Genomic DNA, 72089 nt, shown 5'->3' with positions numbered 1-72089 from the left:
CTTCCAATTCTTCGGCACTGCTTGACAGCAGCACGTCCAATAAAAGCTGCCGCAAGGATTGACCTACAGCCTTTACTGACGTCAATGCAAATGAGCCTCAACGGGCTAATCAGAGCGCGTCTCCAGCCAGCTGGGCGGATCCAGCGCTCAGAGGTAACTTTGAAATGGACCAGAGAACGTTCACACACAGCCTCTATTCGGATGCGTTCTGAGCCGAACCCCAAACCGGATGAGAATATGTTCAGGGTGAAAATGTACAGGTGTGTATGCCTGTATTTCTTTTTAAAGCTGTAGGAGCTCTTGTGGACACTGCCTGTTCTCTTGTCATTTACTCTATGATCAGTGATTAAATACATTTTACATCATACGTTTTCATTCATTTGTCAATTTTTCTAAATAATCAACTGCATACATTATCAATATTAATATTGCTTTCTTGTCAATGGACCCTATACTGTTCAATAACAAATAATGCAAAAATAATGTATTATAAAATGGGTTATAGCCTACCTACTGTTAAATAGTCTTGTTTAGGCCTACCTCTAAAGCTTCAACCAATAAATATCACAAATTGGGATATATTTCAAATGTTTAATGGTAATTTTATGGTATTTGTCTCTGGTACACTGTTGCTGGCTTCACGTGCTCGTGAGAAATAGGACACTGGGAAGTGATAAGTCTGACATGATTGTGTTCAAGTGCTTTTGAAGTCATAACAATTCTTCAACCAATAAGATTTTAGCTAGCTTGATAAGCTTGCTAACATTGCTAATATTGAACTTAGCTAGCCTGTATACTATACAGACTCACCCGGCCTGCACAGCTGAGTAAGGGAAACGGCTCGATTCACACATACGTTATTATAACCTTACGCATGAAGTTCAGAATGACAGTGTCCCGTGTACAACATCTAAAGACCTGCATCACTATACTGAGAGTGTTTCTAAAAGGACATATTTGGGTGTTTCTGGAGCCTTTGTTCATGTTTTTCAGGGCCCCAAACTGCAGATCAAGGACGAGGAAGTGATTTGCAGTAAAAAAAATAAAAATAACAAGTGATATCACAAAAAAAAGGTGTCTGGACCCTTCTATAACGTGCCATTTACTTTTTTTTATTTTTTTTTAGATTTGGTTGTAAAAAATTTAACTTTCCTGCATTTTTGAGTAGAATGTCCTTTTAAAAAGTCAACAGAAGTAACCTTCTCACATTCGTTCTACAAAAAAAAACAACCCACCGCAAATCTAACACCTTCAAATCTGTACATCAACAAATAACCTTCAATTCTTTACATTTTCATCTCTCTTATCAAAATTACTCAATAAAATTATATTTTTCAAATTATATTTTTCAAAAACATTTTGTATTATTGTCCCATACAATAATATGAAATCTTGAAAAAAAATGGAAAAAAATTAAAATAAATATTTTTATATAGTTTGGCAACCCCACTGCAATTCCCCCGCGACTCACCTAGGGTCTTGACCCCCTCTTTGAATACCACTGTACTAGGGTATGACTAGGGTATGCTACACCTTCATCAAAGAGTTTCCTGTATAGAGAGCACAGATGTCAAAACAGGACTTTTTTTTTATTTCTATATTCTTATTTTAAATGTATGTATCTCTGCCCTTCAGCTGTTCTTGCCAATTAATGTTCTGTATTATGTCATGTTTTATGTTCTGTGTGGACCCCAGGAAGAGCAACTGCTGCAATAGCTATTCTATACATTTTGCAATGAGACTGAGAGAACATGCTGCAGTTTTAAATTCCTGCAATTCTTGTGTCATGGCTTATGACGTGTTCATATGCTATCTGGAGGGGCCCGACCTCCAGGGGGCCCCCAACCGATGTGTTCATAGTATGCTATCTGGGGGGGGGGGGGGGGCGACCTCCAGGGGGCCCCCAACCGATGTGTTCATAGTATGCTATCTGGGGGAGGGGGGGTGACCTCCAGGGGGCCCCCAACCGATGTGTTCATAGTATGCTATCTGGAGCGGCCTGACCTCCAGGGGGCCCCCAACCGATGTGTTCATAGTATGCTATCTGGAGGGGCCTGACCTCCAGGGGGCCCCCAACCGATGTGTTCATAGTATGCTATCTGGGGGGGCCTGACCTCCAAGGGGGCCCCCAACCGATGTGTTCATAGTATGCTATCTGGAGGGGCCTGACCTCCAAGGGGGCCCCCAACCGATGTGTTCATATTATGCTATCTGGAGGGGCCTGACCTCCAGGGGGCCCCCAACCGATGTGTTCATAGTATGCTATCTGGGGGGGGGGGGGGGGGGGCGACCTCCAGGGGGCCCCCAACCGATGTGTTCATAGTATGCTATCTGGGGGGGGGGGGGGGGGGGGGGTGACCTCCAGGGGGCCCCCAACCGATGTGTTCATAGTATGCTATCTGGAGGGGGGGCGACCTCCAGGGGGCCCCCAACCGATGTGTTCATAGTATGCTATCTGGGGGGGGGGGGGGGGCGACCTCCAGGGGGCCCCCAACCGATGTGTTCATAGTATGCTATCTGGGGGGTGACCTCCAGGGGGCCCCCAACCGATGTGTTCATAGTATGCTATCTGGAGGGGCCCGACCTCCAGGGGGCCCCCAACCGATGTGTTCATAGTATGCTATCTGGAGGGGCCCGACCTCCAGGGGGGGGGGGGGGGGGGGGGGGGGGGGGGCGACCTCCAGGGGGCCCCCAACCGATGTGTTCATAGTATGCTATCTGGAGGGGGGGGGGGGGGGGGCGACCTCCAGGGGGCCCCCAACCGATGTGTTCATAGTATGCTATCTGGAGGGGGGCGACCTCCAGGGGGCCCCCAACCGATGTGTTCATAGTATGCTATCTGGAGGGGGGGGGGGGGGGGCGACCTCCAGGGGGCCCCCAACCGATGTGTTCATAGTATGCTATCTGGAGGGGCCCGACCTCCAGGGGGCCCCCAACCGATGTGTTCATAGTATGCTATCTGGAGGGGCCCGACCTCCAGGGGGGGTGGGGCGACCTCCAGGGGGCCCCCAACCGATGTGTTCATAGTATGCTATCTGGAGGGGGGGAGGGGGGGCGACCTCCAGGGGGCCCCCAACCGATGTGTTCATAGTATGCTGTCTGAAGGGGCCCGACCTCCAGGGGGCCCCCAACCGATGTGTTCATAGTATGCTATCTGGGGGGGGGGGCGACCTCCAGGGGGCCCCCAACCGATGTGTTCATAGTATGGGGGGGGGGGGGACCTCCAGGGGGCCCCCAACCCTGCGTGCCCGTTCGGTAATCCAGCCTTGCTGATGGGGATCCTAATTAAATAACAAATAACAAACATGTGAGATTGTTCATTTGGCTGTCAGAGTAAACTATTTCCAGCAATTGGCAATAAAGTATCTATTCTATTCTACAGTAGAATAATAAAGGCCAGCTGGTACACACCCTGTACTGATCAAGGTCCTGACTAGCAGCTGATCAGTAGAATAAAGGCCTGCTGGTACACACCCTGTACTGATCAAGGTCCTGACTAGCAGATGCTCAGTAGAATAAAGGCGTGCTGGTAGGAGGAGGGCTGGCCATCCCAGAGCCTGTATTCATAAAGTGTCTCAGAGTAGGAGTGCTGATCTAGGATCAGGTCCCCGCTGTCCATATAATTGTATTCATTATGATATTAAAGGCAAAACTGATTCTAGATCACCACTCCCACTCTGTGTCATGTTCGTCGTATGGAGGAAGAGAGGAGGACCAAGGCGCAGCGTGAAGTGAATACATTCTTCTATTTATTTAAGAAGAAAACCTAACCAAACTAATACAAACAACAAAACGAACGTGACGCTATATATAATAGTGCAGACACAAGCAACTAACACATAGACAATAACCCACAACCCACAATACAAAACAGGCTACCTAAATATGGTTCCTAATCAGAGACAACGCAAAACACCTGTCTCTGATTGAGAACCATATCAGGCCAAACACATAGAAATAGACAAACCAGACATACAACATAGAATGCCCACTCAGATCACACCCTGACCAAACAAAACATAAAACATACAAAGCAAACTATGGTCAGGGCGTGACACTCTGAGTTGCTTTGTGAATCAAACTATTAGTAATACAGGACTGACTGTTCCTGTTCATAAAAAACGAGTACATTTTACACGTTACATTTTAGATGATAAAGATGAACATGATCTCATTCTATCGTTCAACTGAAAACGATCATTGTGTTATTTGGGCTTGTTGATGTCGTCTCAAATGGCACCCTATTCCCTATTCACTGAGTGTACAAAACATTAAGAACACCTTTCCAATATTGAGTTGTACACTCAGTGTATAGTACACTACTTTTGGTCATCTGGTCATCTGATACTGTATGCAGTGATCAGTGCCAGGTATATGGATATATACTCTTTCAGGTAACAAGATCTTTCAGCAAACCTTTTTTAACCATATATTGGGATTGAGATTTTACTTGCGATTTAGATCAAAACACTTGGGTGAACTGTTGGGATCATAGAAATACAATGAGTGTTCTGATTCTATGGTTGGTGTTGTTTGCCATGACAACTAATGAAAACAACAGGTACAGTAGAAGTTGTTGTGACAGGGTAGGAACCAAAGTGTTGGTCAGAGGTTCCCAGGGTACCCTTATTACATTTGAACTTAAGGCGTGAAAAAAAATATATATAAATATTGCAATTGTGATTAAAATGTGATTCATTGTGCAGCCTTAGTTTGAAACAGTTGCTTAATTATCACAGGGTTACACATCATCACAGGATTACATGTACAACTGCTGCTGTCATTATTACCATGACATGAACAGTATCCTAAATGGCTCCCTATTCCCTATATAGAGCACTACTTTTGACCAGACTAGCCTTTTAGTCTTTTCTCACAGCCAAGAGACTAGCATCAGCATAGTCTTTTCTCACAGCCAAGAGACTAGCATAGTATTTTCTCTCAGCCAAGAGACTAGCATAGTCTTTCTCTCAGCCAAGAGACTAGCATTAGCATAGTCTTTCTCACAGCCAAGGGACTAGCATAGTATTTTCTCACACCCAAGAGACTAGCATAGTATTTTCTCACAGCCAAGGGACTAGCATAGTATTTTCTCTCAGCCAAGGGACTAGCATAGTCTTTCTCACAGCCAAGAGACTAGCATTAGCATAGTCTTTCTCACAGCCAAGAGACTAGCATCAGCATAGTCTTTCTCACAGCCAAGGGACTAGCATGGTATTTTCTCACAGCCAAGGGACAAGCATAGTATTTTCTCACAGCCAAGGGACTAGCATCAGCATAGTATTTTCTCTCAGCCAAGAGACTAGCATAGTATTTTCTCTCAGCCAAGAGACTAGCATAGTATTTTCTCTCGGCCAAGAGACTAGCATAGTATTTTCTCTCGGCCAAGAGACTAGCATAGTATTTTCTCTCAGCCAAGGGACTAGCATAGTATTTTCTCTCAGCCAAGAGACTAGCATAGTATTTTCTCACAGCCAAGAGACTAGCATAGTATTTTCTCTCAGCCAAGAGACTAGCATTAGCATAGTCTTTCCCACAGCCAAGAGACTAGCATAGTATTTTCTCACAGCCAAGAGACTAGCATAGTATTTTCTCTCAGCCAAGAGACTAGCATCAGCATAGTCTTTCTCACAGCCAAGAGACTAGCATTAGCATAGTCTTTCTCTCAGCCAAGGGACTAGCATTAGCATAGTCTTTCTCTCAGCCAAGAGACTAGCATCAGCATAGTCTTTCTCTCAGCCAAGAGACTAGCATCAGCATAGTCTTTCTCTCAGCCAAGAGACTAGCATTAGCATAGTCTTTCTCTCAGCCAAGAGACTAGCATTAGCATAGTCTTTCTCTCAGCCAAGGGACTAGCATTAGCATAGTCTTTCTCACAGCCAAGAGACTAGCATTAGCACAACTATATGAACTTCCATGTTTAGAATGAAGTTCACACAAATAAGGTTCCCTCCGGAAGAAGTGTAGATGCAACAATGTGAGTGTTTGGGTTGTGTATTCTTGAACATTACTATACTTTTCAACGATCTAGTTACTGGATGTGGTGCTCCAATGACGAAATGCAAGATATTAGCAGTATGCAAGTTTTCTTTCAGGGTGCCATGCCTCTATTCCACCAGGAGATGTCAGGAGAGTACAGATAATTCTCTCTCTCTCTCTCTCTCTCTCTCTCTCTCTCTCTCTCTCTCTCTCTCTCTCTCTCTCTCTCTCTCTCTCTCTCTCTCTCTCTCTCTCTCTCTCTCTCTCTCTCTCTCTCTCTCTCTCTCTCTCTCTCTCTCTCTCTCTCTCTCTCTCTCTCTCTCTCTCTCTCTCCTCCCTCCCTCCAATTCAATACTTTCAGATACTTAAGAACCACTGAAAGGGATAGTTCACCCAAATTACAAAATGACACATTGGTTTCCTTACCCTGTGAGCAGTCTATGGACACGGTATGACAGAAATCCATTGCTTTGGTTTAGTTTCCCTGGTTTCCACATGCAAACGTTTTAGCATTTGTGGCACAAATCATGGGACCGATCTATAAGTTACTTTGTTGCGCTTCACAATCAATTTGGAGATACTTTCGGATGATTTGGACATGATGCACTGAAAATGCTAATATCGGTCCCATGACTTGAATGGGATTTGTGCCACAAATGCTCAAACTTTAGCATGTGGAAACAGTGCCAGGGAAACTAAACCAAAACATGGATTGCTGTCATACCTTGTTCATAGACTGCTCACAGAGTAAGGAAACCAATGTGTCATTTTGTAATTTGGGTGAACTTTCCCTTTAAATTAACTTGCCCAATACAATGGAATCAACGGAATAGTCCCAAAAGTACATTCTGCACTCACCCTGCTAAATCAAGCTATGTGACCTGGTCAAAAGTAGTGCACTACATAGGGAATAGGGCCCTGGTCTAAAGTAGTGCGCCCACATAGGGAATAGGGTGCTATTTGGGACGGAGCGCTAATGTAATTGACGTACAGTATTAGACCCAGGTCTGATACCATGGAGCAGGGAACAATAAAGCTAATGGAATGAGAGGGATTTACCAGCCTAATGAAGAGCAGCAGTAAGTACATTGTAGGCCTTGGCTAGGGGTCTGCTGCCTGCGCTGTACATCACACACACACATTTGTTTTACTATTTTTACTAAAAAATGTATTACAATTCAACATTTTCGCTAATCCTAACTCTTACGCCTAACCCTAATTGTAACCCTAACCCTAATTGTAACCCTAACCCCTAATCCTAATTGTAACCCTAATTGTAACCCCCCCCCCCCCCCCACACACACACACACACACACACACACACACGCTAATCAGTACTGTCTATGAAACAATGAACCTGTCTGGCCTCTAGTTTGGGGTTCCATGTGAACATGAACGTTAATCATGTTTCCCTTTAACCCTCTCTATGGTATGCACTATGAATAAGTCAAATTCCATTCATTTATATTACACACAATCAAGGTTGTCAACTTTGCCTGGTGTGACACAGCAAAAAGCTATGATTATATCAATCCTAAATGATCACTCTGCAATCTCTTCATTCAAAAACTCAATCATGGGCATTCTTACTGACTGTTGTGGCTGCTTTGTGTGATGTATCGGTATCTCTTACCCTTTGTGCTGTTGTCTGTGTCCAATAAGGTTTGTACCATGTTTTGTGCAAATACCATGTTGTTGTTATGTTGTGTTGCTGCCTTGCTATGTTGTCTTTGGTCTCTCTCGTCGTGATGTGTGTTTTGTCCTATATTTATATTGTATTTATTTTTAATCCCAGGCCCTGTAATGATGGGGCGGTGAGTCGGAACCAGGTGAAACGTTTTAATAAAACAACAAAACCAAGAACACGACACTAACATAAGGCAGAACGCCGATACACAAGAACAATACCAACTGGTGAGTGAACCTGGGAGAGTGACATATAAAGGAGAGGAAATGATGAAGGTAAATGGAGTCCAGGTGTGAATCATAATGTGAATCATAATGATTCACAGATGTGCATAATGATGGGTGCCAGGTGTGTGTAATGATGAATCCCAGGACCGGTGGTTAGTACTCTGGCGACGTCGTACGCCGGAGGGGAGGAGCAGGAGCAGACGTGACAGCCCCTGTCCCCACAGGAGGCCTTTAGCCTTTTGGTAGGCCGTCAATGTAAATAAGAATTTGTTCTTAAATTACTTGGCTAGTTAAATACAATTTTAAAAATGGCATTGCACACAATCAAAGTTGGCAAGTTTTATTGCTTCAAGAGCAGGTTTGAGCTGGTCCTCCTGGCGGAGTGGGTGTGTGAGGTCGGTAGTAATCCTTACTCCTGTTCGCACCCTTCTCTCCAAGAACAGTGCTTCCATCATGTTCACAAGACTATACCCCACTGATTTTACTTGCCAGCTTTACTATTTTGTGTCGTTGGTTTTTTGTTTGAGACGGATAGTTGATTGTACCAGGCCTGGAAACAGAACGTCAGAACACTGAATGGAGGTGTAGAATATGGTTGATCTTTTTTATCGACCTGATGTTTATCTCCTCATGAAGTATAGTCGTTGTTATAGCTGACCTTTGACCTTTTATCAATTTAGTTTCTCCCTTCCTGAACTGGTATTTCAGAAACTGGGAGTTGTTGTGAGGGAACAGCTAAAGGAATGGCTGTGTGTTGTGTTGGGAGGACTAAAGGAATGGTTATGTGTTGGGAGGACTACAGGAATGGTTATGTGTTGTGTTGGGAGGACTAAAGGAATGGTTATGTGTTGGGAGGACTACAGGAATGGTTATGTGTTGTGTTGGGAGGACTAAAGGAATGGGTATGTGTTGTGTTGGGAGGACTAAAGGAATGGTTATGTGTTGTGTTGGGAGGACTAAAGGAATGGTTATGTGTTGTGTTGGGAGGACTAAAGGAATGGTTATGTGTTGTGTTGGGAGGACTACAGGAATGGTTATGTGTTGTGTTGGGAGGACTAAAGGAATGGTTATGTGTTGTGTTGGGAGGACTAAAGGAATGGTTATGTGTTGGGAGGACTACAGGAATGGTTATGTGTTGTGTTGGGAGGACTAAAGGAATGGTTATGTGTTGTGTTGGGAGGACTACAGGAATGGTTATGTGTTGGGAGGACTACAGGAATGGTTATGTGTTGTGTTGGGAGGACTAAAGGAATGGTTATGTGTTGGGAGGACTACAGGAATGGTTATGTGTTGTGTTGGGAGGACTAAAGGAATGGTTATGTGTTGTGTTGGGAGGACTACAGGAATGGTTATGTGTTGTGTTGGGAGGACTAAAGGAATGGTTATGTGTTGTGTTGGGAGGACTACAGGAATGGTTATGTGTTGTGTTGTGAGGACTAAAGGAATGGTTATGTGTTGTGTTGGGAGGACTAAAGGAATGGTTATGTGTTGGGAGGACTAAAGGAATGGTTATGTGTTGTGTTGGGAGGACTAAAGGAATGGTTATGTGTTGTGTTGTGAGGACTACAGGAATGGTTATGTGTTGTGTTGGGAGGACTAAAGGAATGGTTATGTGTTGTGTTGTGAGGACTACAGGAATGGTTATGTGTTGTGAGGACTAAAGGAATGGGTATGTGTTGGGAGGACTAAAGGAATGGTTATGTGTTGTGTTGGGAGGACTACAGGAATGGTTATGTGTTGTGTTGTGAGGACTAAAGGAATGGTTATGTGTTGGGAGGACTAAAGGAATGGTTATGTGTTGGGAGGACTAAAGGAATGGTTATGTGTTGGGAGGACTAAAGGAATGGTTATGTGTTGGGAGGACTAAAGGAATGGTTATGTGTTGGGAGGACTACAGGAATGGTTATGTGTTGGGAGGACTAAAGGAATGGTTATGTGTTGGGAGGACTAAAGGAATGGTTATGTGTTGTGTTGGGAGGACTAAAGGAATGGTTATGTGTTGGGAGGACTAAAGGAATGGTTATGTGTTGTGTTGGGAGGACTAAAGGAATGGTTATGTGTTGTGTTGGGAGGACTAAAGGAATGGTTATGTGTTGGGAGGACTAAAGGAATGGTTATGTGTTGTGTTGGGAGGACTAAAGGAATGGTTATGTGTTGTGTTGGGAGGACTACAGGAATGGTTATGTGTTGTGAGGACTAAAGGAATGGTTATGTGTTGTGTTGGGAGGACTACAGGAATGGTTATGTGTTGTGTTGGGAGGACTAAAGGAATGGTTATGTGTTGTGTTGGGAGGACTACAGGAATGGTTATGTGTTGTGTTGTGAGGACTAAAGGAATGGTTATGTGTTGTGTTGGGAGGACTAAAGGAATGGTTATGTGTTGGGAGGACTAAAGGAATGGTTATGTGTTGTGTTGGGAGGACTACAGGAATGGTTATGTGTTGGGAGGACTACAGGAATGGTTATGTGTTGTGTTGGGAGGACTAAAGGAATGGTTATGTGTTGTGTTGGGAGGACTAAAGGAATGGTTATGTGTTGGGAGGACTACAGGAATGGTTATGTGTTGTGTTGGGAGGACTAAAGGAATGGTTATGTGTTGGGAGGACTAAAGGAATGGTTATGTGTTGGGAGGACTACAGGAATGGTTATGTGTTGGGAGGACTAAAGGAATGGTTATGTGTTGGGAGGACTAAAGGAATGGTTATGTGTTGTGTTGGGAGGACTAAAGGAATGGTTATGTGTTGGGAGGACTAAAGGAATGGTTATGTGTTGTGTTGGGAGGACTAAAGGAATGGTTATGTGTTGTGTTGGGAGGACTAAAGGAATGGTTATGTGTTGGGAGGACTAAAGGAATGGTTATGTGTTGTGTTGGGAGGACTAAAGGAATGGTTATGTGTTGTGTTGGGAGGACTACAGGAATGGTTATGTGTTGTGTTGGGAGGACTACAGGAATGGTTATGTGTTGTGTTGGGAGGACTAAAGGAATGGTTATGTGTTGTGTTGGGAGGACTACAGGAATGGTTATGTGTTGTGAGGACTAAAGGAATGGGTATGTGTTGGGAGGACTAAAGGAATGGTTATGTGTTGTGTTGGGAGGACTACAGGAATGGTTATGTGTTGTGTTGGGAGGACTACAGGAATGGTTATGTGTTGTGTTGGGAGGACTAAAGGAATGGTTATGTGTTGTGTTGGGAGGACTACAGGAATGGTTATGTGTTGGGAGGACTAAAGGAATGGGTATGTGTTGTGTTGGGAGGACTAAAGGAATGGTTATGTCTTGTGTTGGGAGGACTACAGGAATGGTTATGTGTTGTGTTGGGAGGACTACAGGAATGGTTATGTGTTGTGTTGGGAGGACTAAAGGAATGGTTATGTGTTGTGTTGGGAGGACTAAAGGAATGGTTATGTGTTGTGTTGGGAGGACTACAGGAATGGTTATGTGTTGTGTTGGGAGGACTAAAGGAATAGTTATGTGTTGGGAGGACTAAAGGAATGGTTATGTGTTGTGTTGGGAGGACTAAAGGAATGGTTATGTGTTGTGATGTGAGGACTAAAGGAATGGTTATGTGTTGGGAGGACTAAAGGAATGGTTATGTGTTGTGTTGGGAGGACTAAAGGAATGGTTATGTGTTGTGTTGGGAGGACTAAAGGAATGGTTATGTGCTGTGAGGACTACAGGAATGGTTATGTGTTGTGTTGGGAGGACTAAAGGAATGGTTATGTCTTGTGTTGGGAGGACTACAGGAATGGTTATGTGTTGTGTTGTGAGGACTAAAGGAATGGTTATGTGTTGTGTTGGGAGGACTACAGGAATGGTTATGTGTTGTGTTGGGAGGACTACAGGAATGGTTATGTGTTGTGTTGGGAGGACTAAAGGAATGGTTATGTGTTGTGTTGTGAGGACTAAAGGAATGGTTATGTGTTGTGTTGGGAGGACTACAGGAATGGTTATGTGTTGGGAGGACTAAAGGAATGGTTATGTGTTGTGTTGGGAGGACTAAAGGAATGGTTATGTGTTGTGTTGGGAGGACTAAAGGAATGGTTATGTGTTGGGAGGACTAAAGGAATGGTTATGTGTTGTGTTGGGAGGACTAAAGGAATGGTCATGTGTTGTGTTGGGAGGACTACAGGAATGGTTATGTGTTGTGTTGGGAGGACTACAGGAATGGTTATGTGTTGTGTTGGGAGGACTAAAGGAATGGTTATGTGTTGTGTTGGGAGGACTACAGGAATGGGTATGTGTTGTGTTGGGAGGACTACAGGAATGGGTATGTGTTGTGTTGGGAGGACTACAGGAATGGTTATGTGTTGTGTTGGGAGGACTACAGGAATGGGTATGTGTTGTGTTGGGAGGACTACAGGAATGGTTATGTGTTGTGTTGGGAGGACTACAGGAATGGGTATGTGTTGTGTTGGGAGGACTACAGGAATGGGTATGTGTTGTGTTGGGAGGACTAAAGGAATGGTTATGTGTTGGGAGGACTAAAGGAATGGTTATGTCTTGTGTTGGGAGGACTAAAGGAATGGTTATGTGTTGTGTTGGGAGGACTAAAGGAATGGTTATGTGTTGTGTTGGGAGGACTAAAGGAATGGTTATGTGTTGTGAGGTCTACAGGAATGGTTATGTGTTGTGTTGGGAGGACTAAAGGAATGGTTATGTGTTGTGTTGGGAGGACTACAGGAATGGTTATGTGTTGTGTTGGGAGGACTAAAGGAATGGTTATGTGTTGTGTTGGGAGGACTAAAGGAATGGTTAGGCGACCACTAGGATTAGCGATCCATTGAGCCTTAGCCCTGTACAGGCGCCTCAGCCTGGCCCAGATAGGACAATCCTCCTGGGGGTCGGCCCGCTGGATTAAAGCTTGTTATGGAGCAACCTGGTCTGGGCTAGAGGAGGAATACCATCACCGCCTCAAAACAACAACTACCACTTTAACCTGTACATATACTTATAAAACTGCACTCATTCAGCCTACTTTGCTTGCAAATATCCTTTACTATGGCATATTGTTGTTGCTTTAAATCCGTGATTTCCTCTGTACTGTATGTATGTATTGTGTTTGCTCCTAAATCAATCGCCCCGTTGAGGACATTAAAGGTTTCTGAACGAACATGAAACTAGTTCAGGGGCGCCAAGGTGGACAACTCCCTCTGGTCCTGGAGAGGGTTTCAGGTCTGGTCCTGGAGAGGGTTTCAGGTCTGGTCCTGGAGAGGGTTTCAGGTCTGGTCCTGGAGAGGGTTTCAGGTCTGGTCCTGGAGAGGGTTTCAGGTCTGGTCCTGGAGAGGGTTTCAGGGAATGCATGGTTTTGTTCCACCATAGCACTAACCCACCTAATTGAAGTAATCAGAGCTGGGCTGGAACCGCAGTCAGCGTCCACACAGCAGCTCTGAACGACTGCAGTTACTCTTCTGAGCTGCATGCTGTTGAGTTGTAGATGGTAGGAATACATGTCAAACATCAGTCTGGTTGTTTCAGCTGACTGACAAGATATGACCCCAATGAACCCCACGTACTCAGACTACATACTATCAGATATGATCTTAGACGTCCTCAATGAACCCCACGTACTCAGACTACATACTATCAGATATGACCTTAGACGTCCTCAATGAACCCCACGTACTCAGACTACATACTATCAGATATGATCTTAGACGTCCTCAATGAACCCCACGTACTCAGACTACATACTATCAGATAGGACCTTAGACGTCCTCAATGAACCCCACGTACTCAGACTACATACTATCAGATATGACCTTAGACGTCCTCAATGAACCCCACGTACTCAGACTACATGCTATCAGATATGACCTTAGACGTCCTCAATGAACCCCACGTACTCAGACTACATACTATCAGATATGACCTTAGACGTCCTCAATGAACCCCACGTACTCAGACTACATACTATCAGATATGGTTATAGCCACAGTACATACTATCAGATATGACCTTAGACGTACTCAATGAACCCCACGTACTCAGACTACATACTATCAGATATGGTTATAACCACAGTACATACTATCAGATATGGTTATAACCACAGTACATACTATCAGATATGGTTATAACCACAGTACATACTATCAGATATGGTTATAACCACAGTACATACTATCAGATATGGTTATAGCCACAGTACATGCTATCAGATATGGCTATAGCCACAGTACATACTATCAGATATGGCTATAGCCACAGTACATGCTATCAGATATGGCTATAGCCACAGTACATACTATCAGATATGGCTATAGCCACAGTACATACTATCAGATATGGTTATAGCCACAGTACATACTATCAGATATGGTTATAGCCACAGTACATGCTATCAGATATGGCTATAGCCACAGTACATGCTATCAGATATGGTTATAGCCACAGTACATACTATCAGATATGGTTATAGCCACAGTACATGCTATCAGATATGGCTATAGCTACAGTACATACTATCAGATATGGTTATAGCCACAGTACATACTATCAGATATGGTTATAGCCACAGTACATACTATCAGATATGGTTATAGCCACAGTACATACTATCAGATATGGCTATAGCCACAGTACATACTATCAGATATGGTTATAGCCACAGTACATACTATCAGATATGGCTATAGCCACAGTACATACTATCAGATATGGTTATAGCCACAGTACATACTATCAGATATGGCTATAGCCACAGTATATACTATCAGATATGGTTATAGCCACAGTACATACTATCAGATATGGCTATAGCCACAGTACATACTATCAGATATGGCTATAGCCACAGTACATACTATCAGATATGGTTATAGCCACAGTACATACTATCAGATATGGCTATAGCCACAGTACATACTATCAGATATGGTTATAGCCACAGTACATACTATCAGATATGGCTATAGCCACAGTACATGCTATCAGATATGGTTATAGCCACAGTACATGCTATCAGATATGGTTATAGCCACAGTACATACTATCAGATATGGCTATAGCCACAGTACATGCTATCAGATATGGCTATAGCCACAGTACATACTATCAGATATGGTTATAGCCACAGTACATGCTATCAGATATGGTTATAGCCACAGTACATACTATCAGATATGGTTATAGCCACAGTACATACTATCAGATATGGCTATAGCCACAGTACATACTATCAGATATGGTTATAGCCACAGTACATACTATCAGATATGGTTATAGCCACAGTACGTACTCCAGTAGTCACATCAGGGAGGTTTTTAATTTACTAAAGGTTTTAGGGGTTAAATATGGGAGTGTAATGTGTCTTATGTTGTTAATAATACTGAGGACTTTGCTGAAAATAGATCCATATCATGATTATATAACTGTTATTAAACTGTGTAGTCCACAATGGTCATTATTATATAACTGTTATTAAACTGTGTAGTCCACCATGGTCATGATTATACCACTGTTATTAAACTGTGTAGTCCACCATGGTCATGATTATACCGCTGTTATTAAACTGTGTAGTCCACAATGGTCATGATTATACCACTGTTATTAAACTGTGTAGTCCACCATGGTCATTATTATATAACTGTTATTAAACTGTGTAGTCCACAATTGTCATGATTATACCACTGTTATTAAACTGTGTAGTCCACAATGGTCATGATTATATAACTGTTATTAAACTGTGTAGTCCACCATGGTCATGATTATATAACTGTTATTAAACTGTGTAGTCCACCATGGTCATGATTATATAACTGTTATTAAACTGTGTAGTCCACCATGGTCATTATTATATAACTGTTATTAAACTGTGTAGTCCACCATGGTCATGATTATACCACTGTTATTAAACTGTGTAGTCCACCATGGTCATGATTATACCACTGTTATTAAACTGTGTAGTCCACCATGGTCATGATTATACCACTGTTATTAAACTGTGTAGTCCACCATGGTCATTATTATACCGCTGTTATTAAACTGTGTAGTCTACCATGGTCATGATTATACCACTGTTATTAAACTGTGTAGTCCACCATGGTCATGATTATATAACTGTTATTAAACTGTGTAGTCCACCATGGTCATGATTATACCACTGTTATTAAACTGTGTAGTCCACCATGGTCATGATTATATAACTGTTATTAAACTGTGTAGTCCACCATGGTCATTATTATACCGCTGTTATTAAACTGTGTAGTCCACCATGGTCATGATTATACCACTGTTACTAAACTGTGTAGTCCACCATGGTCATGATTATACCACTGTTATTAAACTGTGTAGTCTACCATGGTCATGATTATATAACTGTTATTAAACTGTGTAGTCCACCATGGTCATGATTATACCACTGTTATTAAACTGTGTAGTCCACCATGGTCATGATTATACCACTGTTATTAAACTGTGTAGTCCACCATGGTCATGATTATACCACTGTTATTAAACTGTGTAGTCCACCATGGTCATGATTATACCACTGTTATTAAACTGTGTAGTCCACCATGGTCATTATTATACCGCTGTTATTAAACTGTGTAGTCTACCATGGTCATTATTATACCGCTGTTATTAAACTGTGTAGTCTACCATGGTCATGATTATACCACTGTTATTAAACTGTGTAGTCCACCATGGTCATTATTATACCGCTGTTATTAAACTGTGTAGTCTACCATGGTCATGATTATACCACTGTTATTAAACTGTGTAGTCCACCATGGTCATGATTATATAACTGTTATTAAACTGTGTAGTCCACAATGGTCATGATTATACCACTGTTATTAAACTGTGTAGTCCACCATGGTCATGATTATACCACTGTTATTAAACTGTGTAGTCCACCATGGTCATGATTATACCGCTGTTATTAAACTGTGTAGTCCACCATGGTCATGATTATACCACTGTTATTAAACTGTGTAGTCCACCATGGTCATGATTATACCGCTGTTATTAAACTGTGTAGTCCACCATGGTCATGATTATACCGCTGTTATTAAACTGTGTAGTCCACCATGGTCATGATTATACCACTGTTATTAAACTGTGTAGTCCACCATGGTCATGATTATATAACTGTTATTAAACTGTGTAGTCCACCATGGTCATGATTATACCACTGTTATTAAACTGTGTAGTCCACCATGGTCATGATTATACCACTGTTATTAAACTGTGTAGTCCACCATGGTCATGATTATACCACTGTTATTAAACTGTGTAGTCCACCATGGTCATGATTATACCACTGTTATTAAACTGTGTAGTCTACCATGGTCATGATTATACCACTGTTATTAAACTGTGTAGTCCACCATGGTCATGATTATATAACTGTTATTAAACTGTGTAGTCCACCATGGTCATGATTATACCACTGTTATTAAACTGTGTAGTCCACCATGGTCATGATTATATAACTGTTATTAAACTGTGTAGTCCACCATGGTCATGATTATACCACTGTTATTAAACTGTGTAGTCCACCATGGTCATGATTATACCACTGTTATTAAACTGTGTAGTCCACCATGGTCATTATTATATAACTGTTATTAAACTGTGTAGTCCACCATGGTCATGATTATACCACTGTTATTAAACTGTGTAGTCCACCATGGTCATGATTATACCACTGTTATTAAACTGTGTAGTCCACCATGGTCATGATTATACCACTGTTATTAAACTGTGTAGTCCACCATGGTCATGATTATACCGCTGTTATTAAACTGTGTAGTCCACCATGGTCATGATTATACCGCTGTTATTAAACTGTGTAGTCCACCATGGTCAAACAATGTGGTGAAAGACTAAACATGAACATGACCCTGGTGTACTGTGTGTGTGTGTGTGTGTGTGTGTGTGTGTGTGTGTGTGTGTGTGTGTGTGTGTGTGTGTGTGTGTGTGTGTGTGGCACCTGGGTCATTAGAATTAACATGACCCTGGTGTACTGTGACTAAGGTAAAGGGTCTCAGTCTAGTAAATAAGCCCTTTCAACCCCACACCATGACTCAGTGACTGTAGCCTACATTCTTTACTGTCCTGTTGTGGTGTCAATCTGATTAGGGATCAGCAGGTAGGCTTCTAAGGGTCATAAAGCGTCCTGTCAACCAGGAGCCATCTGCTAACTTTCATTCTGTCACAGGCAACCAGAATGTACACTAGCCCAGTCTGTCTTCCTATTCTAGTCTGTAGTCTAATAGCAATATGCGTTCATTGTAGGCTATAGAGTAGGCCTACATTCATTAGTTAACATTTATAAAAGATTATACGATAATAAAATGTCAAACCTCGGGTTGCGGTGACTGTGGTCCATTATTTCCCGACGTCTCTTTTTCTATTGGCCTACTGTGCGTTTTGTTGCCTTCCATCTCGAACCCCCTCCCCCCCCAAAAATCTTGTCAGTATTGACTTTCTTCCATTCACATCTACGATCGGACACCGGTGGGGTTGTCATCATACCTGCATGGTAACTAGGCTACCCTGTGCGTAAAAGCGCACCTTGCTCATTCAACAACTAGCCCATTGAACAGCTAGGCTAAACAACTTTTCTTTAACTAAGCGAGATAACTTATTTAACTATGTTAGTTTACCACCGCTCCCTGGGGCAATTCAGCTTAAAACATTTGAATGAGCGCCAACGAGTTTACAATTCATAATTTAGCCCTTCACCAGATCGCATTCAGGCGTTTTTTGTTGTTCTTGAAGTGGGACACAAGACCTCTCCAATTCTTAAGGACCGCCCCTAGAGCGCGACCTGTAGCTAATGAAAAGCAACAGGCTAATTATGTTCTGTTTGTACAGGCTAGTGGCAAATCCTCAAAAAAGGCCTTCAACTTTTGAAGTAGAACAAAACACAACCAGGTTTTTTTCACATCTCTAATGTCTCCCATTCATGAAATGGATAGTTGTGAACAAAATATTTTACTACAAAAGTGGGTAAATTGATAGTTATTGTGACTTAAAAACATGCAGAATAATGCTTGGCTGGGGGGGGGGGGGGTTTTGCCAGATCTGATATTGCTCAAATATGGAATAGAAGTAGTCGGTTGCCTGCACTACAGACACAAATAAACAGCATTGTGATGTCATAATCCGTCTTGGAATTATAGACCTGAAAACACAGAGATTCAATAGGCTGAAATAGCAACTACGAATGTTTAGGATGAATGTATAGTTTGCTTTTTGGTAGCTGATTAATAGACAACTCTCCAAGTCAGTCAAATGTGCTCTCATTCAGTGCTGTATGGTACAACAATCCATAGTTACACATGCTTTAAAAAAAAATGTTGTGTCTAGAGCAATCTGCCATAGCATATTTAGCTTCTATGTGGTAAATGGTATGTGTATATATTTTTTATTTAACCTTTATTTAACTAGGCAAGTCAGTTATTTACAATGTATATAGATAGATTGTGTGTTTATAGACCTTGTATAGGCTTGTCTCCCAGATTGTGTGTATATAGATTGTGTACAGGCTTGTCTCCCAGATTGTGTGTATATAGATTGTGTATAGGCTTGTCTCCCAGATTGTGTGTATATAGATTGTGTATAGGCTTGTCTCCCAGATTGTGTGTATATAGATTGTGTATAGGCTTGTCTCCCAGATTGTGTGTATATAGATTGTGTATCGGCTTGTCTCCCAGATTGTGTGTATATAGATTGTGTATCGGCTTGTCTCCCAGATTGTGTGTATATAGATTGTGTACAGGCTTGTCTCCCAGATTGTGTGTATATAGATTGTGTATAGGCTTGTCTCCCAGATTGTGTGTATATAGATTGTGTACAGGCTTGTCTCCCAGATTGTGTGTATATAGATTGTGTATCGGCTTGTCTCCCAGATTGTGTGTATATAGATTGTGTATCGGCTTGTCTCCCAGATTGTGTGTATATAGATTGTGTACAGGCTTGTCTCCCAGATTGTGTGTATATAGATTGTGTATAGGCTTGTCTCCCAGATTGTGTGTATATAGATTGTGTATCGGCTTGTCTCCCAGATTGTGTGTATATAGATTGTGTATCGGCTTGTCTCCCAGATTGTGTGTATATAGATTGTGTATCGGCTTGTCTCCCAGATTGTGTGTATATAGATTGTGTACAGGCTTGTCTCCCAGATTGTGTGTATATAGATTGTGTATCGGCTTGTCTCCCAGATTGTGTGTATATAGATTGTGTATCGGCTTGTCTCCCAGATTGTGTGTATATAGATTGTGTACAGGCTTGTCTCCCAGATTGTGTGTATATAGATTGTGTACAGGCTTGTCTCCCAGATTGTGTGTATATAGATTGTGTATCGGCTTGTCTCCCAGATTGTGTGTATATAGATTGTGTATAGGCTTGTCTCCCAGATTGTGTGTATATAGATTGTGTACAGGCTTGTCTCCCATATGAATATTATCTTTGTGCCAGACTGAGTTCAAATGACTTCTCATTCTTTTTTCTTCTTTCTGTATTCATTTGTCTGTCTATATGTATGTATGTATGTATGTATGTATGTATGTATGTATGTATGTATGTATGTATGTATGTATGTATGTATGTATGTATGTATGTCTGTCTGTCTGTCTGTCTGTCTGTCTGTCTGTCTGTCTGTCTGTCTGTCTGTCTGTCTGTCTGTATGTATGTATGTATGTATGTATGTATGTATTTATGTATGGTATGTATGGTATGTATGCATGCATGTATGTATGTATGTCTGTATGTATGTATGTATGTATGTATGTATGTATGTATGTATGTATGTATGTATGGCATGTATGTATGCATGTATGTATGTATGTATGTATGTATGTATGTATGTATGTATGTATGTATGTATGTATGCATGTATGCATGTATGCATGTATGCATGTATGCATGTATGCATGTAGTATGTATGTATGTATGTATGTATGTATGTATGTATGTATGTATGTATGTATGTATGTATGTATGTATGTATGGTATGTATGCATGCATGCATGTATGTTATGTATGGCATGTATGTATGTTATGTATGGTATGTATGTATGTATGTATGTATGTATGTATGTATGTATGTATGTATGTATGTATGTATGTATGTATGTATGTATGTATGTATGTATGTATGTATGTAATGTATGGTATGTATGGTATGTATGTTATGTATGTTATGTATGTTATATATGTATGTATGTATGTATGTATGTATGTATGTATGTATGTATGTATGTATGTATGTATGTATGTATGTATGTATGTATGCATGTATGCATGTATGTATGTATGTATGTATGGTATGTATGCATGCATGCATGTATGTTATGTATGGTATGTATGCATGTTATGTATGGTATGTATGTTATGTATGTATGTATGTATGTATGTATGTATGTATGTATGTATGTATGTATGTATGTATGTATGTATGTATGTATGTATGTATGGTATGTATGGTATGTATGTTATGTATGTTATATATGTATGTATGTATGTATGTATGTATGTATGTATGTATGTATGTATGTATGTATGTATGTATGTATGTATGTATGTATGTATGTATGCATGCATGCATGTATGTATGTATGTATGTATGTATGTATGTATGTATGTATGTATGTATGTATGTATGTATGTATGTATGTATGTATGTATGGTATGTATGCATGCATGCATGTATGCATGCATGTATGCATGCATGCATGTATGTATGTATGTATGTATGTATGTATGTATGTATGTATGTATGTATGTATGTATGTATGGTATGTATGTTATGTATGTTATGTATGTTATGTATGTATGTATGTATGTATGTATGTATGTATGTATGTATGTATGTATGTATGTATGTGTAACAGGGTTGGTTATGTTTCCACTTGCCTCTAAAGGCACTTGCCTCACCCGGCCTCCCGGGTGGCGCAGTGGTCTAGGGCACTGCATCGCAGTGCTAGCTGCGCCACCAGAGTCTCTGGGTTCGCGCCCAGGCTGGGCTGGGTTCGCGCCCAGGCTCTGTCGCAGCCGGCCGCAACCGGGAGGTCCGTGGGGCGACGCACAATTGGCATAGCGTCGTCCGGGTTAGGGAGGGTTTGGCCGGTAGGGATATCCTTGTCTCAGTATGTAAAATGTAATGAAATGTAAAAAATGTATATTATTATTATATATATTATTATATTGGATTTGAGGCTAAATTCAGGGTGGCACCAAAGATGATCCGTTGTGGTCCCCTGACTAAATTACAAGAGTAGGGGCTGAAGATATACAAACCTTCAAGGAACCCTGGACAACCCAAAAATGTAATTTGGATGTCTGAGACCACTTGCTTTCCTTAGAGCAGATTTCTTTATCCCCAACATCAATAAACATAAATATTCCTAGTTGATTTTTCCACCTAAATGAACACGTGTAGCTGTATGGATTCAGGAATGAGAGAAGCACTGAATGAGAGAAGCACTGAATGAGAGAAGCACTGAATGAGAGAAGCACTGAATGAGAGAAGCACTGAATGAGAGAAGCACGGAATGAGAGAAGCACTGAATGAGAGAAGCACTGAATGAGAGAAGCACTGAATGAGAGAAGCACTGAATGAGAGCAAATTTGACTTAGAAAGTTTGTTAATCAGCTACCAGAAAGCTTTACATTCATCATAAATATTCCAGGTTGATATTTACACCTATTGTATCTCTGTGTTTACAGGTTCTATATTCCCGAGACGATTAAGATATCTGCTGTTTATTTGTGTATAGATATCTGAATGCTGTTTATTTGTGTATAGATAACTGAATGCTGTTTATTTGTGTGTAGATATCTGAATGCTGTTTATTTGTGTATAGATATCTGAATGCTGTTTATTTGTGTATAGATAACTGAATGCTGTTTATTTGTGTATAGATAACTGAATGCTGTTTATTTGTGTATAGATATCTGAATGCTGTTTATTTGTGTATAGATATCTGAATGCTGTTTATTTGTGTATAGATATCTGAATGCTGTTTATTTGTGTATAGATATCTGAATGCTGTTTATTTGTGTATATATATCCGAATGCTGTTTATTTGTGTATAGATAACTGAATGCTGTTTATTTGTGTATAGATAACTGAATGCTGTTTATTTGTGTATAGATAACTGAATGCTGTTTATTTGTGTATAGATATCTGAATGCTGTTTATTTGTGTATAGATAACTGAATGTTGTTTATTTGTGTATAGATAACTGAATGCTGTTTATTTGTGTATAGATATCTGAATGCTGTTTATTTGTGTATAGATATCTGAATGCTGTTTATTTGTGTATAGATAACTGAATGCTGTGTATTTGTGTATAGATAACTGAATGCTGTTTATTTGTGTGTAGATATCTGAATGCTGTTTATTTGTGTATAGATATCTGAATGCTGTTTATAGATATCTGAATGCTGTTTATTTGTGTATAGATATCTGAATGCTGTTTATAGATATCTGAATGCTGTTTATTTGTTTATAGATATCTGAATGCTGTTTATAGATAACTGAATGCTGTTTATTTGTGTATAGATAACTGAATGCTGTTTATAGATATCTGAATGCTGTTTATTTGTGTATAGATAGCTTAATGCTGTTTATTTGTGTATAGATATCTGAATGCTGTTTATTTGTGTATAGATAACTGAATGCTGTTTATTTGTGTATAGATATCTGAATGCTGTTTATTTGTGTATAGATATCTGAATGCTGTGATTTTGTGTATAGATATCTGAATGCTGTTTATTTGTGTATAGATTATCTGAATGCTGTTTATTTGTGTATAGATATCTGAATGCTGTTTAGATATCTGATGCTGTTTATTTGTGTATGATATCTGAATGCTGTTTATTTGTGTATATATATCCTGAATGCTGTTTATTTGTGTAGTAGATATCTGAATGCTGTTTATTTGTGTATATATATCTGAATGCTGTTTATTTGTGTATAGATATCCGAATGCTGTTTATTTGTGTATAGATATCTGAATGCTGTTTATTTGTGTATAGATATCTGAATGCTGTTTATTTGTGTATAGATATCTGAATGCTGTTTATTTGTGTATAGATATCTGAATGCTGTTTATTTGTGTATAGATATCTGAATGCTGTTTATTTGTGTATAGATATCTGAATGCTGTTTATTTGTGTATAGATATCTGAATGCTGTTTATTTGTGTATAGATATCTGAATGCTGTTTATTTGTGTATAGATATCTGAATGCTGTTTATTTGTGTATAGATATCTGAATGCTGTTTATTTGTGTATAGATATCTGAATGCTGTTTATTTGTGTATAGATAACTGAATGCTGTTTATTTGTGTATAGATAACTGAATGCTGTGTATTTGTGTATAGATAACTGAATGCTGTTTATTTGTGTGTAGATATCTGAATGCTGTTTATTTGTGTATAGATATCTGAATGCTGTTTATTTGTGTATTGATATCTGAATGCTGTTTATTTGTGTATATATATCCGAATGCTGTTTATTTGTGTATAGATATCTGAATGCTGTTTATTTGTGTATAGATATCTGAATGCTGTTTATTTGTGTATAGATATCTGAATGCTGTTTATTTGTGTATAGATATCTGAATGCTGTTTATTTGTGTATAGATAACTGAATGCTGTTTATTTGTGTATAGATAACTGAATGCTGTGTATTTGTGTATAGATAACTGAATGCTGTTTATTTGTGTGTAGATATCTGAATGCTGTTTATTTGTGTATTGATATCTGAATGCTGTTTATTTGTGTATTGATATCTGAAAGCTGTTTATTTGTGTATATATATCTGAATGCTGTTTATTTGTGTATAGATATCTGAATGCTGTATATTTGTGTATAGATATCTGAATGCTGTTTATTTGTGTATAGATATCTGAATTCTGTTTATTTGTGTATAGATAACTGAATGCTGTTTATAGATATCTGAATGCTGTTTATTTGTGTATAGATAACTGAATGCTGTTTATAGATATCTGAATGCTGTTTATTTGTGTATAGATAACTGAATGCTGTTTATTTGTGTATAGATATCTGAATGCTGTTTATTTGTGTATAGATATCTGAATGCTGTTTATTTGTGTATATATATCCGAATGCTGTTTATTTGTGTATAGATAACTGAATGCTGTTTATAGATATCTGAATGCTGTTTATTTGTGTATAGATATCCGAATGCTGTTTATTTGTGTATAGATAACTGAATGCTGTTTATAGATAACTGAATGCTGTTTATTTGTGTATAGATATCCGAATGCTGTTAATTTGTGTATAGATATCTGAATGCTGTTTATTTGTGTATATATATCCGAATGCTGTTTATTTGTGTATAGATAACTGAATGCTGTTTATAGATATCTGAATGCTGTTTATAGATATCTGAATGCTGTTTATTTGTGTATAGATAACTGAATGCTGTTTATTTGTGTATAGATAACTGAATGCTGTTTATAGATATCTGAATGCTGTTTATTTGTGTATAGATAACTGAATGCTGTTTATTTGTGTATAGATATCTGAATGCTGTTTATTTGTGTATAGATATCTGAATGCTGTTTATTTGTGTATATATATCCGAATGCTGTTTATTTGTGTATAGATATCTGAATGCTGTTTATATGTGTATAGATATCTGAATGCTGTTTATTTGTGTATAGATATCCGAATGCTGTTTATTTGTGTATAGATAACTGAATGCTGTTTATAGATATCTGAATGCTGTTTATTTGTGTATAGATAACTGAATGCTGTTTATTTGTGTATAGATATCTGAATGCTGTTTATTTGTGTATAGATATCTGAATGCTGTTTATTTGTGTATAGATATCTGAATGCTGTTTATAGATATCTGAATGCTGTTTATTTGTGTATAGATATCTGAATGCTGTTTATTTGTGTATAGATAACTGAATGCTGTTTATTTGTGTGTAGATATCTGAATGCTGTTTATTTGTGTATTGATATCTGAATGCTGTTTATTTGTGTATTGATATCTGAATGCTGTTTATTTGTGTATATATATCCGAATGCTGTTTATTTGTGTATAGATATCTGAATGCTGTTTATTTGTGTATATATATCTGAATGCTGTTTATTTGTGTATAGATATCCGAATGCTGTTTATTTGTGTATAGATATCTGAATGCTGTTTATTTGTGTATAGATATCTGAATGCTGTTTATTTGTGTATAGATATCTGAATGCTGTTTATTTGTGTATAGATATCTGAATGCTGTTTATTTGTGTATTGATATCTGAATGCTGTTTATTTGTGTATAGATATCTGAATGCTGTTTATTTGTGTATAGATATCTGAATGCTGTTTATTTGTGTATAGATATCTGAATGGTGTTTATTTGTGTATAGATAACTGAATGCTGTTTATTTGTGTATAGATATCTGAATGCTGTTTATTTGTGTATAGATATCTGAATGCTGTTTATTTGTGTATAGATATCTGAATGCTGTTTATTTGTGTATAGATAACTGAATGCTGTTTATTTGTGTATAGATAACTGAATGCTGTGTATTTGTGTATAGATAACTGAATGCTGTTTATTTGTGTGTAGATATCTGAATGCTGTTTATTTGTGTATATATATCTGAATGCTGTTTATTTGTGTATAGATATCTGAATGCTGTTTATTTGTGTATATATATCTGAATGCTGTTTATTTGTGCATAGATATCTGAATGCTGTATATTTGTGTATAGATATCTGAATGCTGTTTATTTGTGTATAGATATCTGAATGCTGTTTATTTGTGTATAGATAACTGAATGCTGTTTATAGATATCTGAATGCTGTTTATTTGTGTATAGATAACTGAATGCTGTTTATAGATATCTGAATGCTGTTTATTTGTGTATAGATAACTGAATGCTGTTTATTTGTGTATAGATATCTGAATGCTGTTTATTTGTGTATAGATATCTGAATGCTGTTTATTTGTGTATATATATCCGAATGCTGTTTATTTGTGTATAGATAACTGAATGCTGTTTATAGATATCTGAATGCTGTTTATTTGTGTATAGATATCCGAATGCTGTTTATTTGTGTATAGATAACTGAATGCCGTTTATTTGTGTATTGATATCCGAATGCTGTTTATTTGTGTATAGATATCTGAATGCTGTTTATTTGTGTATATATATCCGAATGCTGTTTATTTGTGTATAGATAACTGAATGCTGTTTATAGATAACTGAATGCTGTTTATTTGTGTATAGATATCCGAATGCTGTTTATTTGTGTATAGATATCTGAATGCTGTTTATTTGTGTATAGATATCTGAATGCTGTTTATTTGTGTATAGATATCTGAATGCTGTTTATTTGTGTATAGATATCTGAATGCTGTTTATTTGTGTATAGATATCCGAATGCTGTTTATTTGTGTATATATTTCCGAATGCTGTTTATTTGTGTATAGATAACTGAATGCTGTTTATAGATATCTGAATGCTGTTTATTTGTGTATAGATAACTGAATGCTGTTTATTTGTGTATAGATATCCGAATGCTGTTTATTTGTGTATAGATATCTGAATGCTGTTTATTTGTATATAGATATCTGAATGCTGTTTATTTGTGTATAGATATCTGAATGCTGTTTATTTGTGTATAGATAACTGAATGCTGTGTATTTGTGTATAGATAACTGAATGCTGTTTATTTGTGTGTAGATATCTGAATGCTGTTTATTTGTGTATTGATATCTGAGTGCTGTTTATTTGTGTATTGATATCTGAATGCTGTTTATTTGTGTATATATATCCGAATGCTGTTTATTTGTGTATAGATATCTGAATGATGTTTATTTGTGTATATATATCTGAATGCTGTTTATTTGTGTATAGATATCCGAATGCTGTTTATTTGTGTATAGATAACTGAATGCTGTTTATTTGTGTATATATATCCGAATGCTGTTTATTTGTGTATAGATAACTGAATGCTGTTTATTTGTGTGTAGATATCTGAATGCTGTTTATTTGTGTATAGATATCTGAATGCTGTTTATTTGTGTATAGATATCTGAATGCTGTTTATTTGTGTATAGATATCTGAATGCTGTTTATTTGTGTATAGATAACTGAATGCTGTTTATGTGTGTATAGATATCTGAATGCTGTTTATTTGTGTATAGATATCTGAATGCTGTTTATTTGTGTATAGATATCTGAATGCTGTTTATTTGTGTATAGATAACTGAATGCTGTTTATTTGTGTATAGATAACTGAATGCTGTGTATTTGTGTATAGATAACTGAATGCTGTTTATTTGTGTGTAGATATCTGAATGCTGTTTATTTGTGTATTGATATCTGAATGTTGTTTATTTGTGTATTGATATCTGAATGCTGTTTATTTGTGTATATATATCTGAATGCTGTTTATTTGTGTATAGATATCTGAATGCTGTTTATTTGTGTATATATATCTGAATGCTGTTTATTTGTGTATAGATATCTGAATGCTGTTTATTTGTGTATAGATATCTGAATGCTGTTTATTTGTGTATAGATATCTGAATGCTGTTTATAGATATCTGAATGCTGTTTATTTGTGTATAGATAACTGAATGCTGTTTATTTGTGTATAGATATCTGAATGCTGTTTATTTGTGTATAGATATCTGAATGCTGTTTATTTGTGTATATATATCCAAATGCTGTTTATTTGTGTATAGATAACTGAATGCTGTTTATAGATATCTGAATGCTGTTTATTTGTGTATAGATATCCGAATGCTGTTTATTTGTGTATATATAACTGAATGCTGTTTATAGATAACTGAATGCTGTTTATTTGTGTATAGATATCCGAATGCTGTTTATTTGTGTATAGATATCTGAATGCTGTTTATTTGTGTATATATATCCGAATGCTGTTTATTTGTGTATAGATAACTGAATGCTGTTTATTTGTGTATAGATATCTGAATGCTGTTTATTTGTGTATAGATATCTGAATGCTGTTTATTTGTGTATAGATATCCGAATGCTGTTTATTTGTGTATATATATCCGAATGCTGTTTATTTGTGTATAGATAACTGAATGCTGTTTATAGATATCTGAATGCTGTTTATTTGTGTATAGATAACTGAATGCTGTTTATTTGTGTATAGATATCCGAATGCTGTTTATTTGTGTATAGATATCTGAATGCTGTTTATTTGTGTATAGATATCTGAATGCTGTTTATTTGTGTATAGATATCTGAATGCTGTTTATTTGTGTATAGATATCTGAATGCTGTTTATTTGTGTATAGATATCTGAATGCTGTTTATTTGTGTATAGATAACTGAATGCTGTTTATTTGTGTATAGATAACTGAATGCTGTGTATTTGTGTATAGATAACTGAATGCTGTTTATTTGTGTGTAGATATCTGAATGCTGTTTATTTGTGTATATATATCTGAATGCTGTTTATTTGTGTATAGATATCTGAATGCTGTTTATTTGTGTATATATATCTGAATGCTGTTTATTTGTGTATAGATATCTGAATGCTGTATATTTGTGTATAGATATCTGAATGCTGTTTATTTGTGTATAGATATCTGAATGCTGTTTATTTGTGTATAGATAACTGAATGCTGTTTATAGATATCTGAATGCTGTTTATTTGTGTATAGATAACTGAATGCTGTTTATAGATATCTGAATGCTGTTTATTTGTGTATAGATAACTGAATGCTGTTTATTTGTGTATAGATATCTGAATCCTGTTTATTTGTGTATAGATATCTGAATGCTGTTTATTTGTGTATATATATCCGAATGCTGTTTATTTGTGTATAGATAACTGAATGCTGTTTATAGATATCTGAATGCTGTTTATTTGTGTATAGATATCCGAATGCTGTTTATTTGTGTATAGATAACTGAATGCTGTTTATAGATAACTGAATGCCGTTTATTTGTGTATTGATATCCGAATGCTGTTTATTTGTGTATAGATATCTGAATGCTGTTTATTTGTGTATATATATCCGAATGCTGTTTATTTGTGTATAGATAACTGAATGCTGTTTATAGATAACTGAATGCTGTTTATTTGTGTATAGATATCCGAATGCTGTTTATTTGTGTATAGATATCTGAATGCTGTTTATTTGTGTATAGATATCTGAATGCTGTTTATTTGTGTATAGATATCTGAATGCTGTTTATTTGTGTATAGATATCCGAATGCTGTTTATTTGTGTATAGATAACTGAATGCTGTTTATAGATATCTGAATGCTGTTTATTTGTGTATAGATAACTGAATGCTGTTTATTTGTGTATAGATATCCGAATGCTGTTTATTTGTGTATAGATATCTGAATGCTGTTTATTTGTATATAGATATCTGAATGCTGTTTATTTGTGTATAGATATCTGAATGCTGTTTATTTGTGTATAGATAACTGAATGCTGTGTATTTGTGTATAGATAACTGAATGCTGTTTATTTGTGTGTAGATATCTGAATGCTGTTTATTTGTGTATTGATATCTGAGTGCTGTTTATTTGTGTATTGATATCTGAATGCTGTTTATTTGTGTATATATATCCGAATGCTGTTTATTTGTGTATAGATATCTGAATGATGTTTATTTGTGTATATATATCTGAATGCTGTTTATTTGTGTATAGATATCCGAATGCTGTTTATTTGTGTATAGATAACTGAATGCTGTTTATTTGTGTATATATATCCGAATGCTGTTTATTTGTGTATAGATAACTGAATGCTGTTTATTTGTGTGTAGATATCTGAATGCTGTTTATTTGTGTATAGATATCTGAATGCTGTTTATTTGTGTATAGATATCTGAATGCTGTTTATTTGTGTATAGATATCTGAATGCTGTTTATTTGTGTATAGATAACTGAATGCTGTTTATGTGTGTATAGATATCTGAATGCTGTTTATTTGTGTATAGATATCTGAATGCTGTTTATTTGTGTATAGATATCTGAATGCTGTTTATTTGTGTATAGATAACTGAATGCTGTTTATTTGTGTATAGATAACTGAATGCTGTGTATTTGTGTATAGATAACTGAATGCTGTTTATTTGTGTGTAGATATCTGAATGCTGTTTATTTGTGTATTGATATCTGAATGTTGTTTATTTGTGTATTGATATCTGAATGCTGTTTATTTGTGTATATATATCTGAATGCTGTTTATTTGTGTATAGATATCTGAATGCTGTTTATTTGTGTATATATATCTGAATGCTGTTTATTTGTGTATAGATATCTGAATGCTGTTTATTTGTGTATAGATATCTGAATGCTGTTTATTTGTGTATAGATATCTGAATGCTGTTTATATATATCTGAATGCTGTTTATTTGTGTATAGATAACTGAATGCTGTTTATTTGTGTATAGATATCTGAATGCTGTTTATTTGTGTATAGATATCTGAATGCTGTTTATTTGTGTATATATATCCAAATGCTGTTTATTTGTGTATAGATAACTGAATGCTGTTTATAGATATCTGAATGCTGTTTATTTGTGTATAGATATCCGAATGCTGTTTATTTGTGTATATATAACTGAATGCTGTTTATAGATAACTGAATGCTGTTTATTTGTGTATAGATATCCGAATGCTGTTTATTTGTGTATAGATATCTGAATGCTGTTTATTTGTGTATATATATCCGAATGCTGTTTATTTGTGTATAGATAACTGAATGCTGTTTATTTGTGTATAGATATCTGAATGCTGTTTATTTGTGTATAGATATCTGAATGCTGTTTATTTGTGTATAGATATCCGAATGCTGTTTATTTGTGTATATATATCCGAATGCTGTTTATTTGTGTATAGATAACTGAATGCTGTTTATAGATATCTGAATGCTGTTTATTTGTGTATAGATAACTGAATGCTGTTTATTTGTGTATAGATATCCGAATGCTGTTTATTTGTGTATAGATATCTGAATGCTGTTTATTTGTGTATAGATATCTGAATGCTGTTTATTTGTGTATAGATATCTGAATGCTGTTTATTTGTGTATAGATAACTGAATGCTGTGTATTTGTGTATAGATAACTGAATGCTGTTTATTTGTGTGTAGATATCTGAATGCTGTTTATTTGTGTATTGATATCTGAATGCTGTTTATTTGTGTATTGATATCTGAATGCTGTTTATTTGTGTATATATATCCGAATGCTGTTTATTTGTGTATAGATATCTGAATGATGTTTATTTGTGTATATATATCTGAATGCTGTTTATTTGTGTATAGATATCCGAATGCTGTTTATTTGTGTATAGATAACTGAATGCTGTTTATTTGTGTATATATATCCGAATGCTGTTTATTTGTGTATAGATATCTGAATGATGTTTATTTGTGTATATATATCTGAATGCTGTTTATTTGTGTATAGATATCCGAATGCTGTTTATTTGTGTATAGATAACTGAATGCTGTTTATTTGTGTGTAGATAACTAAATGCTGTGTATTTGTGTATAGATATCTGAATGCTGTTTATTTGTGTATAGATAACTAAATTCTGTGTATTTGTGTATAGATAACTGAATGCTGTTTATTTGTGTATTGATATCTGAATGCTGTTTTTTTGAGTATAGATAACTAAATGCTGTGTATTTGTGTATAGATAACTGAATGCTGTTTATTTGTGTATTGATATCTGAATGCTGTTTATATGTGTATAGATAACTGAATGCTGTGTATTTGTGTATAGATATCTAAATGCTGTTTATTTGTGTATAGATATCTAAATGCTGTGTATTTGTGTATATATATCTGAATGCTGTTTATTTGTGTATATATATCTAAATGCTGTGTATTTGTGTATAGATATCTGAATGCTGTTTATTTGTGTATATATATCTGAATGCTGTTTATATGTGTATAGATATCTGAATGCTGTGTATTTGTGTATATATATCTGAATGCTGTTTATTTGTGTATAGATATCTGAATGCTGTTTATTTGTGTATAGATATCTGAATGCTGTTTATTTGTGTATAGATATCTGAATGCTGTTTATTTGTGTATAGATAACTGAATGCTGTTTATTTGTGTATAGATATCTGAATGCTGTTTATTTGTGTATAGATAACTGAATGCTGTTTATAGATATCTGAATGCTGTTTATTTGTGTATAGATATCTGAATGCTGTTTATTTGTGTATATATATCTGAATGCTGTTTATTTGTGTATAGATATCTGAATGCTGTTTATTTGTTTATAGATATCTGAATGCTGTTTATAGATATCTGAATGCTGTTTATAGATATCTGAATGCTGTTTATTTGTTTATAGATAACTGAATGCTGTTTATAGATATCTGAATGCTGTTTATAGATATCTGAATGCTGTTTATAGATATCTGAATGCTGTGTATAGATAACTGAATGCTGTTTATTTGTGTATTGATAACTGAATGCTGTTTATTTGTGTATTGATATCTGAATGCTGTTTATTTGTGTATAGATATCTGAATGCTGTTTATTTGTGTATAGATATCTGAATGCTGTTTATTTGTGTATAGATATCTGAATGCTGTTTATTTGTGTATAGATATCTGAATGCTGTTTATTTGTGTATAGATAACTGAATGCTGTTTATTTGTGTATAGATATCTGAATGCTGTTTATTTGTGTATAGATAACTGAATGCTGTTTATTTGTGTATAGATAACTGAATGCTGTTTATTTGTGTATAGATATCTGAATGCTGTTTATTTGTGTATAGATATCTGAATGCTGTTTATTTGTGTATATATATCTGAATGCTGTTTATTTGTGTATAGATATCTGAATGCTGTTTATTTGTGTATAGATATCCGAATGCTGTTTATTTGTGTATATAGGGCAGGCGACTGACTACTTGTGTTTAAAAGTTTAGCAATATCAGAGCTTGCTATATTGGGTTTTATGAGCTTACGCAGCCCGACCCTCCTTCAGACTAGCATTATTCTGCACTTTTTGAGTTTAGGTGGTGTGTTACAGTATCTACCAATTTTTTAAAAATTATAATAATATTTAACTAGGCAAGTCAGTTAAGAACAAATTCTTATTTCCAATGATGGCCTAGGAACAGTGGGTTAACTGCCTTGTTCAGTGGCAGAACGACAGATTTTTACCTTGTCAGCTCGGGGATTTGATCTAGCAACCTTTACGGTTACTGGCCAAACGCTCTAACCACTAGGCTACCTGCCGCCCCAGTTTAACCACGTTTGCAATACATTATTTTTACTCAACCATCCATTTCATAAATGGGAGACATTAGAGATGTGAAAAAACATGGTTGTGTTTTGTTCCACCTCGGGTAGGGGTTTCTCCCAAATGTGGAGGCCTTGTCTCTAGCCTATATGTATACATGACTGTACTGTACTCAGTGGACAGACAGGTCGGTAACTGTAGTATACCTAGTTTGTTCATTACAGGAACTGGGTTGTTATAACTAGGTTACTTAAACCACGATGGGACTTTGTCAGCTGAGACAGATAGTTTAATTCAATGTGAATAAGCTCATTGAGTTATTATCAATAAACATTTATTGAGTCAGTTCCCCTGGTTGGGTCGATAGATAGACAGACAGACAGACAGACAGACAGACAGACAGACAGACAGACAGACAGACAGACAGACAGACAGACAGACAGACAGACAGACAGACAGACGAGACAGACAGACGTGACAGACAGACAGACGCGACAGACAGACAGACGAGACAGACAGACGAGACATACAGACGAGACAGACAGACGAGACAGACAGACAGACAGACAGACAGACAGACAGACAGACGAGACAGACAGACGTGACAGACAGACAGACAGACGCGACAGACAGATAGATCAAATATAACAATAATGATATAATATTAAATGTAATAATAATGAAATATTTCTCCCAAAATGTATTTTAATTTTTTTAATCATTTATATTGCGTCCTTAAGCCATCTTCAATGCTTTGGAACAATCGAATATCAATTCAAGACCCAAAACATTTGATCTCCAAGAGTACATTACATGTGCATCAAGGAAAAAACTACTACGAACGTAAACTAGGGTTGTAATGACGTAAACACATCGTGTGTCCCGAATGGTACCCTATTCCACATATAATACACTACTTTATGCACTATACAGGGATTAGGGCGTCATTTGGGACACATCCAGTGACCTCCTGAACCCTTTTGGTCATTTGACCATGCAAACATAGAAGCAGCTTAGCAGTGTAATGAAAATAACTAGCATAGATCTGGCTCTGTTGCTATTGTAGAAGACAGCAGAGGTATAAGGTATCAGACCGGGACAAATACATAGTGTAAAATACTTATGTAAAATACTTGTACTTGAAAGTATTTGAGTTGCACTTACGCCTAGCTTGGCGTTTGTACTTCTGGGACCATATTACATTGGTTATGTTCTACCGGTCCAAACTAAATTAAGTGTAGTATTTGAAAGTATTTGAAAGTATTTGATATTTGACCCAGGTCTGTAAGGTATCACAATATCTGATACGGACCTCATTCTCCTTTTAAGAAAATATATAAAAGGCTAATTTCTGGGAAACAATGAAAAATGTATGAGCCCAAATAAAATACACATATATATATATAGTATAATATAGTATACATTTGTCTCAATTGATTCATTCTTTTCTCATTTTTTTTTTTTTACAAAATAGAAATACCTGAGATAAGAAATACCATATTGTTTAATAATAATAATGATGTACTGTAAAAAAGTTTGACACATTCTTTAAAAAAAATCGTATTAAAAAAAATTCAAATGGCAGCATCAATTGATAATTGATATAAATGATCTTTTTTTTCTCTGAGTTCTCAAAAGGAAGTAGTATAACGAACATCCACTCAGGGCTCTGGTCAAAAGAAGTGCACTACATAGGGAATAGGGTGCCATTTCAGACGCAGACCCAGTGTGATGTCATCGTTATCATACCCGTAAAGTAGCCTTCCCTGTCCTCTTTACAAACGACTCGTTTTTGATGTTCCTCAGAGTCGTTCAGATGGTACAACGTTGCTTCACGATAGCCGAGCCAGAAATACAGTATGTATTGAGAATATTGAGTACTTATCTTTTTTTCCTCTCTCTAAAAATCAAGTTTAAAAAAAACAAAACTTTTGTTGTTGTTGAGCGTTAAAATTAACTCATAACCAAGCGTTTTCGCGAAAGCCACTGTCATGCACATAACTGTTCACTTTAAATCAACACGTGGTTTTCATTTTTTGAAATTGAAAAAATCAACTGCAGATTTTTGATTGGGACTTTAACCTTCCTTTAAGCTCAATAAAAACTGTCTGTTTCTGGCATGGCTAGTGGAAGTAGGACTCGAGGGAACCACGGCGACGCACGTCGGTAGTCCAGCAGTGGAAGCCTCCTCCCAGGGAGTTGGCGTGGCGGATGTTCACCTTGACGGTCTCTATACCTGGAGAACGGAGGGAGGGAGCGAGGAGGGAGGGAGCGAGGGTGTCAGATAAACCAGAGGAATGGCAGGTGTCAAAAGGTCTGTCTTGGAACTTTATCTCAACTAACTTAGACAAACTAATAAAATCTATCAATCACTAAATAAAGATAAAAGGGCAAGAACTAAATGGTTGAATAAAATACTTATTGGAGGGATTATAATGAATAGGTCATAGGTCATACTCTACTCACCAAGATTCTCAAACATCTTGTGGATGGTGTGCTCGTTGGCATCACACATGACCCGTTTGGGGTCCAGCATCAAGACATTCATGGACAGCCACTTAGAGGACATCCACAGAGGGTGGTCTGATGGGAGAACAGGTAGATATACTAACCAGACACTCATAGATATCGTCACACCATGAAAAGACCACACCGACAGTGCTGAGTATGAGTTTTCTATCAACAAATCAGGAAGTGCTAGAAATAGGGTTGTCTTTTGTTGATAGGTGTCTTGAATTCCCAAACAACAACAACAACAACAACAACAACAACAACAACAACAAACCATCTGGAATCAGAGGGGTTGGAGGCTTCACCACGGTCCAGCCGGCCTTCTCAAACATCTCCACCTGAATGAGAGAAATCAGAGAGATGCTGTGGGTCAGACAGAGAGGTCTCTTCCCATGTAGCGTTTTATCAGTTACAGCACCGCTCCACTAGAGGGCACTGCAGGAATGTATATACAGGGGGAAAGGGCAAACTGGTCAGGAGGGTCATTTCTTGTTTCTCTCTCCTCTCTCTCTCTCCATCCCTCTCCCGTCTCTCTCTCTCTCTCTCTCTCTCTCTCTCTCTCTCTCTCTCTCTCCACCCCCCCATCTCTCTCTCTCTCTCTCGTCTCTCTCCCCACTCTCTCTCCTCTCTCTCTCTCTCTCTCTCTCTCTCCATCCCTCCCTCTCTCTCTCTCTCTCTCTCTCTCTCCATCCCTCCCTCTCTCTCTCCTCTCTCTCTCTCCATTCCTCCCTGTCTCTCTCCTCTCATTCTCTCTTCACTCCCTCCCTCCCTCCCTCCCTCTCTCTCTCTCTCTCTCTCCTCTCTCTCTCTCCATTCCTCCCTGTCTCTCTACTCTCATTCTCTCTTCACTCCCTCCCTCTCTCTGCACCCCCCCTCCCACTCTTTCTCTCTCTCTCCATCTGACTGACCTGACGACAGGGACGATCCGGGTTGGACAGCACCAGTCCCGGCCCGATGATGTTGAAGGTGGCGTCAATGTGCATGGGGTTGGGGTCCTTGAATGAGATGATGTGGACCTTGTAGTCCGGGGCAAGATGGCGACGCATCCACTCAATCCCCATGTAGTTTGTAACCTGGAAATAGAGAAATAATGACTGGAATCAATCAACAATAAATTGTTTACACTTCTTATATAACAGTTCTCTAATATTTACATATTATTCACTTAGGTTAAACGTGGTTAAATGATACCTAATAATTGCTTAGTAATATCTAGTACTAATAATTATACACCATTTGGTACTAGGTAGTTACCAAATGTGTTGAATTCTTCAACAGCAAGTTCCAGAAAGTACCTATTGATATCATATCATTTCCTTGTGAATACCAGGTAAACACTTTCACCCACGGTGTGGGTGTGGTGCATTGGAAGTCAGGCGCAGGAGAGCAGAGATGAGTGGACAAGGCACTTTACTGAGGCAATATGTGAATAGAACGCAACCGCGTCACAAAAACAAATGCCCTCAGAACAAGTGAGTTCGCCCTAAGTACAAAATAACAATGTACAAAGTACAGGCTGTCAAAAAGCACGGGTGTCAAATATAACCCGGCGCAAACCAGCCGGAAGAGTGCCAACCCGACAATAAACAATTACACACACAGACATGGAGAGAACAGAGGGTTAAATACACAACATGCAATGAGGGAATGAATACCAGGTGTGTGGGAAAACAAGACAAAACAAATGGAAAATGAAAGGTGGATCGGCGATGGCTAGAAGACCGGTCCTACAGAGCACCCAATTCATTACCTTCACTAGTTAACACCGTGGTCCTACAGAGCACCCAATTCATTACCTTCACTAGTTAACACTGTGGTCCTACAGAGCACCCAATTCATTACCTTCACTAGTTAACAACGTGGTCCTACAGAGCACCCAATTCATTACCTTCACTAGTTAACACTGTGGTCCTACAGAGCACCCAATTCATTACCTTCACTAGTTAACACCGTGGTCCTACAGAGCACCCAATTCATTACCTTCACTAGTTAACACCGTGGTCCTACAGAGCACCCAATTCATTACCTTCACTAGTTAACACTGTGGTCCTACAGAGCACCCAATTCATTACCTTCACTAGTTAACAACGTGGTCCTACAGAGCACCCAATTCATTACCTTCACTAGTTAACACTGTAGTCCTACAGAGCACCCAATTCATTACCTTCACTAGTTAACACTGTGGTCCTACATAGCACCCAATTCATTACCTTCACTAGTTAACACTGTGGTCCTACAGAGCACCCAATTCATTACCTTCACTAGATAACACTGTGGTCCTACAGAGCACCCAATTCATTACCTTCACTAGTTAACACTGTGGTCCTACAGAGCACCCAATTCATTACCTTCACTAGATAACACTGTGGTCCTACAGAGCACCCAATTCATTACCTTCACTAGTTAACACTGTGGTCCTACAGAGCACCCAATTCATTACCTTCACTAGTTAACACTGTGGTCCTAGAGAGCTGGTCCGTACGTAGGCCTCTAGGCCTGTATGTAATTGTGTTAATTAGTGGCTCTGAACTTGGTCATTGACAAACAATAAAATGCCTCAAAGGGAACTCAATGTGTTCAGTGACCCAGGGATCCGTCTAAACACCAGTTGTCTGTTCTGTCGGCTTGAGTCTTGCTACAGACTGGGGATCTCTATGCAGCTAGGCAGGGTAGGCTTCTGTTGGGCAAGTTCTGCATCCCTCAACTATTTGGTCTCTTTATTAGGTGAACTGTAGCTACACTATAAGGCCAAAACAACGACACCTTGGTCGTCCAACATCTCATTCCAAATTCATGGGCATTAAAATGGAGTTGGTCCCTCCTTTGCTGCTACAACAGCCTCCACTCTTCTGGGAAAGATTTTCACTAGTTGTTGTAACATTGCTGCTGGGACTTGCTTTCATTCAGCCACAAGAGCATTAGTGAGGTCGGGCACTGATGTTGGGTGATTAGGCCTGGCTCGCAGTCAGCGCTCCAATCCCGAAGGTGTTCAATGGGGTTGAGGTCAGGGCTCTGTGCAGGCCAGTCAAGTTCTTCCACACCGATCTCAACAAACTATTTCTGTATGGGCCTCGCTTCGTGCACGGGGGTATTGTCATGCTGAAACAGGAAAGGGCCTTCCCCAAACTGTTGCCACAAAGTTGGAAGCATAGAATCGTTTAGAATGTTATTGTATGCTGTAGCGTTCAGATTTCCCTTCACTGTAACTAAGGGGCCTGAACCATGAAAAACAGCCCCAGACCATTATTCATCCACCAAACTTTACAGTTGGTACTATGCATTCGGCAGGTAGTGTTCTCCTGGCATCCGCCAAACCCAGATTCGTCCTTCGGACTGCCAGATGGTGAAGCATGATTCATCACTCCAGGGGATGCGTTTCCACTGCTTCAGGGTCCAATGGCGGCGAGCTTTACACCCTCCAGCTGACGCTTGGCATTGCCCATGGTGATCTTAGGTTTGTGTGCAGCTGCTCGGCCATGGAAACACATTTCATGAATCTCCCGACTAACAGTTATTGTGCCAACGTTGCTTACAGAGGCAGTTTGGAACTCAGTAGTGAGTGTTGCAACTGAGGACAGACGATTTTTAAACGCTATGCACTTCAGCAGTCGGTAGTCACGTTCTGTGAGCTTGTGTGGCCTACCACTTTGCGGCTGAGCCGTTGTTGCTCCTAGATGTTTCCACTTCACAATAACAGCACTTACAGTTGACCGGGGCAGCTCTAGCAGGACAGAAATTTGACGAACTGGCTTGTTGGAAAGGTGGCATCATATGACGGTGCCACGTTGAAAGTCACTGACCTTCTTCAGTAAGACCATTCTACTGCCAATGTTTGTCTATGGAGATTGCGTGTCTGTGTGCTCAATTTTATACACCTGTCAGCGACGGGTGTGGCTGAAATAGCAGAATCCACTAATTTGAAGGGGTGTCCACATACTTTTGTTTAGATTAAGGAGTGAACACAGTGTGACTCTATAAAAGAATATGTGGCATTGTGGCCTCCATACCTGACTCCTCTGGACAAACAGGTCCCTGCCAGCTCTGATGAAGTCAGCGGCGTCGAAGCACGGCTCGTGTTCGGTGGTGACAAACTTTCCCTGGGCAGCCAGCTTGTGTCTGTCTTCCACCGTGCGGATAGGGTACTCCTGGAGGGGGCAGAGAGAGAGACAGATTAGAGAGACAGACAGGGTACTCCTGGAGGGGGGGCAGAGAGAGAGACAGATTAGAGAGACAGACAGGTCAGTCCTGGAGGGGGAGCAGAGAGAGACAGATTAGAGAGACAGACAGGTTAGTCCTGGAGGGGGCAGAGAGAGAGACAGATTAGAGAGACAGACAGGTTAGTCCTGGAGGGGTGCAGAGAGAGAGACAGATTAGAGAGACAGACAGGGCAGAGAGAGACAGACAGGTTAGTCCTGGAGGAGGCAGAGAGAGAGACAGATTAGAGAGACAGACAGGTTAGTCCTGGAGGGGGGGCAGAGAGAGAGACAGATTAGAGAGACAGACAGGTTAGTCCTGGAGGGGGCAGAGAGAGAGACAGATTAGAGAGTTAGACAGGTTAGTCCTGGAGGGGGCAGAGAGAGAGACAGATTAGAGAGACAGACAGGTCAGTCCTGGAGGGGGGGGGGGCAGAGAGAGACAGATTAGAGAGACAGACAGGTTAGTCCTGGAGGGGGCAGAGAGAGAGACAGATTAGAGAGACAGACAGGTTAGTCCTGGAGGGGGGCCGAGAGAGAGAGACAGATTAGAGAGACAGACAGGGCAGAGAGAGACAGACAGGTTGGTCCTGGAGGAGGCAGAGAGAGAGACAGATTAGAAAGACAGACAGGTTAGTCCTGGAGGGGGGGCAGAGAGAGAGACAGATTAGAGAGACAGACAGTGCAGAGAGAGAGAGACAGGTTAGTCCTGGAGGGGGGTCAGAGAGAGAGACAGATTAGAGAGACAGACAGGGCAGAGAGAGAGAGACAGGTTAGTCCTGGAGGGGGGTCAGAGAGAGAGACATATTAGAGAGACAGACAGGGCAGAGAGAGAGAGACAGGTTAGAGAGACAGACAGGACAGAGAGAGAGAGACAGGTTAGTCCTGGAGGGGGGGCAGAGAGAGAGACAGATTAGAGAGACAGACAGTGCAGAGAGAGAGAGACAGGTTAGTCCTGGAGGGGGGTCAGACAGAGGTCAGAGACTGACTGGTTTAAACGTAGACTCGGTGATAAACAAAGTAAACATCAGTATCGGGGCGATTTCCGCAACAGAGAGTTGAAGCACGAGGCTTAACTTCACCACCGTTTTTGTCAGGCTGCAGCCATCACACTGCAGCAGAGTGACGTGTACCCGATACTCTGTGTGAGTGCATCGTCTTGCATCACAATCATATGAAATATCTTTGGTCAACCCTGCTGCTTGTGGCAATGTCACACCTCTGAGTCTCAGTTTAAGGAGGGGTCAGAGAAACTGACAGGTTGGAGTGGGGGGGAGGGGGGGTTATCTACAGACATTATGTTATGAGTCTCAGTTTAAGGAGAGGTCAGAGACACTGACAGGTTGGGGTGGGGGGGGGGGGGGGGGGGGGGGGGGGGGTGGGGGGTATCTACAGCCATTATGTTATGAGTCTCAGTTTAAGGAGAGGTCAGAGACACTGACAGGTTGGAGTGGGGGGGGGGGGGGGGGGTATCTACAGACATTATGTTATGAGTCTCAGTTTAAGGAGAGGTCAGAGACACTGACAGGTTGGAGTGGGGGGGGGGGGGGGGTATCTACAGACATGATGTTGTGAGTCTCAGTTTAAGGAGAGGTCAGAGAAACTGACAGGTTGGAGTGGGGGGGGGGGGGGGGGTATCTACAGACATTATGTTATGAGTCTCAGTTTAAGGAGAGGTCAGAGAAACTGACAGGTTGGAGTGGGGGGGGGGGGGGTTATCTACAGACATTATGTTATGAGTCTCAGTTTAAGGAGAGGTCAGAGACACTGACAGGTTGGAGTGGGGGGGGGTTATCTACAGACATTAAGTTATCATGTATGAACTGTGTATCTTTAAATGGCCCCTTGCCACATGAGTAAAATACACACCCTGTTCTTGGGCCAAATCTCATGAGTAATACAAACACACTAAATTTGGTCCTAATCTCATGGGTAATACAAACACACTAAATTTGGGCCTAATCTCATGGGTAACACAAACACACTAAATTTGGGCCTAATCTCATGGGTAACACAAACACACTAAATTTGGGCCTAATCTCATGGGTAACACAAACACACTAAATTTGGGCCTAATCTCATGGGTAATACAAACACACTAAATTTGGTCCTAATCTCATGGGTAATACAAACACACTAAATTTGGGCCTAATCTCATGGGTAATACAAACACACTAAATTTAGGCCTAATCTCATGGGTAATACAAACACACTAAATTTAGGCCTAATCTCATGGGTAATATAAACACCATGTGTTTGGGCCTAATCTCATAGGTAATATGTCACTTATAGCATGCTATATGAGATATGGCCAAAGCACAGAGTAATCTATGCCACGTATAGTAGACGCTTTTATTCAAAGCGGTTTACATAACAGTGCATGTTTAGTATGTGATCCCTGCAGGAACAGAGACTCTGAAGTGAGTGAGCACCTCTCGGAGGTCAGGATGGCATCTGACACCTCACCTGATCGTACAGCTCATCAGACATGGTGGGTTTTGGGGGGGTGGTCCACTTGGCACCCTTTCTGAAGTACTCCTTGATGAGGGGTCTGTAGGCCCGGTACTCAAAGAAGCGAGACCTCCAGGCCATGGGAGCCTCGATGATCTCATTCCCCACCACCATGAGGATGTCTCTGGGCATGGCAGCGTACATGCCTGGGTGGAGGAGAGGAGACATGTTAGAGACACACAGGTTTTTATGTTCAGGCGGGGAATTTTCTATCAAACAATCAATAATTCAACCAACCCAACCAACCAACCAATCAATTAACCAATCAATCAATCCCGTAGCTCCCCCTCTGCCTACCAGTAGAGGTATCAACCTCGTAGCTCCCCCCTCTGCCTACCAGTAGAGGTATCAACCTCGTAGCTCCCCCCTCTGCCTACCAGTAGAGGTATCAACCCCGTAGCTCCCCCCTCTGTCTACCAGTAGAGGTATCAACCTCGTAGCTCCCCCCTCTGCCTACCAGTAGAGGTATCAACCCTGTAGCTCCCCCTCTGTCTACCAGTAGAGGTATCAACCCCGTAGCTCCCCCCTCTGCCTACCAGTAGAGGTATCAACCTCGTAGCTCCCCCCTCTGTCTACCAGTAGAGGTATCAACCCCGTAGCTCCCCCCTCTGCCTACCAGTAGAGGTATCAACCCCGTAGCTCCCCCCTCTGCCTACCAGTAGAGGTATCAACCTCGTAGCTCCCCCCTCTGCCTACCAGTAGAGGTATCAACCCCGTAGCTCCCCCTCTGCCTACCAGTAGAGGTATCAACCTCGTAGCTCCCCCCTCTGCCTACCAGTAGAGGTATCAACCCCGTAGCTCCCCCTCTGTCTACCAGTAGAGGTATCAACCCCGTAGCTCCCCCCTCTGCCTACCAGTAGAGGTATCAACCCCGTAGCTCCCCCCTCTGCCTACCAGTAGAGGTATCAACCCCATAGCTCCCCCTCTGTCTACCAGTAGAGGTATCAACCCCGTAGCTCCCCCATCTGTCTACCAGTAGAGGTATCAACCCCGTAGCTCCCCTCTGTCTACCAGTAGAGGTATCAACCCCGTAGCTCCCCCCTCTGTCTACCAATAGAGGTATCAACCTCGTAGCTCCCCCTCTGCCTACCAGTAGAGGTATCAACCCCGTAGCTCCCCCCTCTGCCTACCAGTAGAGGTATCAACCCCGTAGCTCCCCCCTCTGTCTACCAGTAGAGGTATCAACCTCGTAGCTCCCCCCTCTGCCTACCAGTAGAGGTATCAATCCCGTAGCTCCACCCTCTGCCTACCAGTAGAGGTATCAACCCCGTAGCTCCCCCCTCTGTCTACCAGTAGAGGTATCAACCTCGTAGCTCCCCCCTCTGCCTACCAGTAGAGGTATCAACCTCGTAGCTCCCCCCTCTGCCTACCAGTAGAGGTATCAACCCCGTAGCTCCCCCCTCTGCCTACCAGTAGAGGTATCAATCCCGTAGCTCCCCCCTCTGCCTACCAGTAGAGGTATCAACCCCGTAGCTCCCCCCTCTGCCTACCAGTAGAGGTATCAACCTCGTAGCTCCCCTCTGCCTACCAGTAGAGGTATCAACCCCGTAGCTCCCCCCTCTGCCTACCAGTAGAGGTATCAACCCCGTAGCTCCCCCTCTGTCTACCAGTAGAGGTATCAACCCCGTAGCTCCCCCTCTGTCTACCAGTAGAGGTATCAACCTCGTAGCTCCCCCCTCTGCCTACCAGTAGAGGTATCAACCCTGTAGCTCCCCCCTCTGCCTACCAGTAGAGGTATCAACCCTGTAGCTCCCCCCTCTGTCTACCAGTAGAGGTATCAACCTCGTAGCTCCCCCCTCTGCCTACCAGTAGAGGTATCAACCCCGTAGCTCCCCCCTCTGCCTACCAGTAGAGGTATCAACCCCGTAGCTCCCCCCTCTGCCTACCAGTAGAGGTATCAACCTCGTAGCTCCCCCTCTGCCTACCAGTAGAGGTATCAACCTCGTAGCTCCCCCCTCTGCCTACCAGTAGAGGTATCAACCCCGTAGCTCCCCCCTATGTCTACCAGTAGAGGTATCAACCCCGTAGCTCCCCTCTGCCTACCAGTAGAGGTATCAACCCCGTAGCTCCCCCCTCTGTCTACCAGTAGAGGTATCAACCTAGTAGCTCCCCCTCTGCCTACCAGTAGAGGTATCAACCTCGTAGCTCCCCCCTCTGTCTACCAGTAGAGGTATCAACCCCGTAGCTCCCCCCTCTGCCTACCAGTAGAGGTATCAACCCCGTAGCTCCCCCCTCTGCCTACCAGTAGAGGTATCAACCCCGTAGCCTCCCTCTGCCTACCAGTAGAGGTATCAACCCCGTAGAGCTCCCCCTCCGCCTACCAGTAGAGGTATCAACCTCGTAGCTCCCCCTCTGCCTACCAGTAGAGGTATCAACCCCGTAGCTCCCCCCTCTGTCTACCAGTAGAGGTATCAACCTCGTAGCTCTCCCCTCTGCCTACCAGTAGAGGTATCAACCCCGTAGAGCTCCCCTCTGCCTACCAGTAGAGGTATCAACCCCGTAGCTCCCCCCTCTGCCTACCAGTAGAGGTATCAACCTCGTAGCTCCCCCCTCTGCCTACCAGTAGAGGTATCAACCTCGTAGCTCCCCCCTCTGTCTACCAGTAGAGGTATCAACCTCGTAGCTCCCCCCTCTGCCTACCAGTAGAGGTATCAACCTCGTAGCTCCCCCCTCTGCCTACCAGTAGAGGTATCAACCTCGTAGCTCCCCCCTCTGTCTACCAGTAGAGGTATCAACCCCGTAGCTCCCCCCTCTGCCTACCAGTAGAGGTATCAACCTCGTAGCTCCCCCCTCTGTCTACCAGGAGAGGTATCAACCTCGTAGCTCCCCCCTCTGCCTACCAGTAGAGGTATCAACCCCGTAGCTCCCCACTCTGCCTACCAGTAGAGGTATCAACCCCGTAGCTCCCCCCTCTGCCTACCAGTAGAGGTATCAACCCCGTAGCTCCCCCCTCTGCCTACCAGTAGAGGTATCAACCCCGTAGCTCCCCCCTCTGCCTACCAGTAGAGGTATCAACCTCGTAGCTCCCCCTCTGCCTCCCAGTAGAGGTATCAACCTCGTAGCTCCCCCTCTGCCTACCAGTAGAGGTATCAACCCCGTAGCTCCCCCCTCTGCCTACCAGTAGAGGTATCAACCCCGTAGCTCCCCCCTCTGCCTACCAGTAGAGGTATCAACCCCGTAGCTCCCCCCTCTGCCTACCAGTAGAGGTATCAACCCCGTAGCTCCCCCCTCTGCCTACCAGTAGAGGTATCAACCTCGTAGCTCCCCCTCTGCCTCCCAGTAGAGGTATCAACCTCGTAGCTCCCCCTCTGCCTACCAGTAGAGGTATCAACCCCGTAGCTCCCCCCTCTGCCTATCAGTAGAGGTATCAACCTCGTAGCTCCCCCCTCTGTCTACCAGTAGAGGTATCAACCCCGTAGCTCCCCCCTCTGCCTACCAGTAGAGGTATCAACCCCGTAGCCCCCCTCTGCCTACCAGTAGAGGTATCAACCCCGTAGAGCTCCCCCTCCGCCTACCAGTAAAGGTATCAACCTCGTAGCTCCCCCCTCCGCCTACCAGTAAAGGTATCAACCTCGTAGCTCTCCCCTCTGCCTACCAGTAGAGGTATCAACCTCGTAGCTCCCCCCTCTGCCTACCAGTAGAGGTATCAACCCCGTAGCTCCCCCCTCTGTCTACCAGTAGAGGTATCAACCCCGTAGCTCCCCCCTCTGTCTACCAGTAGAGGTATCAACCCCGTAGCTCCCCTCTGCCTACCAGTAGAGGTATCAACCCCGTAGAGCTCCCACTCTGCCTACCAGTAGAGGTATCAACCTCGTAGCTCCCCCTCTGTCTACCAGTAGAGGTATCAACCCCGTAGCTCCCCCCTCTGTCTACCAGTAGAGGTATCAACCCCGTAGCTACCCCCTCTGTCTACCAGTAGAGGTATCAACCTCGTAGCTCCCCCCTCTGCCTACCAGTAGAGGTATCAACCCCGTAGCTCCCCCCTCTGTCTACCAGTAGAGGTATCAACCCCGTAGCTCCCCCCTCTGTCTACCAGTAGAGGTATCAACCCCGTAGAGCTCCCCTCTCTGCCTACCAGTAGAGGTATCAACCCCGTAGCTCCCCCCTCTGTCTACCAGTAGAGGTATCAACCCCGTAGCTCCCCCCTCTGTCTACCAGTAGAGGTATCAACCCCGTAGCTCCCCCCTCTGCCTACCAGTAGAGGTATCAACCTCGTAGCTCCCCCCTCTGCCTACCAGTAGAGGTATCAACCTCGTAGCTCCCCCCTCTGCCTACCAGTAGAGGTATCAACCTCGTAGCTCCCCCCTCTGCCTACCAGTAGAGGTATCAACCTCGTAGCTCCCCCCTCTGCCTACCAGTAGAGGTATCAACCTCGTAGCTCCCCCCTCTGCCTACCAGTAGAGGTATCAACCTCGTAGCTCCCCCCTCTGCCTACCAGTAGAGGTATCAACCCCGTAGCTCTCCCCTCTGCCTACCAGTAGAGGTATCAACCCCGTAGAGCTCCCCCCTCTGTCTACCAGTAGAGGTATCAACCCCGTAGCTCCCCTCTCTGCCTACCAGTAGAGGTATCAACCCCGTAGCTCCCCTCTCTGCCTACCAGTAGAGGTATCAACCCCGTAGCTCCCCCCTCTGTCTACCAGTAGAGGTATCAACCCCGTAGCTCCCCCTCTGTCTACCAGTAGAGGTATCAACCCCGTAGCTCCCCCCTCTGCCTACCAGTAGAGGTATCAACCCCGTAGCTCCCCCCTCTGTCTACCAGTAGAGGTATCAACCTCGTAGCTCCCCCCTCTGCCTACCAGTAGAGGTATCAACCCCGTAGCTCCCCCCTCTGTCTACCAGTAGAGGTATCAACCTCGTAGCTCACCCCTCTGCCTACCAGTAGAGGTATCAACCCCGTAGCTCCCCCCTCTGCCTACCAGTAGAGGTATCAACCTCGTAGCTCCCCCCTCTGCCTACCAGTAGAGGTATCAACCTCGTAGCTCCCCCCTCTGCCTACCAGTAGAGGTATCAACCCCGTAGCTCCCCCCTCTGTCTACCAGTAGAGGTATCAACCTCGTAGCTCCCCCCTCTGCCTACCAGTAGAGGTATCAACCCCGTAGCTCCCCCCTCTGCCTACCAGTAGAGGTATCAACCTCGTAGCTCCCCTCTGCCTACCAGTAGAGGTATCAACCCCGTAGCTCCCCCCTCTGTCTACCAGTAGAGGTATCAACCTCGTAGCTCCCCCCTCTGCCTACCAGTAGAGGTATCAACCCCGTAGCTCCCCTCTGCCTACCAGTAGAGGTATCAACCTCGTAGCTCCCCCCTCTGCCTACCAGTAGAGGTATCAACCTCGTAGCTCCCCTCTGCCTACCAGTAGAGGTATCAACCCCGTAGCTCCTCCCTCTGCCTACCAGTAGAGGTATCAACCCCGTAGCTCCCCTCTCTGCCTACCAGTAGAGGTATCAACCTCGTAGCCCCCCCCTCTGCCTACCAGTAGAGGTATCAACCCCGTAGCTCCCCCCTCTGCCTACCAGTAGAGGTATCAACCCCGTAGCTCCCCCCTCTGCCTACCAGTAGAGGTATCAACCCCGTAGCTCCCCCCTCTGTCTACCAGTAGAGGTATCAACCCCGTAGCTCCCCCCTCTGTCTACCAGTAGAGGTATCAACCCCGTAGCTCCCCCCTCTGCCTACCAGTAGAGGTATCAACCTCGTAGCTCCCCCCTCTGTCTACCAGTAGAGGTATCAACCTCGTAGCTCCCCCCTCTGCCTACCAGTAGAGGTATCAACCTCGTAGCTCCCCCCTCTGCCTACCAGTAGAGGTATCAACCTCGTAGCTCCCCCCACTGTCTACCAGTAGAGGTATCAACCCCGTAGCTCCCCCCTCTGCCTACCAGTAGAGGTATCAACCTCGTAGCTCCCCCCTCTGCCTACCAGTAGAGGTATCAACCCCGTAGCTCCCCACTCTGCCTACCAGTAGAGGTATCAACCCGTAGCTCCCCACTCTGCCTACCAGTAGAGGTATCAACCCCGTAGCTCCCCCCTCTGCCTACCAGTAGAGGTATCAACCCCGTAGCTCCCCCCTCTGCCTACCAGTAGAGGTATCAACCCCGTAGCTCCCCCCTCTGCCTACCAGTAGAGGTATCAACCTCGTAGCTCCCCCTCTGCCTCCCAGTAGAGGTATCAACCTCGTAGTTCCCCCTCTGCCTACCAGTAGAGGTATCAACCCCGTAGCTCCCCCCTCTGCCTACCAGTAGAGGTATCAACCCCGTAGCTCCCCCCTCTGCCTACCAGTAGAGGTATCAACCCCGTAGCTCCCCCCTCTGCCTACCAGTAGAGGTATCAACCCCGTAGCTCCCCCCTCTGCCTACCAGTAGAGGTATCAACCTCGTAGCTCCCCCTCTGCCTCCCAGTAGAGGTATCAACCTCGTAGCTCCCCCTCTGCCTACCAGTAGAGGTATCAACCCCGTAGCTCCCCCTCTGCCTACCAGTAGAGGTATCAACCTCGTAGCTCCCCCCTCTGTCTAGCAGTAGAGGTATCAACCTCGTAGCTCCCCCCTCTGTCTACCAGTAGAGGTATCAACCCCGTAGCTCCCCCCTCTGCCTACCAGTAGAGGTATCAACCCCGTAGCCCCCCTCTGCCTACCAGTAGAGGTATCAACCCCGTAGCTCCCCCCTCTGTCTACCAGTAGAGGTATCAACCCCGTAGCTACCCCCTCTGTCTACCAGTAGAGGTATCAACCTCGTAGCTCCCCCCTCTGCCTACCAGTAGAGGTATCAACCTCGTAGCTCCCCCCTCTGTCTACCAGTAGAGGTATCAACCCCGTAGCTCCCCCCTCTGCCTACCAGTAGAGGTATCAACCTCGTAGCTCCCCCCTCTGCCTACCAGTAGAGGTATCAACCTCGTAGCTCCCCCCTCTGTCTACCAGTAGAGGTATCAACCCCGTAGCTCCCCCCTCTGTCTACCAGTAGAGGTATCAACCCCGTAGAGCTCCCCTCTCTGCCTACCAGTAGAGGTATCAACCCCGTAGCTCCCCCCTCTGTCTACCAGTAGAGGTATCAACCCCGTAGCTCCCCCCTCTGTCTACCAGTAGAGGTATCAACCCCGTAGCTCCCCCCTCTGCCTACCAGTAGAGGTATCAACCTCGTAGCTCCCCCCTCTGCCTACCAGTAGAGGTATCAACCTCGTAGCTCCCCCCTCTGCCTACCAGTAGAGGTATCAACCTCGTAGCTCCCCCCTCTGCCTACCAGTAGAGGTATCAACCTCGTAGCTCCCCCCTCTGCCTACCAGTAGAGGTATCAACCTCGTAGCTCCCCCCTCTGCCTACCAGTAGAGGTATCAACCTCGTAGCTCCCCCCTCTGCCTACCAGTAGAGGTATCAACCCCGTAGCTCCCCCTCTGCCTACCAGTAGAGGTATCAACCCCGTAGAGCTCCCCTCTGCCTACCAGTAGAGGTATCAACCCCGTAGCTCCCCCCTCTGCCTACCAGTAGAGGTATCAACCCCGTAGAGCTCCCCTCTGCCTACCAGTAGAGGTATCAACCCCGTAGCTCCCCTCTGCCTACCAGTAGAGGTATCAACCCCGTAGCTCCCCCCTCTGCCTACCAGTAGAGGTATCAACCCCGTAGCTCCCCCTCTGCCTACCAGTAGAGGTATCAACCCCGTAGAGCTCCCCTCTGCCTACCAGTAGAGGTATCAACCTCGTAGCTCCCCCTCTGTCTACCAGTAGAGGTATCAACCCCGTAGCTCCCCCCTCTGTCTACCAGTAGAGGTATCAACCCCGTAGCTCCCCCTCTGCCTACCAGTAGAGGTATCAACCCCGTAGCTCTCCCCTCTGCCTACCAGTAGAGGTATCAACCCCGTAGCTCCCCCCTCTGTCTACCAGTAGAGGTATCAACCCCGTAGCTCCCCCCTCTGTCTACCAGTAGAGGTATCAACCCCGTAGCTCCCCCCTCTGCCTACCAGTAGAGGTATCAACCCCGTAGCTCCCCCCTCTGTCTACCAGTAGAGGTATCAACCTCGTAGCTCCCCCCTCTGCCTACCAGTAGAGGTATCAACCCCGTAGCTCCCCCCTCTGTCTACCAGTAGAGGTATCAACCTCGTAGCTCCCCCCTCTGCCTACCAGTAGAGGTATCAACCCCGTAGCTCCCCCCTCTGCCTACCAGTAGAGGTATCAACCTCGTAGCTCCCCCCTCTGCCTACCAGTAGAGGTATCAACCTCGTAGCTCCCCCCTCTGCCTACCAGTAGAGGTATCAACCCCGTAGCTCCCCCCTCTGTCTACCAGTAGAGGTATCAACCTCGTAGCTCCCCCCTCTGCCTACCAGTAGAGGTATCAACCCCGTAGCTCCCCCCTCTGCCTACCAGTAGAGGTATCAACCTCGTAGCTCCCCTCTGCCTACCAGTAGAGGTATCAACCCCGTAGCTCCCCCCTCTCTCTACCAGTAGAGGTATCAACCTCGTAGCTCCCCCCTCTGCCTACAAGTAGAGGTATCAACCCCGTAGCTCCCCTCTGCCTACCAGTAGAGGTATCAACCTCGTAGCTCCCCCCTCTGCCTACCAGTAGAGGTATCAACCTCGTAGCTCCCCTCTGCCTACCAGTAGAGGTATCAACCCCGTAGCTCCTCCCTCTGCCTACCAGTAGAGGTATCAACCCCGTAGCTCCCCCCTCTGCCTACCAGTAGAGGTATCAACCTCGTAGCCCCCCCCCTCTGCCTACCAGTAGAGGTATCAACCCCGTAGCTCCCCCCTCTGCCTACCAGTAGAGGTATCAACCCCGTAGCTCCCCCCTCTGCCTACCAGTAGAGGTATCAACCCCGTAGCTCCCCCCTCTGTCTACCAGTAGAGGTATCAACCTCGTAGCTCTCCCCTCTGTCTACCAGTAGAGGTATCAACCCCGTAGCTCCCCCCTCTGCCTACCAGTAGAGGTATCAACCTCGTAGCTCTCCCCTCTGTCTACCAGTAGAGGTATCAACCCCGTAGCTCCCCCCTCTGTCTACCAGTAGAGGTATCAACCTCGTAGCTCCCCCCTCTGCCTACCAGTAGAGGTATCAACCCCGTAGCTCCCCCCTCTGTCTACCAGTAGAGGTATCAACCTCGTAGCTCCCCCCTCTGCCTACCAGTAGAGGTATCAACCCCGTAGCTCCCCCCTCTGCCTACCAGTAGAGGTATCAACCTCGTAGCTCCCCCCTCTGCCTACCAGTAGAGGTATCAACCTCGTAGCTCCCCCCTCTGCCTACCAGTAGAGGTATCAACCCCGTAGCTCCCCCCTCTGTCTACCAGTAGAGGTATCAACCTCGTAGCTCCCCCCTCTGCCTACCAGTAGAGGTATCAACCCCGTAGCTCCCCCCTCTGCCTACCAGTAGAGGTATCAACCTCGTAGCTCCCCTCTGCCTACCAGTAGAGGTATCAACCCCGTAGCTCCCCCCTCTGTCTACCAGTAGAGGTATCAACCTCGTAGCTCCCCCCTCTGCCTACCAGTAGAGGTATCAACCCCGTAGCTCCCCTCTGCCTACCAGTAGAGGTATCAACCTCGTAGCTCCCCCCTCTGCCTACCAGTAGAGGTATCAACCTCGTAGTTCCCCTCTGCCTATCAGCAGAGGTATCAACCCCGTAGCTCCCCCCTCTGCCTACCAGTAGAGGTATCAACCTCGTAGCTCCCCCCTCTGCCTACCAGTAGAGGTATCAACCTCGTAGCTCCCCCCTCTGTCTACCAGTAGAGGTATCAACCCCGTAGCTCCCCCCTCTGTCTACCAGTAGAGGTATCAACCCCGTAGAGCTCCCCTCTCTGCCTACCAGTAGAGGTATCAACCCCGTAGCTCCCCCCTCTGTCTACCAGTAGAGGTATCAACCCCGTAGCTCCCCCCTCTGTCTACCAGTAGAGGTATCAACCCCGTAGCTCCCCCCTCTGCCTACCAGTAGAGGTATCAACCTCGTAGCTCCCCCCTCTGCCTACCAGTAGAGGTATCAACCTCGTAGCTCCCCCCTCTGCCTACCAGTAGAGGTATCAACCTCGTAGCTCCCCCCTCTGCCTACCAGTAGAGGTATCAACCTCGTAGCTCCCCCCTCTGCCTACCAGTAGAGGTATCAACCTCGTAGCTCCCCCCTCTGCCTACCAGTAGAGGTATCAACCTCGTAGCTCCCCCCTCTGCCTACCAGTAGAGGTATCAACCCCGTAGCTCCCCCTCTGCCTACCAGTAGAGGTATCAACCCCGTAGAGCTCCCCTCTGCCTACCAGTAGAGGTATCAACCCCGTAGCTCCCCCCTCTGCCTACCAGTAGAGGTATCAACCCCGTAGAGCTCCCCTCTGCCTACCAGTAGAGGTATCAACCCCGTAGCTCCCCTCTGCCTACCAGTAGAGGTATCAACCCCGTAGCTCCCCCCTCTGCCTACCAGTAGAGGTATCAACCCCGTAGCTCCCCCTCTGCCTACCAGTAGAGGTATCAACCCCGTAGAGCTCCCCTCTGCCTACCAGTAGAGGTATCAACCTCGTAGCTCCCCCTCTGTCTACCAGTAGAGGTATCAACCCCGTAGCTCCCCCCTCTGTCTACCAGTAGAGGTATCAACCCCGTAGCTCCCCCTCTGCCTACCAGTAGAGGTATCAACCCCGTAGCTCTCCCCTCTGCCTACCAGTAGAGGTATCAACCCCGTAGCTCCCCCCTCTGTCTACCAGTAGAGGTATCAACCCCGTAGCTCCCCCCTCTGTCTACCAGTAGAGGTATCAACCCCGTAGCTCCCCCCTCTGCCTACCAGTAGAGGTATCAACCCCGTAGCTCCCCCCTCTGTCTACCAGTAGAGGTATCAACCTCGTAGCTCCCCCCTCTGCCTACCAGTAGAGGTATCAACCCCGTAGCTCCCCCCTCTGTCTACCAGTAGAGGTATCAACCTCGTAGCTCCCCCCTCTGCCTACCAGTAGAGGTATCAACCCCGTAGCTCCCCCCTCTGCCTACCAGTAGAGGTATCAACCTCGTAGCTCCCCCCTCTGCCTACCAGTAGAGGTATCAACCTCGTAGCTCCCCCCTCTGCCTACCAGTAGAGGTATCAACCCCGTAGCTCCCCCCTCTGTCTACCAGTAGAGGTATCAACCTCGTAGCTGCCCCCTCTGCCTACCAGTAGAGGTATCAACCCCGTAGCTCCCCCCTCTGCCTACCAGTAGAGGTATCAACCTCGTAGCTCCCCTCTGCCTACCAGTAGAGGTATCAACCCCGTAGCTCCCCCCTCTCTCTACCAGTAGAGGTATCAACCTCGTAGCTCCCCCCTCTGCCTACCAGTAGAGGTATCAACCCCGTAGCTCCCCTCTGCCTACCAGTAGAGGTATCAACCTCGTAGCTCCCCCCTCTGCCTACCAGTAGAGGTATCAACCTCGTAGCTCCCCTCTGCCTACCAGTAGAGGTATCAACCCCGTAGCTCCTCCCTCTGCCTACCAGTAGAGGTATCAACCCCGTAGCTCCCCCCTCTGCCTACCAGTAGAGGTATCAACCTCGTAGCCCCCCCCCTCTGCCTACCAGTAGAGGTATCAACCCCGTAGCTCCCCCCTCTGCCTACCAGTAGAGGTATCAACCCCGTAGCTCCCCCCTCTGCCTACCAGTAGAGGTATCAACCCCGTAGCTCCCCCCTCTGTCTACCAGTAGAGGTATCAACCTCGTAGCTCTCCCCTCTGTCTACCAGTAGAGGTATCAACCCCGTAGCTCCCCCCTCTGTCTACCAGTAGAGGTATCAACCCCGTAGCTCCCCCCTCTGCCTACCAGTAGAGGTATCAACCTCGTAGCTCTCCCCTCTGTCTACCAGTAGAGGTATCAACCCCGTAGCTCCCCCCTCTGTCTACCAGTAGAGGTATCAACCTCGTAGCTCCCCCCTCTGCCTACCAGTAGAGGTATCAACCCCGTAGCTCCCCCCTCTGTCTACCAGTAGAGGTATCAACCTCGTAGCTCCCCCCTCTGCCTACCAGTAGAGGTATCAACCCCGTAGCTCCCCCCTCTGCCTACCAGTAGAGGTATCAACCTCGTAGCTCCCCCCTCTGCCTACCAGTAGAGGTATCAACCTCGTAGCTCCCCCCTCTGCCTACCAGTAGAGGTATCAACCCCGTAGCTCCCCCCTCTGTCTACCAGTAGAGGTATCAACCTCGTAGCTCCCCCCTCTGCCTACCAGTAGAGGTATCAACCCCGTAGCTCCCCCCTCTGCCTACCAGTAGAGGTATCAACCTCGTAGCTCCCCTCTGCCTACCAGTAGAGGTATCAACCCCGTAGCTCCCCCCTCTGTCTACCAGTAGAGGTATCAACCTCGTAGCTCCCCCCTCTGCCTACCAGTAGAGGTATCAACCCCGTAGCTCCCCTCTGCCTACCAGTAGAGGTATCAACCTCGTAGCTCCCCCCTCTGCCTACCAGTAGAGGTATCAACCTCGTAGTTCCCCTCTGCCTATCAGCAGAGGTATCAACCCCGTAGCTCCTCCCTCTGCCTACCAGTAGAGGTATCAACCCCGTAGCTCCCCCCTCTGCCTACCAGTAGAGGTATCAACCTCGTAGCCCCCCCCTCTGCCTACCAGTAGAGGTATCAACCCCGTAGCTCCCCCCTCTGCCTACCAGTAGAGGTATCAACCCCGTAGCTCCCCCCTCTGCCTAACAGTAGAGGTATCAACCCCGTAGCTCCCCCCTCTGTCTACCAGTAGAGGTATCAACCTCGTAGCTCTCCCCTCTGTCTACCAGTAGAGGTATCAACCCCGTAGCTCCCCCCTCTGTCTACCAGTAGAGGTATCAACCCCGTAGCTCCCCCCTCTGCCTACCAGTAGAGGTATCAACCTCGTAGCTCTCCCCTCTGTCTACCAGTAGAGGTATCAACCCCGTAGCTCCCCCCTCTGTCTACCAGTAGAGGTATCAACCCTGTAGCTCCCCCCTCTGTCTACCAGTAGAGGTATCAACCCCGTAGCTCTCCCCTCTGTCTACCAGTAGAGGTATCAACCTCGTAGCTCTCCCCTCTGCCTACCAGTAGAGGTATCAACCTCGTAGCTCTCCCCTCTGCCTACCAGTAGAGGTATCAACCTCGTAGCTCTCCCCTCTGCCTACCAGTAGAGGTATCAACCTCGTAGCTCCCCCCTCTGTCTACCAGTAGAGGTATCAACCCCGTAGCTCCCCCCTCTGTCTACCAGTAGAGGTATCAACCCCGTAGCTCTCCCCTCTGCCTACCAGTAGAGGTATCAACCTCGTAGCTCCCCCTCTGCCTACCAGTAGAGGTATCAACCCCGTAGCTCCCCCTCTGCCTACCAGTAGAGGTATCAACCCCGTAGAGTCTCCCCCCTCTGTCTACCAGTAGAGGTATCAACCCTGTAGCTCCCCTCTGCCTACCAGTAGAGGTATCAACCCCGTAGCTCCCCCCTCTGTCTACCAGTAGAGGTATCAACCCCGTAGCTCCCCCCTCTGTCTACCAGTAGAGGTATCAACCCCGTAGAGTCTCCCCTCTGCCTACCAGTAGAGGTATCAACCCCATAGCTCCCCCTCTGCCTACCAGTAGAGGTATCAACCTCGTAGCTCCCCCCTCTGTCTACCAGTAGAGGTATCAACCCCATAGCTCCCCCTCTGTCTACCAGTAGAGGTATCAACCTCGTAGCTCCCCCCTCTGCCTACCAGTAGAGGTATCAACCTCGTAGCTCCCCCCTCTGTCTACCAGTAGAGGTATCAACCCCGTAGCTCTCCCCTCTGCCTACCAGTAGAGGTATCAACCTCGTAGCTCCCCTCTCTGCCTACCAGTAGAGGTATCAACCCCGTAGCTCCCCCCTCTGCCTACCAGTAGAGGTATCAACCCCGTAGCTCCCCCCTCTGTCTACCAGTAGAGGTATCAACCCCGTAGCTCTCCCCTCTGCCTACCAGTAGAGGTATCAACCTCGTAGCTCCCCTCTCTGCCTACCAGTAGAGGTATCAACCTCGTAGCTCCCCTCTCTGCCTACCAGTAGAGGTATCAACCCTGTAGCTCCCCCCTCTGCCTACCAGTAGAGGTATCAACCCCGTAGAGTCTCCCCTCTGCCTACCAGTAGAGGTATCAACCTCGTAGCTCCCCCCTCTGCCTACCAGTAGAGGTATCAACCCCGTAGCTCCCCTCTCTGCCTACCAGTAGAGGTATCAATCCCGTAGCTCCCCCCTCTGCCTACCAGTAGAGGTATCAACCTCGTAGCTCCCCCCTCTGCCTACCAGTAGAGGTATCAACCTCGTAGCTCCCCCTCTGTCTACCAATAGAGGTATCAACCTCGTAGCTCCCCCCTCTGCCTACCAGTAGAGGTATCAACCCCGTAGCTCCCCCCTCTGCCTACCAGTAGAGGTATCAACCCCGTAGCTCCCCCCTCTGCCTACCAGTAGAGGTATCAACCCCGTAGCTCCCCCCTCTGTCTACCAATAGAGGTATCAACCTCGTAGCTCCCCCCTCTGCCTACCAGTAGAGGTATCAACCCCGTAGCTCCCCCCTCTGCCTACCAGTAGAGGTATCAACCTCGTAGCTCCCCCCTCTGCCTACCAGTAGAGGTATCAACCCCGTAGCTCTCCCCTCTGCCTACCAGTAGAGGTATCAACCCCGTAGCTCCCCCTCTGCCTACCAGTAGAGGTATCAACCCCGTAGCTCCCCCCTCTGCCTACCAGTAGAGGTGAAGTCTGGAGTGTTGTACTGGAAGGACCAGTCCATGGGTTCAGGTCTCTGAACTGTAACTCCCTCCATGCGGAGGATATTGCACATTTCTTCAATCTCAGCAACAGCTTTCTTCAAGTGGTCCTCCGGAAAGCTTTGGCCCCCATACTTCTGGTAGAAGGGCCAATGCTTCTCATATGTGTTAGCCTGTTGAAAAAAGTTGAATACGTCACTATGGGTTCTTCATTTACTCATTTATTTGAATGATTTATATTTTATTTGAGCAGGTGAGTCCCATTAAAGATTTGAATGCATTTGGCAAGGAAGCTGTTGCTATTTGCAGTAGGCTAATTTTGCATCAACTCAATGCAATAATAATATATTTATATATTTATGGTTCATTTCATCTTAGTTTGAACATAGTGTAGATTTGTTCTACATAATTGTGAGTTCTGACTTGATCACCTTACCTTGACCTCTACTGTGAAAGGAGGGACGCGCGCGTTCTCGGCGCGGCCTACGATCACCTCCTCGAGCGGGTCCCATTCGTTGTAGGCGCAGACAGGACACTCCTGTCGCTCAGGCTCGGTGACAGCGTTCTCCTCCAGGGCGCGTTGCGGCTGCGCGGCAGCAGCGGAACTCGAGTAGCTCTGGAACGCGCCCTGCACCCAGCCTGTCATGGCGCGGCCGAGCTGCGGGAAGATGAACAGCTGCGTCAGTATCACCCGCTCACATGTCAAGGTGTGGTCACACATTTCATGTAATGTTTAGAATTACAGGAAATGAGCTGTAAAACTGAAACATTTTCTCTCAGCCTCATAGCAAAATGTGTAGAATAGCATCATATTAGTTATAAAACTGCAAATGTTTATCTTTGCCCCATAGCAAAATGTGTAGCATTGTAGGAAGTTAAGTTGTTTTCCCCCCAAATAAATCCACTGGGTCACTGCTGGCTCCGCAACGCAACACATGATTACAGGGCCATTCACAGGTTTACCATATAACATTATATTATAATCAAATTGATTAAGATGTTAAGCTTCCAACAAATGTGGATTTGATTTATATATTTTTCCAATCAGTAGTTGAACTGAGGTGATTCTCCAAGTCCTGACCATGATAACTATGGTTTAAAGATAAGTAGACCAAGGACTAACCTGTTAGCTTAATCTCTTGCAGTAAGCCTTATCATACACATTCTACATTACACAAAGACAGATGCATTACAAGGCCAAAAGGAAAACCATTGGTCAATATATGGTGTTAAAAGGCTAACGGGGCTGTGTTAGATATGGCCTATTGGTTTTGAGTCAAGGTGCGCTTGATAAACGCACTTATCTCGGTTGGAGGTAGAATTTCAAGGGGTCAGTGGGCGCATGCGCAGCTCTCCGTGTCAGTGTGTTCAGGGAGGGCCCGCAACAGCTGTCCACTGTCACTCACGCGCTAAAATTTGCTGCCAGACACATTTCCAAATAAAGCAGAAACGTTCTCTTCCAAGAAATACATAGGTTAATGTTTTAATTTCTGTAGCAGTTTTGCATTCTACTTCGTGCAGAAGGAATTGACTTAATTCACAATTCCAGAGAACAGCATGCGACATTCTTGAGTAACGCAAGAAATGCTGCTATATTCGTTTTATTTGAAACAAAAACTCGTCTATGTCCGGACAAAATCAATTAATGAAAGAAAATGACATGCTTTTTGATTGGTAGGCCTACATTTAATTGAGTATTTGCTGTGAAAAGAAAGTGTAAAAAATAGCCTCTATTCATTTTATTTTAAAGAATAACGTTCAAAGTAATCAGAACAAACTCAATTAATAAAAAATAATATTATAATTGTAAAAAACTTAAATGAAATGTGTTCATTTTTTCTGAGTGACAGCCAACAGCTGTTTGCCGCAGCTGCGCTCTCCTTGAGACTCTCCACATTTTATGATTTTGTACATTTCTGAATAAACAAAAAACAGGAACTAAATACCAACCATAGCTCCGATCAGATGGGCGGCCTCGGCCCCCCTGCTACCTCCTCTGAGACACCTGACTCGCAGCATTGTCCGACCTGATAATGGTGATGGCTATTTGGGATATTCTAGCGGCGGGCGGCTTCGCGGCAGGTCAAGATCCACCTGAATGTCAGGAGTTCTGAGAATGAATGGAAGACCCTTCGCGTTCTGATGCCTCTTTATATCCGCTCGCAGGGCGCCTCGAGGCATTGGGACAAGTTGTGGGGGGGCAGCCAACGTGACTTGAGAAAAATGTTCCCTGAAATTCTACACCTTACGCCAGCACATTCTTATCAGCCGCACACCCAATCTCTCCCACACAAATGGAAGAAAGTAACGCAACTAGATGGTACGTTTTCATAAATGGTTTTCAGTCACATCTGAAACGTTGCGGACAGATTCCAACCCCCCCAAAAAATATTCAAAGTTAGTGAATAACATTTGCATATCATTATTCAATGATGAGATTATTAAACCCATTGCCTGGGGGATTGAGGGGATTGAGACATTAAAAAAAGGGGATTGAGACATTTTCAAGGTGAATGTTATTGTACATTTTTGGATTTGCAATATCATGTGCATTTGTGTCAGATTTAAAGAGCAATATTGTACAAGGCCAAAACTGCAACAGTAGATTCATACAGTAGATACATACAGTAGATACATACAGTAGATACATACAATAGATACATACAATAGATACATACAGTGGATACATACTGTAGATACATACTGTAGATACAATACAGTAGATACATACTGTAGATACATACAGTAGATACATACAGTAGATACATACTGTAGATACATACTGTAGATACATACAGTAGATACATACTGTAGATACATACAGTAGATACATACTGTAGATACATACAGTAGATACATACAGTAGATATATACAGTAGATATATACAGTAGATACATACTGTAGATACATACTGAAGATACATACAGTAGATACATACAGTAGATATATACAGTAGATACATACGGTAGATACATACGGTAGATACAGCATAATATCTGACAATGTCATAACTCTGGGAACTCAAATCTGCTTTCAACTGGGAGTAGCCTAGAAAGGCAGCATGGAATAGCTGTGGGTCAAACTGACCATGTAATACTGCATTCAAGTTTCAGGCTCCCGAGTGGCTCAGCGATCTAAGGCACTGCATCTCAGTGCTAGAGGCGTCACTACATACCCTGGTTCGATTCCAGGCTGTATCACAACCGGCTGTGATTGGGAGTCCCATAGGGCGGCACACAATTGACACCAGGTTAGGGTTTGGCTGTGGGTAGGCCGTCATTGTAAATAAGAATTTGTTCTTAACTGACTTGCCTAGTTAAATAAAGGGTAAAGAAATGAGGCTAGTCACCAGAACATAGGGGTTTGCCTGTATGGGTGGATGTTGACATTAGAAAGCACTGTTTCCTAGGGTAGCATTTTTCTTTCTATTGGCGTGTTGCAGTATACATATGTCTGTTATTTTAATGCACACTGTAAGGCTATGCTGTTGTCTTGGCCAAGTCTTTCCCTCATAAAGGACATTCTTTATCTCAAGGGGACTTCCTGGTTCTATAAAGCTCATATTCCCTATTTAGTGCACTACTTTTGACAAGAGACGATAGGAGCTCCGGTCAAACGACGTGTCATTTGGGACGCGATACCTACAAGCTACTCTGCCCACACGTCAGTGGCCTCCATTACAGGCCAGCAGCAGCAGACGGTCTGCAGGACATCAATGCAGGTCAAGGGATCATAACATAATGCTAACCTATTTCACATGACATGGTACAGACTACACTAGTACCATGAGGTCATGACGTTGGTGTGAAGCCCACAGCCTGCATTGCAGCAAGCAGGTTAGTTGACAGGGAGAGAGAGAGAGAGAGAGAGAGAGACTGACAGAGAGAGAGAGACAGATAGACAGAGAGAGAGACAGAGAGCAAGAGAGAGGGAGAGAGAGAGAGGGAGAAGGAGAGAGAGGGGGAGAGAGCTAGAGAGAGACAGCTAGAGACAGAGAGAGAGAGAGAGAGAAAGAGCTAGAGAGAGAGAGAGAAAGAGCTAGAGAGACAGAGAGAGAGAGAGAGAGAGAGAGAGAGAGCTAGAGAGAGAGAGAGAGAGAGAGAGAGAATGAGCTAGAGAGAGAGAGAGAGAGAGAGAGAGAGAGAGAGAGAGAGAGAGAGAGAGAGAGAGAGAGAGAGAGAGAGAGAGAGAGAGAGAGAGAGAGAGAGAGAGAGAGAGAGAGAGAGAGAGAAAGAGCTAGAGAGAGAGAGAGAGAGCTGGAGAGAGAGAGAGAGAGAAAGAGCTAGATAGAGAGAGAGAGAGCTAGAGAGAGAGAGAGAGAAAGAGCTAGAGAGAGAGAGAGCTAGAGAGAGAGAGAGAGAGAGAGAGAGAAAGAGCTAGAGAGAGAGAGAGAGCTGGAGAGAGAGAGAGAGAGAGAGAGAGAGAGAGCTGGAGAGAGAGAGAGATAATAGAGAGAGAGAGAGAGGGGTGCACGTAGGCATTTCTGTGAGCTGTTCTGTTTCTCAACGTGGCAAGAGTGACCTCGGTGACCGCTGATATTGGCCTGGCTTCAAACCCAATAGCTGATCAACAGGATTCAAAGGTTATGGAATAGGAGAAGTGTCATCATACGTAACATAGGGGCTATTAAGCTTGAGTTTATTAGAAAAACATAATAGCATAATGATATGAAATAAGATGCTTTGTACATGTTGAGGACCACAATAAAACCATAAAATCACATAATGATATGAAATAAGATGCTTTGTACATGTTGAGGACCACAATAAAACCATAAAATCACATAATGATATGAAATAAGATGCTTTGTACGTGTTGAGGACCACAATAAAACCATAAAATCACATAACGATATGAAATAATATGCTCTGTACGTGTTGAGGACCACAAGATAACGATATGTTACAAAGGATATGTAATAAGATAGGTATATCTACTTATTCTCACGCTGTAAACCCCGGTCATCACAATAACCAAAGCAGCCATTTTAGGACCCTACTTCGCTTATCCATTAAACCTCTAAAAGGTGTGACACATTACCACACCTGAGATGTCCTGTCAAATGGGAGAAATGAGGTACAACTAGTATAGGGATGACATCCTCCTACACACTTTCTTTGTGTCTATAGTCAAAAGTAGTTCACTACATAGGGGATAGAGTGTCATTTGGAATGCAAGCCTTGTCTTGAAACCTTTCTGGGAGTGGTCTCTACAGCTGGGTGTGATTACAGGTCAGTTGAGTTCCCAAAATGGCACAGAAAAGTATCTGTAGTGAGTGTGTTGTTACTTAGTGCACCTCACAGTCAATTCTCTAGCAGAGGTTATATACCCTGGAATTCCTATCTTCACACTGTCAAAACATTATCATCCCTCAATAACTTCAAGCGTAGACTGGGGGTCAGCCTGATAAACCAAACTACCCAGGAGTAGACTGGGGGTCAGCCTGATGAACCAAACTACCCAGTAGTAGACTAGGGGTCAGGGGTCAGCCTGATGAACTAAACTACCCAGAAGTAGACTAGGGGTCAGCCTGAAGAACCGAACTACCCAGTAGTAGACTAGGGGTCAGCCTGATGAACTAAACTACCCAGTAGTAGACTAGGGGTCAGGGGTCAGCCTGATGAACCAAACTACCCAGTAGTAGACTTGGGGTCAGGGGTCAGCCTGATGAACCAAACTACCCAGTAGTAGACTAGTAGTCAGGGGTCAGCCTGATGAACTAAACTACCCAGTAGTAGACTAGGGGTCAGGGGTCAGCCTGATGAACCAAACTACCCAGTAGTAGACTAGGGGTCAGCCTGATGAACCAAACTACCCAGTAGTAGACTAGGGGTCAGGGGTCAGCCTGATGAACTAAACTACCCAGTAGTAGACTAGGGGTCAGCCTGAAGAACCAAACTAACCAGTAGTAGACTAGGGGTCAGGGGTCAGCCTGATGAACCAAACTACCCAGGTGTAGACTAGGGGTCAGCCTTATGAAACAAACTACCCAGTAGTAGACTAGGGGTCAGCATGACGAACCAAACTACCCAGGAGTAGACTAGGGGTCAGCCTTATGAAACAAACTACCCAGTAGTAGACTAGGGGTCAGCCTGACGAACCAACCTACCCAGGAGTAGACTAGGGGTCAGGCTGATGAACCAAACCACCAAGTAGTAGACTAGGGGTCAGGGGTCAGCCTGATAAACCAAACTACCCAGAAGTAGACTAGGGGTCAGGGGTCATTCTGATGGACTAAACAACCCAGGAGTAGACTAGGGGTCAGGGGTCAGCCTGATGAACTAAACTACCCAGTAGTAGAATAGGGGCCACCCTGATGAACCAAACTACCCAGTAATAGACTAGGGGTCAGGGGTCAGCCTGATAAACCAAACTACCCAGAAGTAGACTAGGGGTCAGGGGTCATTCTGATGGACTAAACAACCCAGGAGTAGACTAGGGGTCAGGAGTCAGCCTGATGAACTAAACTACCCAGTAGTAGACTAGGGGTCAGGTGTCAGCCTGATGAACCAAACTACCCAGTAGTAAAAAGGGGGTCAGGGGTCATTCTGATGAACCAAACTACCCAGTAGTAGACTAGGGGTCAGCCTGATGAACCAAACAACCCAGTAGTAGACTAGGGGTCAGGGGTCAGCCTGACGAACCAAACTACCCAGTAGTAGATGAGGGCTCAGCCTTATGAAACAAACTACCCAGTAGTAGACTAGGGGTCAGCCTGATTAACCAAACTACCCAGCAGTAGACTAGGGGTCAGGCTGATGAACCAAACCACCAAGTAGTAGACTAGGGGTCAGGGGTCAGCCTGATTAACTAAACTATCCAGTAGTCGACTAGGGGTCAGCCTGATGAACCAAACTACCCAGTAGTAGACTAGGGGTCAGCCTGATGAACCAAACTACCCAGTAGTAGACTAGGGGTCAGCCTGATTAACCAAACTACCCAGCAGTAGACTAGGGGTCAGGCTGATGAACCAAACCACCAAGTAGTAGACTAGGGGTCAGGGGTCAGCCTGATTAACTAAACTATCCAGTAGTAGACTAGGGGTCAGCCTGATGAACCAAACTACCCAGTAGTAGACTAGGGGTCAGCCTGATGAACCAAACTACCCAGTAGTACATTAGGGGTCAGGGGTCATCCTGATGAACCAAACTACCCAGTAGTAGACTAGGGGTCAGCCTTATGAAACAAACTACCCAGTAGTAGACTAGGGGTCAGCCTGATGAACCAAACTACCCAGCAGTAGACTAGGGGTCAGGCTGATGAACCAAACCACCAAGTAGTAGACTAGGGGTCAGCCTGATGAACCAAACTACCCAGTAGTAGACTAGAGGTCAGGGGTCAGCCTGATGAACCAAACTACCCAGTAGTAGACTAGGGGTCAGCCTTATGAACTAAACTACCCAGGAGTAGACTAGGGGTCAGGGGTCAGCCTGATGAACTAAACTACCCAGTAGTAGACTAGGGGTCAGGGGTCAGCCTGATGAACTAAACTACCCAGTAGTAGACTAGGGGTCAGGGGTCAGCCTGATGAACCAAACTACCCAGTAGTAGACTAGGGGTCAGCCTGATAAACCAAACTACCCAGAAGTAGACTAGGGGTCAGGGGTCAGCCTGATGAACCAAACTACCCAGTAGTAGACTAGGGGTCAGGGGTCAGCCTGATGAACCAAACTACCGAGTAGTAGACTAGGGGTCAGGGGTCATCTTGATGAACCAAACTACCCAGTAGTAGACTAGGGGTCAGCCTGATGAACCAAACCACCCAGTAGTAGACTAGGGGTCAGGGGTCAGCCTGATGAACTAAACTACCCAGTAGTAGACTAGGGGTCAGCCTGATGAACTAATCTACCCAGTAGTAGACTAGGGGTCAGGGGTCAGCCTGATGAACCAAACTACCCAGTAGTAGACTAGGGGCCAGACTGATGAACCAAACAACCCATTAATAGACTAGAGGTCAGGGGTCAGCCTGATGAACTAAACTACACAGTAGTAGACTAGGGGTCAGGGGTCAGCCTGATGAACTAAACTACCCAGTAGTAGACTAGGGGTCAGGGGTCATCCTGATGAACCAAACTACCCAGGTGTAGACTAGGGGTCAGCCTGATTAACTAAACTACCCAGTAGTAGACTAGGGGTCAGGGGTCAGCCTGATGAACTAAACTACCCAGTAGTAGACTAGGGATCAGGGGTCAGCCTGATGAACCAAACTACCCACTAGTAGACTAGGGGTCAGGGGTCATCCTGATGAACCAATCTACCCAGGTGTAGACTAGGGGTCAGCCTGATGAACTAAACAACCCAGTAGTAGACTAGGGGTCAGGGGTCATCCTGATGAACCAAACTACCCAGTAGTAGACTAGGGGTTAGGGGTCAGCCTGATGAACCAAACTACCCAGTAGTAGACCAGGGGTCAGCCTGATGAACCAAACTACCCAGTGGTAGAATAGGGGTCAGGGGTCATTCTGATGAACTAAACTACCCACTAGTAGACTAGGGGTCAGTATCATATATATTATCACTGACAGTCCCCAGCTCTCTCTCTATCATATACAATATCACTGACAGTCCCCAGCTCTCTCTCTATCATATACATTATCGCTGACAGTCTGAAATCCATGTACTGTCCACCACTACTGCTCCCATCAGAGAGCAGACACACTGAGAGAATTTACTAGTTTGTTTGTTTGGATGTCTTTTAGCCTTCAAAGGTTGCTAATCTTCCAAGAGTCTATAAAGTATAACATCCCTGCCCTTTAAAACCCACTACGGCTTCTGCCAAGAGGTTTGAGCCTGTTTGGCGCAGCTGGTTATATGGGAATGTCCTCATTGCCCTGGGCTAGGTTGCTGGTTTGAGTCCAGTGTTTCCAAACTGCATCCCAAATGGCACCATATTCCCTATATAGTGCACTACTATAGACCAGAGCTCTGTTCCCTATATAGTCCACTACTTTGACTAGAGCTCTGTTCACTATATAGTCCACTACTTTGACTAGAGCCCTATTCCCTAATAGTGCACTCCTTTGACTAGAGCCCTATTCCCTATATAGTCCACTACTTTGACTAGAGCCCTATTCCCTATATAGTGCACTCCTTTGACCAGAGCCCTATTCCCTATATAGTGCACTCCTTTGACCAGAGCCCTATTCCCTATTAAAGTGCACTCCTTTGACTAGAGCCCTATTCCCTATATAGTCCACTACTTTGACTAGAGCCCTATTCCTTATATAGTGCACTATTTTGACTAGAGCCCTATTCCTTATATAGTCCACTACTATAGACCAGAGCCCTATTCCCTATATAGTGCACTATTTTGACTAGAGCCCTTTTCCCTAATAGTGCACTCCTTTGACTAGAGCCCTATTCCCTATTAAAGTGCACTATTTTGACTAGAGCCCAAAGGCCCTGGTCAAAAGTTGCGCACTATATAGGGAATACAGTGCCATTTGAGACACATCCCGAATCCACAGACACCCCCCCCCCCCCCCCCCCCCTTCCCAATGCTTTACAGTTGAACAAAATGGAGGGTACTACAGGTGTAGAGTATCAATCATTGAAGTGTCCTACGTAGTACTGTACTGGCCATGATATGGTGCTTTAAACCTGATCTGAGAAGAACATCATTCCCATGCCACGGCTCACTACTAGCATCCAGCTCCGTGTGCGTAGGGTCCAGGGCAGAGCTGGAGCTTCAACACTCACATTTCCAGAGCTGGGCAGATTTCCAACCAGGGAAATGAGAGGCTATAGAGGCCAGTGGACTACAAGTTGGAAGTTATGAAATGATGAAACTTGGCTCTAGGAGGACCCTATATAATTATGCATTATGATAACATAGATAGGTCAACCACGTTGAATGCATTGGTTACTTGTCTGTCAAAGTGCAAGATTTGATAAATAGGTATCCAAGCAGTGTATGTACAGTCGTGGCCAAAAGTTTTGAGAATGACACAAATATTAATTTCCACAAAGTTTGCTGCCTCAGTGTCTAGATATTTTTGTCAGATGTTACTATGGAATACTGAAGTATAATTACAAGCATTTCATAAGTGTCAAAGCCTTTTATTGAGAATTACATGAATTTGATGCAAAGAGTCAATATTTGCAGTGTTGACCCTTCCTTTTCAAGACCTCTGCAATCCGCCCTGGCATACTGTCAATTAACTTCTGGGCCACATCTGCCTGCTGCCATTCCTGAGCAAGCTCTGTACTGGTGGTGCCCCGATGGACTTTCTTGGGTGCCCTGAAGCCTTCACAACAATTGAACCGCTCTCCTTGAAGTTTTTGATGATCCGATAAATGGTTGATTTAGGTGCAATCTTACTGGCAGCAATATCCTTGCCTGTGAAGCCCTTTTTGTGCAAAGCAATGATGACGGCTGTCAATTAACTTCTGGGCCACATCCACATCAAAACTTTATGCCACGACTGTACATGCACTGCTTGGATACCTATAAATCAATTGTGAGTGAGCCCACTCCCTTGGCTGAGAAGCAACCCCACACATGAATGGTCTCAGGATGCTTTACTGTTGGTATGACACAGGACTGATGGTAGCGCTCACCTTGTCTTCTCCGGACAAGCTTTTTTCCGGATGCCCCAAACAATCAGAAAGGGGATTCATCAGAGAAAATGACTTTACCCCAGTCCTCAGCAGTCCAATCCCTGTACCTTTTGCAGAATAATGGTCTGTCCCTGATGTTTTTCCTGGAGAGAAGTGGCTTCTTTGCTGCCCTTCTTGACACCAGGCCATCCTCCAAAAGTCTTCGCCTCACTGTGCGTGCAGATACACTCACACCTGCCTGCTGCCATTCCTGAGCAAGCTCTGTACTGGTGGTGCCCCGATCCCGCAGCTGAATCAACTTTAGGAGACGGTCCTTGTCACGCCCTGACCTTAGATATCTCTGTTTTCTTTATTATTTTGGTTAGGTCAGGGTGTGACGAGGGTGGGTATGCTTGTTTTTGTATTGTCTAGGTTTTTTTGTATATCTAGGGGTTTTGGTATGTCTAGGTAATTGTAGGTCTATGGTGGCCTGAATTGGTTCCCAATCAGAGGCAGCTGTTTATCGTTGTCTCTGATTGGGGATCATATTTAGGTTGCCATTTTCCCTTTTGGTTTGGTGGGTTCTTGTCTATGTGTAGTTGCCTGTTCAGCACTCTTTGTATAGCTTCACGGTTCGTTTTGTTGTTTTGTTAGTTTTGTTCAGTGTTCATTCTTATAATAAAGAGAATGTACACATACCACGCTGCGACTTGGTCTCCTCCCTATGACGGCCGTGACAGTCCTGGCGCTTGCTGGACTTTCTTGGGTGCCCTGAAGCCTTCTTCACAAAAATTGAACCGCTCTCCTTGAAGTTCTTGATGATCCGATAAATGGTTTATTTAGGTGCAATCTTACTGGCAGCAATATCCTTGCCTTTGAAGCCCTTTTTGTGCAAAGCAATGATGACGGCACGTGCTTCCTTGCAGGTAACCATGGTTGACAGAGGAAGAACAATGATTCCAAGCACCACCCTTCTTTTGAAGCTTCCAGTCTGTTAATCGAACTCAATCAGCATGACAGAGTGATCTCCAGCCTTGTCCTCGTCAACAATCACACCTGTGTTAACGAGAGAATCACTGACATGATGTCAGCTGGTCCTTTTGTGGCAGGGCTGAAATGGGGTGGACATGTTTTTTGGGGGATTCAGTTCATTTGCATGGCAGAGGGACTTTGCAATTAATTGCAATTCATCTGATCACTCTTCATATCATTCTGGAGTATATGCAAATTGCCATCATACAAACTGAGGCAGCAGACTTTGTGAAAATTAATATTTGTGTCATTCTCAAAACGTTTGGCCACGACTGTAGAGCCAGACTACTGCATGGCTATTTGACCAAGAAGGAGAGTGATGCAGTGCTGCATCAGATGACCTGGACTCCACAATCACCCCACCTCAACTCAATTGAGACGGTTTGGGATGAGTTGGACTGCAGAGTGAAGGAAAAGCAGTCAACAGGTGCTCAGCATATTTGGGAGCTCCTTCAAGACTGTTGGAAAAGCATTCCTGGTGAAGCTGGTTGAGAGAATGCCAAGAGTGTGCAAAGCTGTCATCAAGACAAAGGGTGGCTACATTGAAGATTCTCAAATCTAAAATATATTTTGATTTAACACTTTTTTGGTTACTACATGATTCCATATATGTTATTTCATAGTTTTTTGGGTGGTTGGGGGGGTCAGTGAACTTCCTGCATTTCAACACATTTTGCCATGGTGCAGAGAGAAAAATGTGTGGTTTTATAATACTATTATACACATTCTGTTTTAAAGTTTTAAAGCTAATTTCCAGCAATTCAACACGTTTTGCCATGGGGCAGGGGTTGCTGTTTTATATCTCATATCATGCTTTTGTGCTCATTTTGTCATGACGCTGAGAGAACATTTCGTTGTTTTAAAGCTTATTTCCTGCTATTCTACACATATTGACATGATGTTGAGAGACAATTGTGCAGATTTAAAGCAAATTCCCTGCTATTCTACCCATTTCTCTATCACATGCTACCTAGGGCCCCACCCAAAGATAGGTTGGGGGCTCTGGGGCACGTGCCATGTGTGCCCATTTGGAAATCCCGCTCTGAGCCCATTAGCTCAATCACCACGAGGCTAACCTAGATCCTGTTAATATGAGTAGTCTGAAAGCAGGCTAACTCTGCTCCCTCCCTGCAGCCTGCTATGCTGTGTGTGTGTGTGTGTCGTGTGTGTGTGTGTGTGTGTGTGTGTGTGTGTGTGTGTGTGTGTGTGTGTGTGTGTGTGTGTGTGTGTGTGTGTGTGTGTGTGTGTGTGTGTGTGTGTGTGTGTGTGTGTGTGGCACCTGGGTCATTAGAATTAACATGACCCTGGTGTACTGTGACTAAGGTAAAGGGTCTCAGTCTAGTAAATAAGCCCTTTCAAACCCCACAACCTGACTCAGTGACTGTAGCCTACATTCTTTACTGTCCTGTTGTGGTGTCAATCTGATTAGGGATCAGCAGGTAGGCTTCTAAGTGACATAAAGCGTCAGGAGCCATCTGCTAACTTTCCTTTTTATCTCAGCCGCTGCCTATACGCAGACTACGTGCTAACCGTGGGGGTAAGTCGGCGTCTCAACTTACCGTTGAGAGATAGCATAGTAGAATAGACAATGTGCACTTTTGAAATGTGGTTGTGCATCAGCAGTTTTCCTCTTGTTATGTCAGTTACTGACAGTCAATCAGTTAGCCATGTCAGCTAACATTTTACAGATTGCCAGTTATCTAAATCTTTGTAGAAACATTGGGTGAATTATTGACCGGGCACACAAGGCACGTGTCCAGGGGCCCTGACCTCCATTAGGCCAGCATTTATTTTGTTAGTCACTCTCACTCAGATATCATATGATCATGACATACAGTACCAGTCAAAAGTTTAGACACACCTACTCATTCAAGTGTTGTTCTTAATTTTTTAAAACTATTTTCTACATTGTAGAATAATAGTGAAGACATCAAAACTATGAAATAACACATATGGAATCATGTAGTAACCAAAAAAGTGTTAAACAAATCTAAATATATTTGAGAATCTTCAAAGTTGCCACCCTTTGCCTTGATGACAGCTTTGCACACTCTTGGCATTCTCTCAAACAGCTTCATGAGGTAGTCACCTGGAATGCATTTCAATTAACAGGTGTACCTTGTTAAACGTTAATTTGTGGAATTTCTTTCCTTTCTTTCCAATCAGTTGTGTTGTGACAATATAAAAATGGTATACAGAAGATAGCCCTATTTGGTAAAAGACCAAGTCCATATTATGGCAAGAACAGCTCAAATAAGCAAAGAGAAATGACAGTCCATCATTATTTTAAGACATGAAGGTCAGTCAATGGCATCCGTGACAGGGAGAAGCGTCCAACCATGATGTAAGATAGTCTAGCTTGCTACATTTTCAGATATTCCACATTTCTAATTTTGACAAAGTCATGTTCATTTCAAGTTAAAATGTACTGTTAGCTAGCTAGCTAATGTTAGCTGGTTGGCTCGCTAGCTAAGGTTACGTGAATGATCTTATAACTTTAAAAAAATCTCACAGCCATTTGCTTGGCTAGTTATAGCCTAATGTTAGCTAGCTAACATTGAACCTGGTTGGTTAGCTACCTG

The 72089-nt window shown here is 43.7% G+C and overlaps 2 protein-coding genes across 2 annotated transcripts in view; both read right to left on the bottom strand.

The window, feature by feature from the left end:
* The window catches only part of LOC120053354 (uveal autoantigen with coiled-coil domains and ankyrin repeats-like), a 147098-nt gene extending 147040 nt beyond the window's left edge, over positions 1-58 (bottom strand). The window contains exon 1 of the mRNA XM_039000480.1: positions 1-58. This exon is cut by the window's left edge and continues 1247 nt beyond it. The gene's annotated coding sequence lies outside the window, so the exon portion shown is untranslated.
* A 34751-nt stretch (positions 59-34809) lies between these two features.
* Positions 34810-60041, bottom strand: gatm (glycine amidinotransferase (L-arginine:glycine amidinotransferase)). Its single transcript, XM_038996483.1, has 9 exons — positions 59886-60041; positions 58372-58593; positions 57913-58108; positions 43279-43469; positions 40627-40764; positions 37528-37692; positions 36894-36957; positions 36575-36691; positions 34810-36344 (listed from the first exon to the last, which is right to left on the bottom strand). Exons 1-9 carry the CDS (start codon positions 59952-59954, stop codon positions 36232-36234), a joined length of 1275 nt encoding a protein of 424 aa, XP_038852411.1. The 5' UTR covers positions 59955-60041; the 3' UTR covers positions 34810-36231.
* Positions 60042-72089: the final 12048 nt, after the last annotated feature.

This window comes from Salvelinus namaycush, chromosome 1 (genome assembly GCF_016432855.1).
Source record: "Salvelinus namaycush isolate Seneca chromosome 1, SaNama_1.0, whole genome shotgun sequence".
NCBI lineage: Eukaryota > Metazoa > Chordata > Actinopteri > Salmoniformes > Salmonidae > Salvelinus > Salvelinus namaycush.
Note: the sequence above shows the minus strand (reverse complement) of the source record. Positions and strands in the feature narration are given on the sequence as shown.

Coding starts and splice junctions, on each gene's coding strand:
- gatm (XM_038996483.1), bottom strand. CDS start 59,954: ATGCTGCGAGTCAGGTGTCTCAGAGGAGGTAGCAGGGGGGCCGAGGCC. Junction 37,693..40,626: donor TGTTTGTCCAGAGGAGTCAG/GTATGGAGGCCA, acceptor CTCTATTTCCAG/GTTACAAACTACATGGGGAT. Junction 36,345..36,574: donor CAAGATGTTTGAGAATCTTG/GTGAGTAGAGTA, acceptor TCCGTTCTCCAG/GTATAGAGACCGTCAAGGTG.